General features: G+C 36.0%; 7 protein-coding genes across 7 annotated transcripts; 6 read left to right on the top strand and 1 right to left on the bottom strand.

Moving 5' to 3' along the window:
• Positions 1-8,784: 8,784 nt before the first annotated feature.
• Positions 8,785-10,208, top strand: LOC110733648 (ethylene-responsive transcription factor ERF003-like). The gene is made up of 2 exons (XM_021913726.1): positions 8,785-9,079; positions 9,260-10,208. The coding sequence occupies exons 1-2, from the start codon at positions 8,997-8,999 to the stop codon at positions 9,732-9,734; spliced, it is 558 nt and encodes a 185-aa protein (XP_021769418.1). The 5' UTR covers positions 8,785-8,996; the 3' UTR covers positions 9,735-10,208.
• A 15,657-nt stretch (positions 10,209-25,865) lies between these two features.
• On the top strand, positions 25,866-28,261 carry LOC110733734 (homogentisate geranylgeranyltransferase, chloroplastic-like). Its single transcript, XM_021913820.1, has 11 exons — positions 25,866-26,219; positions 26,316-26,399; positions 26,602-26,676; positions 26,837-26,920; positions 27,026-27,115; positions 27,194-27,295; positions 27,382-27,477; positions 27,564-27,635; positions 27,811-27,906; positions 27,985-28,089; positions 28,220-28,261. Exons 1-11 carry the CDS (start codon positions 25,866-25,868, stop codon positions 28,259-28,261), a joined length of 1,200 nt encoding a protein of 399 aa, XP_021769512.1.
• A 1,058-nt stretch (positions 28,262-29,319) lies between these two features.
• LOC110733647 (60S ribosomal protein L39-3) lies at positions 29,320-30,030 on the top strand. The gene is made up of 3 exons (XM_021913725.1): positions 29,320-29,475; positions 29,570-29,673; positions 29,766-30,030. Exons 1-3 carry the CDS (start codon positions 29,473-29,475, stop codon positions 29,812-29,814), a joined length of 156 nt encoding a protein of 51 aa, XP_021769417.1. The 5' UTR covers positions 29,320-29,472; the 3' UTR covers positions 29,815-30,030.
• Positions 30,031-32,919: 2,889 nt separating this feature from the next.
• Positions 32,920-35,204, top strand: LOC110733733 (ankyrin repeat-containing protein At5g02620-like). Its single transcript, XM_021913819.1, has 3 exons — positions 32,920-33,638; positions 33,937-34,511; positions 34,611-35,204. The coding sequence occupies exons 1-3, from the start codon at positions 32,975-32,977 to the stop codon at positions 35,202-35,204; spliced, it is 1,833 nt and encodes a 610-aa protein (XP_021769511.1). The 5' UTR covers positions 32,920-32,974.
• A 5,914-nt stretch (positions 35,205-41,118) lies between these two features.
• On the top strand, positions 41,119-43,985 carry LOC110733646 (ankyrin repeat-containing protein At5g02620-like). Its single transcript, XM_021913724.1, has 3 exons — positions 41,119-42,025; positions 42,309-42,874; positions 43,071-43,985. The coding sequence occupies exons 1-3, from the start codon at positions 41,350-41,352 to the stop codon at positions 43,662-43,664; spliced, it is 1,836 nt and encodes a 611-aa protein (XP_021769416.1). The 5' UTR covers positions 41,119-41,349; the 3' UTR covers positions 43,665-43,985.
• An 850-nt stretch (positions 43,986-44,835) lies between these two features.
• Positions 44,836-63,678, top strand: LOC110733645 (aspartate aminotransferase, chloroplastic-like). Its single transcript, XM_021913723.1, has 12 exons — positions 44,836-44,978; positions 45,148-45,207; positions 45,294-45,371; positions 45,891-46,085; positions 46,347-46,385; positions 46,473-46,562; positions 46,743-46,851; positions 46,963-47,072; positions 61,581-61,724; positions 62,369-62,535; positions 62,937-63,201; positions 63,300-63,678. The coding sequence occupies exons 2-12, from the start codon at positions 45,148-45,150 to the stop codon at positions 63,429-63,431; spliced, it is 1,389 nt and encodes a 462-aa protein (XP_021769415.1). The 5' UTR covers positions 44,836-44,978; the 3' UTR covers positions 63,432-63,678.
• Positions 63,679-64,526: 848 nt separating this feature from the next.
• On the bottom strand, positions 64,527-68,922 carry LOC110733644 (probable receptor-like protein kinase At1g80640). The gene is made up of 10 exons (XM_021913722.1): positions 68,551-68,922; positions 67,974-68,147; positions 67,586-67,839; positions 67,339-67,471; positions 66,916-66,979; positions 66,729-66,825; positions 66,486-66,588; positions 65,588-65,706; positions 65,421-65,510; positions 64,527-65,053 (listed from the first exon to the last, which is right to left on the bottom strand). Exons 1-10 carry the CDS (start codon positions 68,696-68,698, stop codon positions 64,877-64,879), a joined length of 1,359 nt encoding a protein of 452 aa, XP_021769414.1. The 5' UTR covers positions 68,699-68,922; the 3' UTR covers positions 64,527-64,876.
• Between the last annotated feature and the right edge of the window lie 2,286 nt (positions 68,923-71,208).

Here is a 71,208-nt window from a genome sequence, read left to right as displayed (position 1 = left end):
TGAGATAGTTCATGTGGGCGAAAGCCTCAAAACTTGGCTCCACCCCGTTCAGTTCGCACCCGGCCACATAGCCGAGTACGTTTACCCAAGAGTTGGGGGCTAACTGCCATAACCCCAGATCATACCCATCTAAAATCCGCTGAACAGCCGGATGTAATGGGAAGCGCAGACCAGCTTTGATGGCCGCCACATAGCAGCCAAAACAGCCGTCACCATAGCTGGTACCAGCCGGCCAGACGACAGTATCTTCTGGATCCGGCACAAACAGTAAATACTCCGGGCTCATTTTGTGGTTAGCAATAAAGCTCGCCACGTTGTCTCGCATGGTTGCGATCCGGCCCCGGGGCACCCTGCAGTAGTAGGGGGTGTTTTCCTCTCTGTAAGAGACGGACGGCTCTGCCCAATTATCCCCCTTCTCCACTGCATGGGAACTTCTCGCCTCTTGTAGGCGGTTATGTTTTTCTTCTGAGTCAGAAGAACTATGGTCAGAAGAGCTGGAATCGGACTCGTCCCCTGACGAGTCCGAAGAGGACGACTCCTCCCCTCTCCTAGAGGGGCCCGCCTCCTCTCCCTTAGAAGGAGCAGAAGGTAAATTAGACATGTCCACGGTTAGATGAGAAGGGAACACCTTGGTCCCTCTCTCAGAACTGTCAGCTTGACAGTCGCCTCGTTCCACATCTGGCGCCTGGTCAGATGTTTCGCTAAGGAGTACCCTTTGGGAGGAGCCGTCTGAGTTTGATATTCTAGCAGTCTTTTTTGTTCTGGCCATCACGTTCTGCATAGACACAGATTCAGTCGGACTTTGTATAAAGGGCAAAGATGGGTCCAGAAAAGGGCAGGCGGCACTCCTAGTCCTAGATTCAGCCGTCCCCGGTGACCGGCTGATCACTAACTTAGGGCGTGTCGTGTGCTTCCATGGTGCCATTTCAAAAAATAAAAAGAAAATTAAGAGTAAGAGAACTGAGTTACCTGAATGGATGACAGTTGATGAAGTCCTGAAAGTTCGGGTCAGTCGGCTTGTCAGAACAGGCGGTAGGCAGAAAAAGTCCGAAAATGTCAGAGCAAGTTCAGGGGTCCGAATGTTCTCGCAAAAATTCTCAAATGTGAAAATGACCGAAGTCAGCACTTCCTTTTATAGGCAAAATGAGAAGGCGAAGGGTCGCTTCCGAATTCAAATTTGGGCGGGAGAGTCTCCCGGCCGTCTGCAAGGTGACACCTGTAACGGGCCGTCGCCTGTCACCGTGCGACGCCTGTCACAGGCGACACGTGACCAGTCGCGTGCCACCTGTGAGGGGCAAATGATTAGGGGATTTTTATCCACCAAGCGCCGTTTGACAAGTGGACCAACCAGGTTCCGCCACGCGTCCTCCACGGACCACTTAAGACACGCCACGTGTCCACCCATGCCAAATGGGACAACCGGCCATCAAGGCCCATTTCAGTCTAGAAGCCCGATCGGCCCTAGGTTTACCTTAAACCTAGAGAGTTGCACGCTTCCCAAGGCTATAAATACTCGATTAATCCTCATTAATCGGGGGACCGAATAATTAACAGAACAGAGGAGAAACATTACGGAACACACTAATAACCGGCTGATCTCGCTAGCAAAGCAGATTACCTACATTAAATACTCTCACCTAGAGAGACCTTGTTACTTTAATTTCTGTATTAATTACTCCTTAATCAGGTACTAACTTGACCGTTGGAGGCGGAGCTCTCAGGAGTCTCCGTTATTTTGCAGGTACAGGCGTCCGGTTCCAGTCTCGGAATTGTAACTCTCCCGCAGGACATCAGAAAACCCCGAAACAATTATCAAATGGCCAAATACTCCCTACATCAATAAAGCCCTAGTTCTAAAATACTTTGGGGTCGTTTATCATGGATCAGGAATCGTACAATATAAAGAAAACAACATAACAAAATAATACTCCTTCCCGCAAATAAGTTCAATTACGTTCAGATAAGTAAAATAGAACTAACAAACCCTTACTATAAACTCTTATTTTGTTTTTATTTAGGTATGTTTGAAAAAAAATTGAGTAAAAAAGAGTGTCAAAGTAGGAAGATGAACAAAATAAATGAGTTGGAAAATGTAAATATTGACATTGTGGGATAAGAGAATGGTTGTAAAAAAATGTTTGCCAAAATAGGATAAACCAAAGTGAGCCAAACTTTTTAACCATTTTATAAGTAAAAGGGAGGTGAATTTTCTAAACAAAAAGAGTATATTATAGATTGTGCAAAAAGGCAAATAGGAAGAACTTTAGAACAAAGTGAGTAATTAAAATTCATCCTTATCAACCAAAAATTTAAATGAAGTTTATTTTCTATTATATCTTTTGATTAACCCCAAAAATACATTATATACTCTATCAATAATAAAATTGATTCATATATATATTGAATTTTTTTAACATATCAACTAGTGTGTAGTCCAAGCGTTGCACCAGTTGATACTTTAATTAGACCTTGTGATTATCAATTATATACATTTATTTTCATGTTTATAACATAGTTTATGATTGGCTTAGATGGTTAAGTAACTATCTTTCTTATAAAAGGCTTAGATGACGTGACGTGGTCTACATGACACAGAGACGTTCTTAGTAACACCTTTTAGTATAGATTAGTATAGATATATCACATAGAGTATTTATTAATTTTGTCTTACTAATTTAGTGTCAAATTCCTAGAAAAAGAGAGAGAGGGAGAGAGAGAAGCGTAAGAAGCGCCGTGACATAGAGTAGTAAGAATGATCAAAAACCGTTGGAAGCAACTGGAAGCCAAAAAATTGTGGGCTCTTATAGTTCACAATCTCCATAAACTTTCACAAGAAAAAACCCAAATATTTGGGCCCACTTCACGCGCTTTGGGCTTATGGGCCCCACTTATTCATTTATTTTTCCTCTTTGAACCCGCGAAATATTCTTCAATCTTGACCTTTCTCTTTCAACAATTTTAATTTAATTTCAGGAAATCTTAATTAGCTGTAATCCAAAACACTAAACACGATTAACTCATTAATTCGTGCAAATTTAAGTCATCTCATCTGCAGTTGTTGTTAACCCTCTTTTCCTTAATCTCCACATTACAACTGTTAATTATATTTTTTATGGTGTCAACGTCGTTTGAAAGATTTTGAATGGACTATTTACTGTTATTTTGTTAAATTATTAATGATTTTATGTTGAATAATATCACAAGAGAATGGATCTTTGAAGGATGTTAGACCCCAGCCACTAGGTGTAAGTCAAAAATAATTAGTACTATACGCTGTTTTATAATCTTGTCATCTGATGAATTGACAGTATTATAGTCGATAATTCGAATTATTAACGTGACAACTAAATGAATAGAGTAAAGCGTTAACCAAATGACGATAAAGCATTCAAAATACTTAAGTTTTGTATTAATTTGAAGTTTGAACAAATATGATTTATTTTACAAATTAAAAAACTTTATCCGGTTAATCAGTGACACTAAATTATCAAATAAGTTTGGAATAAGATCTTTTTATCACTAACCAACTATATGAGAAGTTTATTTATTTTATTTCATATAATTGTACGAATATAAGATTATTTTTTTTTACAACGTTAGTTCCACCCATCTTCATCAAATGAAGATTGAAAAAAGATAGAAACGTACTACGATGTATGAAAAGAGAGTATAGTATAATGTACAACATTACAACATATTCTGTTCTCTTTATCATCTATGAAGTACAAAATTAAAAATATTTAAAATCTTTATATTGTGAAAGCACGATCATACATTACTCAGTATTATTTTCAGGAGATAAAATTTGGCAATTATTATAGAGAACTAACTTTACTCCCTACTCCTATAATGCTATACATGTACACACAAGTGCAAGGAAAAGCAAGCAATTTTTCTTATAAGCATGCAATGAAAAAGGAATTAAACCCCAAACAGGTGAAAACTCACATAGTATTTTGTTGAAAAAAAAATAATATTTTGAAGGCTCGAGAAATTGGATCCATCACTTTCTATTGCTCACTGACACTCACTTTTCTTATCAATATAAAAACTTTACTGTTGTGAATTCTTTTGTTGTTGTTTTTATAGATAATAGATTTGATGGCATGTTACATGCATATCCAAAAAATTTAAAGGATATGGCTTAGTGCCTTAGTGCTTGTGTTCACGTACTAATTAAGTTCATAGCCTCTCATTTTCAAGCCGTTTTGACGGTAAAACAATTTGTTGGACCCGGGTTGGTTAAGCCGCTCTCACATCTTCACTTCACATAATTATTATTATGATATGATGGCATACGGATTTATTTTTAAACACGTTCACATCAAAAGATTGGCCTCATACTAATGGAGTACGTAGGTGGATGCTTATAAGAAATACAACCCACGGTGTTGAACTTAGATTGCATATCCTAACGGAATTTATTATCGAATACTCCTTATGGTATAATTTGAATGAGCTATAGCCTATACATACGTCTACTAAATCTTAAAACAAAATCCAAATAGATGCAAAAAGAAGTTTATTTGCAGCCCATGCATTTTTCGTTAGTCATATAAGGAAAATGAAAATTAAAAACAAGTTAGGATATCTCTTTCGCTAGGATAGGATGAATCCTGACTGGAGCCTATTGCGGTAATGCGGCATATAAGACATACACAACTAATGATAGGGATAGAGAGAGACCACAAATTTAAATTCTCTAATATGTACAACCTTAATTAATCAAGTTTAGGCATTGGATTAATTGAATCTATTAACTATGGTAGTTTAATATTACGTCCATTTCCACTGGAATCATATTTGTTAGATGCATCACGCATTCCTAAATTATAAATATAATTAAGGTTGTATATAAAATTAACAATACGTATGTAGGGAATTTATGTATATATATCGTCAGTGGAGTTTGATTAGATTCGTCTTGATGTCAATTTAATGAACAAAGTTGAGAAATTGGCAAAGGTAAAGCTGTAAGTTTTTGTTAGAGGCTAGGTTTATCAACAAAAATTATTTTGAGCCAACTTGTACAAAGTACATTCTATTTGTCAATCATTAGCACTTAATCAACAAACCAGATAATTAGTAATTTACTAAGTTGTAATCATTTCATTTGGGATATATAGAGATAAGGTGATGATTCTATACTACTTATCATGATAATCTAAAATAGCCAAGTTGTGTTAAATCTAAACTCATGATATAAGCGGGGTACAATATAATTAGGGGAAGATAATCCAAGTAAGAAATATAAATTTTATACGTAGTCTCTCCAACCATCTTTAAATATTCTTTCTGCTTTTACTTTTTACTTAAGACAGTTACTAACCAATCAAGAAGAACCCGTAATGACAAAAAGAGAGGGACAACTCAAATGGTTTGAGTTCCTCTCCCGGTTTCAAGTTATCATGGGATCATATCGATTTTCATTACTCGCCATTGTGGCTCTCTTAACACCAAAAATATACTATTTGAATTAACATTATTAGGTTTCGCATTATATTGTTATTATGACGTTTTACCTTAACATAAATCGTTTGTGTCAAAAAAAACATAAATCGTGGCCTAAGCTATAATATAGGCAAATAAACCTACAAAGTTGGAAGGTTCACTTCTAATGTAATGGATAATCAAATGTACAAATGTAGTAAATCAGAAAAATGAAAGAGTTTTGACTTTTTAAAAATGTAATATCAACATAGATTTTCTAATCTGAAGATGAGAATATTGATCGAAGAAAACAAAACAAAGAGAATCGATTCTAAAAAATCAAAAAAATTATGTAGCAATGTGTAATGTGAAGAACTAGAAGACAAGACAGTAGTTACCAATTAAAATTTAATACATGACTCAAATTAGTGAATGCACGTGGGTCGGACCACAAACATACAATACACTGAATGAAGCAGAAGAACATAACATAATTAATTAATTAATTAATTAATCAAATTTTCTCAACAACAATTCAACATACACATGAAGAGTGCATGTTCTAGTAACATGAAATCTTTAAATTGGATATATCGTCGTATGCTAAGGAAGCATAGTGGTCAGTTTACAATTTTAATTTTATTTAAAAACAGCAGCATATGATGCTTACATATCTGCAACGACATACATCAGAACTCTGGATTTCCTTGCCACAGGAACTACTTGGTAGTTTTGGACCATCTTTTTGCTTCACAACAGTTGAAACATGTATGTGTGGACCTATCTATCACCTATGTCTATGTCCGATCATTTTGCTTCAGATGCGAATATATATGCAATACAATATCTATGGAAAACCTTGAATCGAATTCATATACAATATATTACAAATCAAAAATCAATTATGTATAGATGTAAAATACTGCTTAGTATTTCATACTTACCGTCTGTTTTCATGCATTTGTAAATCGTACTAACTTATTGAGTTCAAGTTAGCCTAATTCTAAATTTTGTGCTCAACAGTCAATCATTTAATTGAATAAATGTAATCATTAGTGAAAATGCATGGTCAACTATCTAAAATTGGAGCTAGTAATTCTTTGTTGAAGAAACAGTACAAAAATCAGCTTATATGAGATGCCAAAAATGCAATCTAAAATAGTTTTACGTATGGGACATATAACTATACTCCGTATGAGCAATGGAGAATAGCATGGGGGCACACTCTACCACGTGGGTGAACAGTGGCAGCTAGATTTTAGGGCATGGTCTTCCTCACCATGCAAACTACAAATATCAACACTTTGTTACACTTACCACATACAACAACATCCCCATCAAGCTAAGGGTATCAACATACCCACCTTGAAAAAAAAAAAGCGAGCAAACGATTTTTTTCAAGTTACTAATAACAATAATAACAAGATGAGATTCGATCTTAATAAAGGATTTTTTGAGACTCGATATTTATTCGACATATACACAAGTTATTTTACTATACATATATTTGTGGGGTAGACTACTAGTATATTTTCACCCATATAATGAATTAATTAAATTCAACTTTGCATATCATTTGCAAACATTTCCACATCATTATTTACGTTGATTCAAAATCTACCACTATCTGATATCGATTAAAACACACTTATAGTATTTAGATTTTGGATTAGGACAATTAAACTTAATTAATGTTAAAAAGCAAGTGTCTTTGTCCCACTTGATTATTAATTTTTAACTTCCAAGTTTGCCAACCCGAGTAAAAAGTTGCCAAATATTATGTTTTCTGTTTCGGGTAATGGGTATCACAAATTGTATGCTACATTAGAATTAAAATTTTAATAACTTTGTACCCCACAAAATGATCAAAGCACAGAAAAACATTAACCATATTTTATAATAATTTGTAGTATAATTGAATAAAAATGGACCACTACATATATATCGTGGCCTACTTGACCCTGTGTATATTTACATGTTTTTCTTATATTAAAAATATAATGTTTAATATTCCCAAACAATGAGGTAGGGAAAAAAATATTGATAGAAAATAGTAGTAAACAAATATAGTTGTATGAAATTAATATTAGACTATGATCATGATTTTGGTAGATTTTTTACCAGCTGTAAACCTCTTGTTAATAAAAAGGTTGTTAGTGTAATGGGATCAATTAAAAAACAGTAAATAAGGTATGAGCAAATGATTTTGTTAACAAAGGGTAATTATGATGCTTTGAGAATCATTGTCCTCTTTGTCTCATAAGAAGGTGGTCTCAAAGATTGCTTTTAATTAATTACATTTTCAACAAGATTTCACTTTCAATTGTACCTTAAAAATTCAACTTCAATTAACATGAGCGCAACTAGTAACTTAACTTTCTTTTATAGGCTATTGATGCAATATATAGGGTATTAATGATTTTTAAAGTTGTTGGTTATGATAGTGTTGAAGATTTTAGATATTATTTCCCCTCCATCAAATCACCATTATTTAATCGAGCATTGTAGTAGGATGGACTTGCTTAGCACTATACACCTTAGGATGAAAAGGATCGGAGTTGCAAATAATAAGTTAATAGAAGCTGAAAAAGAATTGACCGAATCTTTGTTCTTCATACTTGGGCTTATTTCAAGCGTAATTATATATATATATATATATATATATATATATATATATATATATATATATATATATATATATATATATATTTTACCAATATCGACATCAATTATGTATTTTACAATGATGTAAATTTATTCATGCATTAGATTTTGAGTAGTTGGCAAGTTTATATGGCAATTAATAATTTCATACAGTGTATAAGATAATATTAACGATAATAAATAAAGAAATACCCTATCATCAAATATATATATATATATATATATATATATATATACACACGATGCCATTTAACAAAAAACTTATAACTACATCAAAGTGCATAAGGAGAAGCTAGCATGATGTTTAAACCTGGCCTGGCTTAAAAGGTCCTTTAATAAGGAATTTTGATATCTAATAAAGAAATTATAGTTTCATTAAGACTTTAGAATATACACTAGCTAGAATAGTATTGTAAGTTTGTGGCATGGAAGAAAGCATGACTTATTATGATAACCCATGTGATCTGGCTTCAGTTGGGACACTTCTTTGAAATATTGACTATCCTATTAATCATATTACTCAACCTAAGCCAGTTGGTAACTACTAATGTAATATAGATTTACAAAAGTAATTTACAAATAATACTCTAATTGACATAAACCTATAATATTAAGTGGGACCCTTTCTTAATTTTTTTTATGTGGGACCAGTTAATGTTGCTTGCCAGTAGTGGGCAAAGAAAATAAAAGTGGGCCCCATTTATTATTATTTAATTTTTTTAATTTCATTTTTATTTGTCTTTGTCAAAAATACCACAACTACATAAACCCCTTCAATCCCCCCGCTAATCCCCCTCCTTCTCTTCTTCACTTGAAACAATTTTTCCTCTTGGACATTTTTACAAACACTTGTTGTGCAACCTGATCACATATTATACACGAAACGTTTGCTTTAATTAACAATGGCAAGACCACAACAACGGTATCGCGGTGTTCGTCAAAGGCATTGGGGCTCTTGGGTCTCTGAAATTCGTCACCCCATTTTGTAAGTTTTGATCTTTTCTACGTACTTTGTATTTAACTTAGTCACATTTTTTACGTTAACGTCATCTATCTCAGTTGGTTAAAATCGATGACACCGCATAATATTGAATTCCGTCTACATTATTCATGTACATGAATTGTTTTTTTTTCTAACGAAACGTTTCGTATTTCTTTAACGCAGAAAAACGCGTATTTGGTTGGGTACATTTGAAACGGCAGAAGATGCTGCTCGGGCCTACGATGAAGCGGCCCGACTAATGTGTGGGCCAAGGGCCCGAACCAATTTCCCTTACAACCCGAATGCTCCTCAAACTTCGTCATCAAAATTACTGTCAGCTACTCTAACTGCCAAGCTTCACCGTTGCTATATGGCCTCTTTGCAAGTGACTAAAAACTCAGCAATGCAGGCCCAACAAAGGGTACCCAGCCCGCAATTCTCGGGCTCGGGCCCTAAATTTGGGGAGACGGGCCCTTGGTCTCCCGAGTACGGCTCAACAATAGGACAAGTGTTACCTAGTCCCGAACCCAATTGGGCAATGAAGGTCGAGAATGTCCAACTTGAACCGCAACTACAATATACTCAATTAGAAGAGGATCATATTGAGCAAATGATTGAAGAGTTGCTTGATTATGGCTCATTTGAGATCACAATTTAATTAACTTAGCTAGGTGACTTTGGTTACCATGCTAAGTTGGGAGACTTCAATTAATTGATCACTCAATTGGCTTTAGTTAGTAGCCAATTACTTTGGTTGGACGGTACTTTTGGTCCTGAGTTGGGGAAAAACATCGTTGCCAACCGGTCCTTTTTATTTATTTCATTATACTACGTATATCCCTTTGGCCACAATTTTACTCAAAATTATCTAGTTTAGTTAGTTCCGTAATTACCTTCTTGTGCTAATTTTAACCCAATTATATCAATTGACATGATATATGTCACAATATTTCCCTTTTTATAAGTTTATCTTTGAGTTAAGCTAAGGTACCTAGTTATTAATTAGAGGTCAAAGGAAGCATATTATGTATAGTGTACTTCTTCTTAAGTACTTTTTTTTTTTTATAAGACAATATATGATATATTTGTATAATAAAGAAGTGCATTGAGCACTAATTAATCCAATTTCTTATTTTGGAAAGTTTCTTCATGGGTATTTTTGGTATTTCATTTGTAATTGGCTATATTTTTTGCCTACCACCTTGGATCTCCCACTTAAAGAAAAAGGACATACAAGATTAAATTTAAATAAATTAAATTAACTCAAATCTAATTTAAGAGGTTGTCTATGTCATGAATTATACTCGTTACATGTCTATTCATAGATGAAGATCTTGTCTTCCAATTAAAGAAATTTCAATAACGAAGTACTTTTAAGGTAATGACCAATCTTTGGAGCTCCTTCTTCATTTGATTTTTTTTTTTTTTTCAAAAAGACACCCATCTAACATGTGATTTTATAGTATATAAGTACTTTCTTTTTCTTTGATCCCAAATTTAGTAAAACTCTTCTCAAGTTGATTTCAATTTTCAATCCCAAAAAAAAAAAAAAAAAAAAGGAAAAGAAAAAAAAAAGAAGGTTGATTTCTACTATACATGTATTGAAATCAATCCACGTTTTCTATCTTATCCAAAATATACTCCATTATATTTTTTTTAAAAAAGAAGGTTTCTTACTAAAAAAAATTCAAGGAATTCAGCCTTTGTCAAAAAGGATCCAACTTCCATCGCAACCCTTTAAACTTTTATGAGCTAAATTCCTAGCGTGCTAGTAAATTTTTTATTTATTTATATTTCTTTATTATTTATAATTTTATTAAAGGAAAACCAAAAGGGTATGTAGTTTGACTTTGTATGATATTTGCTCTTGAAAAGACGAGCATTTCAGGAGCAACATTCTATTGTCCCGTTGCAAGAAAAAGTTGTCTGCATATTAAAAAAAAAAAAAAAATCACTATTCATTAATCACCATGATAAAATAGTGTAGCATCTTACATACCTTTTTCTCAAACTAGTAGAAACTTATAGTATGTGGTTCTCTTATAAGGTGGGGCTACATTATCATTCCAAGACTCCAAGTTTTTGTTAATTAATACGCAATTAACTCAATCCAATCCAAAATCAATTGACAACATTTAAGGGGGTTAGTACTTAGTAGACTGCTAGATTGATTTATGTGCTCAATTACAAGTGTACATGAAGAAAGCACTCTAGTTTCAATTAATCTAGTGTATGTAATAATCATATATGATCAATTACTCCCAATACAGTGTGTGTATATATATATCATCAAGTGAAGAGGATCGGACCTAAGTAATTAGCATAAAATTGGAATCATATCTATTATAAAAGAATAAAATAAATTAACGAGGTATTACAAAAGATCTTTACACTATTAGTGATTCCTTAATGAAGGGTCTGGTTGTTAACAATATAAGATGCTAAACAAATCAAAGGAAAATGAAGACATGACAAATGACATGTTCATCGTAATTATGTTAATTGAATCATTGAGGTAATCTATGTTTGATATTCCTTAAGACAAAAGGGGGGACAACCAATTTTCCGTGGGTTTGGTAGTGTTTTGAAAACGGAAAACCCTTTTGAATAATTGTTGGGAAATAATATGGTAAAGATACATAAAATTTTTTGTGTGGTTTGGGATGCCCCAATATAGGCTTTGTAGACTACTAGACTAGTTGTGGTTTCGGATTGCAACTCTTTACAAAGTGGTCGGATTTATGAATGTGACATTTCTCACTTTCTAATTTTTGCTTAGTGTTTAGTTAATAGTGATCATTGATTAGAGATCTAGATACTGTATTAATCTAAACCTAAGCTAGCCACAGGGAACTCCTAATTGTGCGCTAGTTAAAGTTGAATTACCTATTCCCGTTCTTATTTAAAATGGACATAGGTCTTTAAAATATAAGTTAGTCACAGGATATTCCTAATTGTTCAAAATGTTGGATTGAACATTAAATTAGCTTTCTCCGTTCTTATTTAAAATGGCAAAAGAAAATAGTGTTCTCTTTTTACAAACTAATTTCAATATTGCTGTATACCTGTATGACATGAAGGCTAAGGTGTACGCAAAAGTTTGAATGACACAAATTAATAGAAAATGTTCGGAGTATTAAATCGAGCTTGTACAACTTAGGGTAATTTTTTGGACATTAGTTGATGATTAGTGTTATTTATTGAGATGACAAGCAAAGACTACTAGGATTGAATAGCAATTTAAGCAAATCATAACAACCTTTTTACCATAACATGGGGATCACTAGGTGATTATGGATTGTTTTACCCCCTTGCTGTAACTTTCTACTTATAGAGTAAACCTTTTTGTAAACGATAGTGACTTATTATTATATAACTTCAACGAAGATCTCAATTTTTTGTCAGATCAATCAATAGTTAGTTGTCTATAAATGACATCCCCCGTTATTTTTGGCCCTTTACCGTTTTTAAAATACGGAGTATGATCTTAAATCTTGAATACTGTCGCCAATCACCCTGATACGTACATTGCCATATAAGCTTGGTGAATTCCACTACTCGTTTACTTCAAAGTGATCCTAATTTGGCAAATTTGACTTACTTATTACTTCGATCAATCCATGACATAGAGAACGCATAAACTTAAAGATCTATCCGTATAATTTTGCAATAATTTTTAAAAGGTTGTGCATTTATTCCCAATCCAAGATGGTAATAATACTTTTATTCTAACTTATATCGATCCTATTTAGTACGAGTATTATCTCACAATATAAGTACAATAATCTCACCCCAAACAATATTTGTTTTTGGCAAAAAAATCAAGATTTTACTGTACAGTGTGAGTCTCCTTGAGTTCTTGGTCTTCATCCCTTTTAAGTCTTAAAAAAAATAGGTTTTGTTTCTGTAGTTTGGTAAACTCTCTTTTTGTTTAGCTTCACCTCAGTGGAGCTGAGCTCATGATTATAAGCCTGTTCCCATATCAAATTTGTTCCCCACATTGATTATATAACAAAATTAAAGTTAGTTACATCATTATATATTATATCATCATCTCTCACTTTATTTTAGCAAATGTGGTTAAATCATAGCATGCATGTTAGTGAGTTTAACATCATGAAGTTTTTGAACAATTTAACTAGTGTCATCATGCACGGAAAGCTCTAAAAATTTTCTTCACCACATAACAAGATGGCTAGTTTACATTGTAATCATATGAATTATAAAATAACGGAAAGAAAAGAGAACATAAAAGATAAAAAAAAAAGTTTAGGAGTGATATTTTCAAAGTGTTTCTTCATAACAAGTTGTAACATGCACGTAAACAAGTAATACGCGCTTTAATTTGTGATTGAGAACTTATGGAATAATGCTAACATGTAATATTAGCAATATCATACTAAGTATAATACTTTACTTAGCATTACTTATATGGTTGAAGAATTCATGATGAAATTGATATGTACTTGTGCAAAGATGATCAAGATATGATGATAATCGTACAAGTGTGTTCTACCGGCCACTCGACTAATCGAATGACATTGTAATGTAACCCTACAAAATTAAAAGAGTCCGAAACAAACGCAAAAGAAAGCCTAAACGTTTACATGATATATGTACTACTATGCAAAATCACGTTTCCAACTACAAGCAAAGCTAGGTACTTCATCAACTTTATTTCAAACAATTATGTGTGAATATATATTTATATAAATATGTTTGTGCGTAAAATTAATCGATAGATGGCAGCCTTACTATATACTATAAGTACATACTATGTAGTTTTTAGGTAACTAGATAATTGAGTCCCACACTTAGCTTGACACTCCCAATATGGGGAATCCGCATGTAAGTGATTAATCTCCATCGTTTTACAACATTGCTAGTGAAAGCGAAACACTACGTTTCATAAAGTCAATAAAGGTGTAATAAAAATCTTCTTCAGAAAAAGAAAAATCAAAAGCAGTCAAAACCAATTATAGTGAATCCAATCATGATGTATATATACACAGTAAATTAGTAATATATAATCAGAAGTCTTTTTAATTCAAAGCTAGGGCACTTATTCATAAATTCGTACCATTTTAACATTAATTTACATGTATTAATACTATGTAATATAATAGTAATAACTTCACCAAAAAAAACTGAGAATAATAGTAGTAGAACTAACTAATTATGTGTAGCATATTCACGGCGTCACGGAAAAGGTTGCTTAATATAAGAGATATATTTTTAGGATATAACACATGCTCATTATGGGCTGCTTAATATATAAAATGAGTTTATGAAATACTAATAGATGTATTATCAATGCCCATATAGTTATTATAAATTGTTTATGAAGCCTTTTTTTCCCCTTATGAAAAAGTTGTATGCTTGAGTAGTTTTCATTATCTTCGTACTCTTATTAACTTTATTCCTCCACATTATTATTAACACATAAAAGACTAATCAAGCTGACATTAATTAAAATTACATAAAAAGTACAAATTTCTAGAAACGAACAGAAGAAATTAAATGAATGTAGAGTTATTTTTGTTGTTAGAGATTAACATTAACACACAAAATTACATATTGTGAAATGTTAGAACTTTTGCAAAATAGATGTAGTTCCTTAATGACCTACTAAATATATAGATGATTAATAATTAGATAAGTAATTATTGAGATATTCAATATAAAAAGTTACTTTCTGTGGTTAAACAAATAATTTTCAACATTTTTTAGACGATTGTGAAAATTAATAAACATTTGGCAATTTCTAGAATATAAGACAAAATAATCAACCAATAGAATAAAATCACATATATAGCTAATCCAATCAAACTTGTATAATTAAAATTGATGTCCATACAATGTACCAACCGGGGGATATCATTAGACCAAATTATTGATAAATACTTGGTTGAATGAGGCAACATTATATAGCAATTTTCCACAAATACTAATAATTATAAATAGCTTAATAATTTTAATGATTGTCCTTTTTAGGTTAGGTTGCACGCCTTGGATCAAGTGAGTCACACAAAATTCCAAAAAGCCAAAATTACCTTTATTAATTTGGAATATACAAAATTCATAAAAGAAAAGAAATAAAAAATAATCATATAATTAAACTAAAGGTTTTTTTTAGGGCATGCATGCATGCTAGTGCTACCTGAAAAAGGGCCAAAATACTTTCAACAAGTGTCTTCTAAAACAATGACTTCTTTTTTAGTTGTAGCGGGAAGCCAAATCATTGGTATGATATCTATATTTCTATGAACACATACATAAATCTAATTTTTCTGAACATACTCACATTCAATATTCATATAAATTGATTGTTTGGCTTCTTATAATAAGATTTAGGTGTGTTTCAATTGTTGATGATGTTATGTCTTATTCGATTTTCTCTCATTGTAACTAAATGTTAGTATGTTACCATACTTTCCCATGTGGGAACATGTGATTGTATGTTAACATCGTACCCACATGCTACCAATTGTCTATTTTTGACTAATAATGACTCATGGAAATTTTTTGTGTATAGTAGCTCATCTAATCTGTAGATAAATGTTTACGCAGGTTAAATAATTAATATTAATCGAGTTTGCATAGTGTCTCATGTTCTAGATAAGGTCTAGTAATACACAGATCCGAAATTTTTCATTCAATATCTGGACTTGTAGGGTTGTTAAGAGTCTAAAAGTTTAAGATCCTTACCTGGACCTCATGTGTCTAGCAGGGTTAAGGGTCAATTGCATTGCCGCTGCCATCTCTATATGACGGACCAAAATTTCATTTAGAATCCGACTTATGTTACTTGTGTCCAAAAAAAAAAAAAAAAAAAAAAAATCATCTGCTTTTTGAAATTGGGTTGAGTGGGTGATTGGGCCGGATATTTGTTTAGTGAGAAACCAAAAATAAAAAATAAGTCATACAATATTGAACCCAAAAAGTTCATGGAAATCATTTCGGAACAATCAACCAAGGCCCAATCATTGAGAGAAGAGGCTATTAGGAGTGGATAAACTAATGGCTAACATTTGATGCAAAACACAATCCAGCATGAGACATTGAGACGATATGACTTGGGTCATACTTGAACCGTGTAGCACTATTTGCAACAAAATATTGGTTGTTGTGCTAACTGCTAACCACATAGCATAATTTGTGTGGATATCTATTTTACTAGTGTTTGGGTCCAATTTACCTAATTGGGCCTAGTCATCTATTTTGGGTCCAATTATCTCATTGGGCCTAGTCATTAAATGATCCAACATTCCAAGGTCAAGGCCCGAGCCTCCAATCAAGCCAAGTCAGCCAAGAGTCCTTTGGTCCGAATTACCATGGTCAGCCCATGACTATTTGAGGGCCCAATTACTCTCCTCTCATCATGTGCAAAGGTATAAAAGCCTTCAATTCATTCATTTATACAGGACAACAAAGCTTTAAGCATTAAATCTCTTGCATAGCTTTCTCTCTAAACACTATTTGACTTCGGCATCGGAGGGGTCTTCCTCGGATCCACCCCCGAGGCCAGTTTATGTGTTTTAGTTGTGCAGGAAGCCTTCGGCCCAGCATCAATCGGACCGAACCAGTCTTCATCCACTTCAGTGGGCCTTCGGCAAGGCCCCATTGTTTTCATCTGAAACAATTTGGCGCCGTCTGTGGGGAAGACTTTCAAAAATCTTTAAACCAAATCTTTAACCATAAATCATCTTGCAATCATCTTAGTAGCAATGGCTAAGAACCGCAAGAGCAAAAGCCTCCGTCAAGGAGCAGGCGAAAAGCCTAAAACTCCTACACCATCACCCTCACCGGACCGGAACTCTCCCAAGGGTGCCAGTTCGGAGGGAGGATCGTACAGGGATGATTCCCTTTCTCCCGTAATTCACAACTCTCATCATAGGCCGAGTCCTTCTCGGTCTAACAGAGGTCAGTCCGATCATAGGACTCATTCAGTGCCCCAAAGCCAACCATCGACCATCCGCTCTCATTCCCACACTCAGCCAAGGACCCCTTTGACGGGGCCAAGCTCGGAGGAGGTGGCGAGAGCGCTGGCAGTGCTCATGGAGGCAATGAGGGCACAAAATATGCCTCCACCTCGTGATCGAACTCCTCCGCACACCAGGCATCACCGGAGGAAGCTAGACCGTGATGGTGGGAAGCCTCCTTCCTTCCGGGAGCTGGAAGAGTGGGAAGAGGATACTTGGAGAATTGAAAGAGAGAGGAAAAAGAACCTTCAATTTTTCAAAGGATCCTCAACCTCTCGGCCAGAAACGCATAAGAGCAGCAGCTCAGCCTCTCGGCTAGAATCTGCTCGCCGAGAGCAACCTGAGACTGTTCGTCGAAGCGTACTCGACCGACTCGGCTCAATCACCGGGTGGGACGATCTGTCCTCCAAATTTAGGAGCAAGTTTTCCACGGCAAACCGCCGAGAGAAGACTACTGCAGAACTCATGGGTCTGCAACAAGGGGAGGCTGAAAGCCTCCGAGACTATCTGACCCGTTTCAGCAACGAGTCATCCAGCGTCTCTCAGCTGGACCAAGGGCTAGCTGTTTTTGCAATGCAGAATGGCCTTCAGCCTGGGAAGTTCCTAGACTTCATGGTCATGCATACCCCGCAGACCTTGGAGGAAGCTCTGAACGCCTCGGATAAATTCATCCGAGCCGAGGAGTGGAACAAAACAAAAACCCAACCTCAATCTGGGGGAGGGAAGCAAAAACAAACACCCTCGTCTGAAGGCCAAGGCCAGAAGACAAAGGGAAAAGCGAAGGCCTCGGAACAATCTTCGGCCAACGAGCCGAAGAAGGAAAATCTGCCCCATACACAGGCAGATATGAATCCTACACTCCACTCTCTCTTCCACGCGCCAAAATTTACAGTGTGACAATGGAGGAGCAGAGTTACAGAAAGCCGAGATCGCTCCCTGAGTGGTATCAGCGAAAAAATAAAAACCAGTGGTGCGAGTTCCATAAATCACCGGGACATAACACCGAGGAATGTATCCAGCTGAAGGACCAGATCGAGGACATTGTCCGGAAGGGATACTTGAAAAAATACATCGCGGATCACCGCGAGAAAAAAGAGGCCGAAAAGTCAGCAAAGGACTCTCGGCAAGACCTCGACTTCCCCCGGAAGAACAGCAAAAGTGCGGAGGGAAAATTCTCTCCAATCAATGTCATCTCGGGAGGAATATGTTCTCGGAGGGAACACAAGCGGCACCTCAGGTTTCTGACCCACCAGGTGAACAACGCTGATATTCAGCCTCCTCAGTCGCCGGTGCCGAACATGACGTTCACAGCCGCCGACTGCCGGGGGGTAACGTTCCCTCACGAGGACCCGTTGGTGATCATCGCCACGGTGGCCAACCACGACGTCAGCAAGGTTCTTGTTGATGGTGGCAGCGGAGCACACATTTTGTTCCGAAAGGCTTACAATCAAATTAAGCTGAAGCCCAAGCACCTTACGCCGGTACCCTACCCGGTATCCGGGTTCAACGGGGCTTCAACTTATCCAGATGGGAAGGTGACGCTTCCTGTCACCATTGGCTGCGATGAGGCAGCCAGGAATGTCATGACTGAATTTTTGGTCATTGACGCTCCTTCAGTGTACAACGTGATTTTGGGGAGACCCATAATTCACGAGATCCAAGGGGTCGTCTCAACCTATCATCAGCTGATGATTTACGTCTCAGACGCCGGCTTCCCGGAAAGGATCCAGGGCAGCCAAAAGGACGCCCGAAGGTGCAACTACCTCAAGCCATCCACTAGTCGCCCAGATGACGACGATGAGGATGAGGAGGAGAAAGAAAAAGAAAGAGAGCCAAGCACAAAAAAGCCGAAAGGTTTGAGTGCTTCGGCCCAAGGTTTTGTGCCTAGAGAAAAAGGGCCAGAAAAAGAAAGGGTTGACTCTTCATCTGAGCCGAAAGACTCAGAGAGCCAGCCGAAGAGGAAAAAGTCTGGGACGCCTGCTGACATAGACAGCAAACCAGATTGTGAAGAGTCCAATCCATCAGCAATGGACATGGACCAGCAGACTGAAACGGTCGAGTTGGCCGAAGGAGACGCTGAGAAATGTGTAACAATCGGGATGGACCTTGATCCAAACACCCGTTGTGAACTTATTCAACTCCTTCGGGACAACAGAGATGTGTTTGCTTTCTCGGCAGCTGATATGCCCGGGATAAGTCCAAACCCCATCTCCCATAAGCTTAATGTTGACCCAACGAGTCGACCAATTAAGCAAAAGAAGCGGAATTACTCCGCAAATAAGAACCGAGACATCGCAGCCGAGGTCAAAAAGTTGCTGGAGGCAGGCTTCATCGAGCCTTGTCAATATCCAGAATGGCTGGAAAATGTGGTGATGGTTCAGAAGGCCAATGGTACCTGGAGAATGTGCGTTGACTTCACGAACCTAAATAAGGCTTGTCTGAAGGATTTCTATCCCTTGCCGAGGATCGATCAGCTAGTCGACTCGACGAATGGCCATGCCTTGCCTAGTTTCATGGACGCATTCTCGGGATATCATCAGATCTTCATGCACCCTGACGATCGAGCAAAGACGGCATTCGCCACGAACGCCGGGGTGTACAATTATAAAATGATGCCCTTCGGATTGAAAAATGCGGGGGCAACCTATCAAAGGCTGGTGGATCAAGTTTTTTCCGATCAAAAAGGCCGAAACATGGAAGTCTATGTTGACGATTCAATCGTCAAAAGCAAAAAATCTGAGGACCATGTTAAGGACCTGGCTGAAACCTTCGCCACCTTAAGAAAGCACCAAATGAAGTTGAATCTGAAGAAGTGTGTCTTCGGCGTGAATTCAGGGAAATTCCTTGGGTTCATGGTCAGCAAGAGGGGGATTGATGCCAATCCCTCCAAAGTCAAAGCAGCGCTCGACCTTCCTGAGCCGAAAACAAAGGGGGATGTTCAGCGGCTCACCGGAAGAATGGCAGCCCTCTCGAGTTTCATTTCCAGAGCTTCGGATAAGGGGTTACCTTTCTTCAAAGCCCTGAAACTCCCAAAAACAAAAGAGCTCGTTTGGGAAGAAGAGCAAAAAGAAGCCTTCAAGCAGCTTCGGGAGCATCTGGCTCAACTCCCAACGCTGGCTAGCCCAGCAGAGGGAGAAACTTTGTATCTGTACGTGGCTGTTAGCCCAGCCACCATCAGTGCAGTGCTGCTGAAGGAAGAAAACAAAATTCAGCAACCGATCTATTTCGTCAGTCATACTCTGACGGATGCCGAGACTCGCTACCCTCTACTCGAGAAAGTCGCCTTTGCAGTAGTGGTAGCTGCTCGGAAGCTGAGGCCCTATTTTGATTGCCATCAGATAGTGGTCTTAACTGATCAGCCGCTGGAAAAAGTTCTCGGCAAAGTGGAAAAATTTGGTAGGCTGGCCAAGTGGGCTTTTGAGCTCACCGAATTCAGCATCAGCTACCAACCGAGAGTTGCCATCAAGGCTCAAGATCTAGCGGACTTCTTGGCCGAATGCTCGTACCAAGAGACGCTGGACGATAAAAAGAAAATCTGGACCGTGTTTACGGATGGATCCTCCACCGTAAATGGTTCAGGGGCAGGGGTAGTGATAATCTCTCCCGAAGGAAAATCCTTCGAGTATGCACTAAAATTTTCTTTCAAGGCTTCGAACAACGAAGCTGAATATGAGGCAGCAATTGCTGGCCTGGAATTGTGCATCTCTCTGGAAGCCGAGCATGTCTGCTTGAAAACAGACTCTCAGCTAGTTGCATATCAGATCAGTGGCAGCTACGAGGCCAAAGAGCCCTCCATGATAGCCTATCTTGCCAAGATCAAATCAGTCATTGCAAAGCTGAGAACTTTTGAGGTTCAGCTGATCCCAAGGGGTCAGAATACTCAAGTCGATGCACTCTCCAAACTTGCTAGTTCAACTCTCACTGAGCTGAACAGATCTGTATATGTGGAAGTGCGTCGAGAAAGAAGTGTCGACGAAGCACCTGAAGTGTGCCGCGCTGACCCAAAGCCCAGCTGGATGGATCCCGTCCTAGCTTTCAAGCTTCGGGGAGAAATTCTCGAAGACAGAATTTTGGCCTCCAAGCTGAAGAGAACCAGCTCAAGGTTCATTGACTTCAGAGGGGAGCTTCTGAAAAAGTCCTTCTCAGCCCCATTGCTGAAATGCGTGGGACCAACAGATGCAGATTACATCCTTCGGGAGATTCACCTCGGCATCTGCGGGAACCACATTGGGGGAAGGGCCTTAGCCCACAAGGCATTGAGGGCCGGATATTACTGGCCCACCATGATCTCAGATGCTAAGGAGCTAGTCAGAAAATGTGAAAAATGTCAAAAATTCGCGCCAGTCATCCATCAGCCGGCTAAAGACCTTCAGCCGATCCTCAATCCACTCCCATTCGCCCAATGGGGACAGGATATACTGGGACCATTTCCAGATGCTACATACCAGAAAAAATGGTTGATAGTCGGTGTCGACTATTTCAGTAAATGGATCGAGGCCGAAGCAACCTCGAACATTACAGAGCAAACCGCCAGAAAGTTTATCTGGCAGAATATCATCACTCGTTTCGGCATCCCGAAAGTATTTGTCTTCGATCATGGGAGGCAATTTGATAACTTGCTGCTAAAGCGGTATACTGATCAGTTCGGTATCAAACTGGCATATTCAGCGGTGTGCCACCCGCAAAGTAACGGACAAGCCGAAGCTGCAAATAAACAGATCCTGAACGCCCTCAAAAAGAGGGTGGAAGATCAAAAGTCCAAGTGCCCGGAGGAGCTCCCAGGAACCCTCTGGTCCCTTCGGACAACTGAAAAAGAGGCAACGGGCTATTCACCTTTTGAGCTGGTGTATGGTGCCGAAGTCGTTCTTCCAGTGGAAATCGGCTCGAAAAGTTTACGAGTGCACCACTTCTCGATTGAGAATGAGGACCTAATGAAAGAATCCCTCGATTTTCTTGATGAAGTGAGAGATTCAGCCCGAGTCAGAATGGCTGCTTATAAGCAGAGAATCAGCAAATTTTACAACCGAAGGGTTCATGCAAGGCCTCTCAAAATTGGAGACCTTGTCCTTCGGAATGCTGCTGCAGTTCAGAAAGGCCGAATCCATGGGAAACTCTCAGCTGCATGGGAGGGACCCTACGAAATCTGTGATGAGCTTTAGCCAGGGAGGCAGGGACATACCGACTTCAGCAGTTGGATGGAACTGAGTTGAAAAATCACTGGAATGCTGATGTACTGAAGAAATATCATGTGTAAACACTTCGGGGCAGAACAATCTTTGTAAGTACATTTTGAATCAATGAAAGGCCTTGGAGCCACCATTTATATAAGTATTTGCAACTTTTTATTCTTTCAAAGTTTTCTTTATTCTATCTACTCTTTAAGGGTTTTTATTCAGCCTCGTCTGAAACCTTATTCTCCGGGTAACTGGGTTTCAGATTGCTGACAAACTCGTCTTTTTAAAGAACACTGGTCTTTCAGCTGAAGTCAAACTTCAGTAAGACTTGTTCTCCAAAGACATGAGTCCATGGACAGTTCTGGGATATTGCCTTAACTGAGCCTTGTATCCCAGAAAGCCATTATCCGAAGCATTGCCTTCAGCTGGCCCTGTGTTTCGGATATCCATTTTTAAAAGATAGACAGAAAATCGAGGACAACAACAACTGTTGGAGATTTTTTATTCAGCCTCGTCTGAAACCTTCGCCTCCGGGTAACTGGGTTTCAGATTGCTGACAAACTCGTCTTTTTAAAGAACACTAGTCTTTCAGCTGAAGTCAAACTTCAGTAAGACTTGTTCTCCAAAGACAAGAATCCACGGACAAGTCTGGGATATTGCCTTAACTGAGCCTTGTATCCTAGAAAGCCATTATCCGAAGCATTGCTTTCAGTTGGCCCTGTGTTTCGGATACCCACTTTTAAAAGATAAGAGAAATTTTTTATTCAGCTTCATCTGAGAGTTAAAGAAACAAAACCCAGCTCAGTAATCCAAAGACTTGAATCTTCAGATTTCTGGGGGGGCAAGAGGCACTATCAGTGCAAGTTTATATTCAGCAGAATTCTTCAAGCCGAAAGCTTTGTACTAGGCAAATTTTTGCGAAAATTTCAAAGTTCAGAATTAGTAAAGCATTCAAAATAAGGCAAAGCAGTTTAAGAAAGGAACATCAGATTAATGATTAATGCTCAGAAAGTGAGCTACAAGTTCAAATAAATTAAAGACTATATCGGCAGCCGCCCACAAGTGGAAAATAACAGCTGCCGAAATACGTACAGAAACAAAAATAAACTGTTTGTACATCAAGGCAAGCTGAAGCAAAAAGATAAGGTAAAAAGAGATTCAGAAAGCGGCGAGTCTGAAGTTAAGCACATGTTGATCCGCAAGATTCTGAAGACGACTGCCCGATTTCCTATGCTTCAGTTGGAGGATCAGGCTGATCAGCCGGGCCAAGCCCCGGGGAAGTCTCGGTTCCAGCAGCAGAGGAGGCAAGTTGGGCCCTTGCCTGAGCTTCAGCGGCTTGCTATTCAGCCTCCAACTCCTGCCGCTCAGCTTCCTCCTCGGCTTGTTCAGCCTGAAGGATCTCATGCTCAGCAGGAGTGGCATACAGCATGTGCGGATCTTCGGGGTCCTGAGCCCAAAGCGCACACTTGGACCAATCCAGCGAAGGCTCAGCATGGAGAGCCAACCTCCGAGCCACCTTAAACCCATTTATGTAGCCCATCTCATACTCTTCTTGGGTGTAGAGGCGGACTTGGAGTAAGGCTTCAGCGTCAGCAACTTCTTTTGACTCTCCTCCAAATCCTTTTTAGATTTTTCTAACCCTTCTGAGAGTTTGGAGGAAGAAGTCTTCTGCTCATTCAGCTCCAGCTGGACGTTGGAAGCTTCGGTTTTGGCCTGGGTCAGCTCATCCCCCTTGACTCTCAGCTGATCCTCCAACTCCTTCAGCTTCTGGTCTTGGCTCTCAGCAGCAGCTTGGGCAGCAGAAAGGTGAACATCCCTAGCCTGCTGAGCCTCTTCAGCAGCCATCCTGCTGGCTTTAAGAGCTTCCAGCTTCCAGCTTCTACTGCACTTCAGCTTGTGCAGCAGCTCCTTCTTGAATTCGGCTCTCGATGACAGCTTTAAATTTGGAGATGTCCACTCCCATTTGCTCCTGAAGGAATTTCTCCCCTTTCATCAGCGGGGGAAAAACTTCCTTCTCCATAGCCGAGCAGAAGGTTTGAATGGCTTCAGCAGCCCTCTTTTCATACTCTTTGCTCTGCTGCTGCTTCTCTTCAGCAGCCTGCTGTTTCAGCTCAGCAAGCTTCGGATCCACCCCCGAGGCCAGTTTACGTATTTTAGTTGTGCAGGAAGCCTTCGGCCCAGCATCAATTGGACCGAACCAGTTTTCATCCACTTCAGTGGGCCTTCGGCAAGGCCCCATTGTTTTCATCCGAAACAACTAGTTTAAAATTTCAAACTTGGAATCAACTTCAATCTATTTTGTTTGTTGTGACTCGCTAAAAAAAGACTTTTTTGGCCCTTCATGAAAATAATTATTATCGATTAATCCACTATATTTGCTCACTTGGTACGTTGGAAAATTTGTAATCAAATTACAAATCCAATTGGAAAATAATAATTCAAATACAAAAACCATATTATAAACCAGAAAAGTCAAAGGATGGGGATCTTATTAACGGGCCTAGATTAATTTTGGGATGATCACAAATTGGGCCAGTAATGTTGTTATTTTCCATCCAAGGCAGCGCTAGATGTTGGGATGATCATAATTTGGGCCAATAATATTATTTTCCATTTATGGTAGTAATAGATTTTGAGATCATCATAAATTGGGCCAGTAATGTTTTTTACCATTTATGGTAGTATTAGATTTTTTCCAAGTTAATGTGAAAAGTAAATGTTTTTAACTCAAAAAACACTCTTAGTTTTGACTAATTCTCATTTGATGTTTGTGCAAACAATTTCACAATCTCAATTAAATTAAGAACAAAGTTGGGGAGGAAATGTTTCATCCAACTCCAATTTGTTGTATCAACAATGGTACGTATATATCCCTCATTTTTTAAAAATCAACATTGTTATGTCTTAAATATTTGAATTAACAAAGTTTTGATTTTAATTTTGGTTATTTGGGAATATAAAACATTAGAATGGATTTGGAGGAATAGCGATTAAAAATTTAACCTATTCATTCTGTTCTGTTCATAAGGATCTTTTGCAATTTTATAATTAAGGCTTGTTTAGAAAAAGAAATTTCGATTGTAAATATAATCATCAATTTAACGAAATGATATTGTAAGTGCGAGAGTACTATTTGTGTAAAACGGGGTATTCTATAATTTTGAAATGGGATGTAAATTGATATAACTTGGCAATTTATCTACTTTTGAAATGTTACATATTGCTTTTGATATTGATTCAATTTTGATTTTAGAACAATGTACTTACATTACATTAGGCAGTTTTAATGTGGCTGCTTCCAATTCCATTGCGAGTTTTGTGACAATGTATGATTAGCCTAGATTATTACTCGTGAGTTACTCGAGCTCTGCATAGTATAAGCATAAATTAAGCTCATCATTGAAGTACAAGTTATGAATATATCAAATTGTAGCTTACTATAAAACCTTATGATGATTATATCAAATTGTGGTTATAGTTTTTACGATATTTGATGAATTCAAGCTTACCTTGAATTCGAGTTTTGATAAGTAAATGTAAACAACATTGCATTACCCCAAGATCGAGCCTAGCTAACTCGTTACTCATTCTTTTCCAGGTGCAAGCTTATTTTAACTTACTTTCATAACAATAATGAAAACATGGGCAGGTTGTGCTCAGTTGATTGGGGTTCCTAGCCAACATTCCAGGGTTCTTAGTCATCATGGATATACCGAAAATTCCTTAAGATTTCATCGCCAACGAATAAAGACTAGAAACAATTTTGCTACCAACAATTGCATTAATGAGACAAAGCTAAGTTTCTCACAAAACAAGGTGTTGCATGACAAAAAGAGGCTAGTGAAAAGGCTATGTTTGCCCTTCACAACTGATGCTACTATTTCTAAAGATGATGATGATGATAATTTTTCTGCCTTCTTCACCCACCTCTATAAGCAACTGAATGCATTTTATCGCTTTAGTCGTCCTCATACTATTATTGGCACGGTATGTTTAACTGATACTTCATAACCATCAACCATTATTTTGCTTTCGTATTTGAAGCTTATTATGTAATGTATGAGTTTTACTTTTTTCCTGCAGTTAATAGGTGTTACATCAGTCTCCCTTCTTCCGATTGAATCAATTGCTGATTTGTCCCTTGAATTTTTTGTTGGTTTGTTAAAGGTATACTTAATTTATCTTGCTATAGATGTTTAAGCCAACAATATCAAATGTAACTACTACCTCTGTTCTGATTATTTTATTAGTTGTAAGCTAGACTTAGCTTGCAACGCATTACTAGTTCAAATTACACTATCAACGTTACAATTAGCAAAAATGTGACAAAGATAGATTAAGAGTAACCCAATGTGTTGTTTTGTTTCAGGCATTAGTTCCATCAATAATGATGAATATTTATGTTGTTGGCCTTAATCAATTGTTTGATTTACAGATTGACAAGGTATCACAAACTTATTTTTTCATTACTAGTATATTACTCCTGAAATTTGTTGTGTCTTTATTTCAAAAAACAATGCTTATAATTTTTTGGCAATCATGCCATCACATAAGTTTGTATTATAACCTTTAGTTTTCTACATTTCAATTGCCAACCATTTCAGGTGAGTAAGCCAGATCTTCCGCTTGCTTCGGGAGAATTTACAATGGAAGCAGGATCAATTATTGTAACAATATGTTGTCTACTAGTAAGTAAATTAAACCTGATTATTTGTAAACCAAAATCTTTGATCAATTAACTTTGTACTTGTATCACAAAATATCTGTTCCCCTAATCTTTTTTCATCATATAGAGTTTTGGTATGGGATTTGCTTTTCAATCCCCTCCATTGTTCATTGCCCTTCTAACAAGTTTTATTCTTGGAAGTGCATACTCAATCGACGTAAGTAGCATCTATATATACACTCTTACATGTAATACGCGTTAGTGCATTGTACGAATAATGACCTATCAACTGCAGCGTCCCCTGCTAAGATGGAAAAAGCAACCATTTCTTGCAGCAGCTTGCATTGTTATAGTGAGAGCTATGGTGGTACAACTTGCCTTCTTTACACACACCCAGGTATAAAATGACATTCATCTCATTTGCAATTTTATAAATTATCTTCATAATATTATTAAATAGAAGGTAATCTTCAATATGAGCAGAAATATGTGCTAGGAAGACCAATAATGCTAACAAGGTCAGTCATATTCGCAACAACTTTCATGTGTTTCTTTGCCACAGTCATTGCACTCTTCAAGGTATTCTCCTTTCATTTTACTCGAGATAATTTTTATTGTTGAATTTTAAAAGGTTTACAACCTCTCATTAACTTTGAGTATTGTAGGACTTACCAGATGTCGATGGTGATAAACATTTTGGCATCCAATCCTTCAGTGTTACGCTAGGAAAAGAAAAGGTCTGTTAACTAATTGTTGTATGAGAAAATTTGATTTAACGACTAAATAAAGAAGTCTCTAAGCATAATTTTAGCTAGTGATATGAGCTTGAAGCATGTCTATATATGTATCATCCAAATTCCCTGTCCAAATATAATTAATCAATGTATGATGTTACACGTATGTACTCTTTAGGTGTTTTGGCTTTGCATTAAAATGTTGCTTGCTGCGTATGGATCTGCCGTGGCTGTAGGGGCTACTTCGTCATCCTTGCCTATCAAGCTTGCAACTGTATGTGTTTACCCCTATATAATGTTATTGATGCAGTACTAAATCTACGAGTAGTCATGTAAATCTGAATTTCTGTAGGTACTTGGTCATTCTGTATTAGCAGCGATTCTATTGCTACGAGCACAATCTGTTGACCTTACAGACAATGCTTCAATAACCTCATTCTATATGTTCATTTGGAAGGTACATACATTGATCATATATGAATGCAATTTTATACAACGCGAGTAGATTAAAACCTGGAGCTGTCATGTACACTCCTACTACTTGGATTGATCATATGTGATTAAGCAGCGATTTTTGGCATTTGCAGCTATTTTATGCAGAGTACTTCCTGATTCCTTTGATTGGCTGAGCAAAACCCAGGTGCAGCTATTCTATGCAGAGAACTTCCTAATTTTTGTATTAATCAAAGACAACTTACACCATTTTCTATAGTCCATTATAGTCTTACAAGATCACTAAAAGTTAATATGCTAGTAAAAAAAACAGGTATGATATTAGGAATGTTATGAAATTGATTTTGTTTACAACTTTAGACAATTTTAAGGTCAATGAGGTCTGTAGTTTGACATTTTCTTCATGTAGTTAAGATTTGCTTAATGTGTTGAAACTATACATGATTTATAAATGTTTTTGAAGGATATAGAAATGTATTGGTAATAACAGGTTTGTTTGCAGATTTGTTATGACTTCTAGCTTGTTGCATAGGTACATTAATAAGTTAATTATGGCATTATTTGGTAATCATAGCTTGTTACATTATTATTAATTGACTGGTGCAATAGCTTATCATTGGGGGAAAAAAATGAAATTGGAGTTTGTCCTATTTTAATCAAAGATTAAAATTGTAGATCTTTAAAGCTACATGTAGATTTTGAAAAGCCATGCGGGAGAAATTGACTGGGTATTAAATATTTTAAATGATAGGTGGATGCCTAAAATCTTGTCAAATTAGACTCCATTTTGCCAAACCTAGTAATGGTCCAACTCGATTCAATTTTCCAACGCCTTGAATTACATTATGAATATCAAATTATCTACTTAACAATTACAACTCTAACTTTATCGCTAAGAATCAACCCACAAGCATCCATACGCAGAATCGCTAACATAAATATTTTGCACAAGCATAATTTTTACATATAAAACAAATTAGCGATTTATTCCCTATTAATTATTTTATTCAATATATCATGTGTAAGTTTTAATTTTTAAAGATTGAATATTCAAAATCATAAGTATATATTCCTGTCAAAAAAAAAAAAAAACAAAAAATCATAAGTATATATGAAGATAAATAATGAGCATGATTTTCAATATTTCAGGTAACAAAAAAGGAGCATTAACCATTAACCATAGTGAAATACACAAAGCCATTGTACAGTGGGCCAAGCATAGATAGAAAAGAGTAGGTTTAGGCCCAAAACCTAAATTAAAACCCTCTTATAAAAGCTACAAAATCCAGAGCACTCCGACTTCCTCACATTCCTAGGGTTTCTCTGTATCTCTCCTTCGGCTTCCCCAACCTCTCTGCATTCGGCGGCTCATCCTCAACCTGCAACCATGGTAATTCAATCAATCCATTCTCTTTCTCTCTCCTCTAGTTTCTGTAATTTCTATTTTCTGTGATTTGTAATTGTTTCCTTCTCTTTAATGGCAGCCGTCCCACAAGTCATTCATGATCAAGAAGAAGCTCGCCAAGAAGATGAGGCAGAATCGTCCCATCCCTTACTGGATCCGTATGCGTACCGACAACACCATCAGGTTTGTGTTTTTTCGTTTTTTCTTTTGATTTTAATCTGTGGATTTTTGTGGAACAATCGGTGGTTAATTGAATTAATTTTGAATATTTGCAGGTACAATGCGAAGAGAAGGCACTGGCGCCGTACCAAGCTCGGGTTCTAAGGTGTTAATCATAATATTTCTGCACTTGTTTGGTTTTATTTTGCGGTAGTGGTTTTTTTTGAAGGGGATTATTATCATGTAAGGTTTCATTTCGTAGAACAATGACAATACTATGGTATTTTTAGATTTGAATTATTTCTTGTTGGAACCCCTGTAATCAGATGCTTTTCATAGCAATTATTTAGTAATACGACTGTTTTGTTGTGTTTCTATTTATTGGCTTCTATTATTAAATACGCATTTTTAATTATGTGCTTTCAATTTTATAGTTGTAGTATGCGATATGAAATTGTTCGGGTCGAGTTTCAAATTCATTTTGATGGGATGCCTGCAATGATCTGCTGTAGGCATTTAGTTAGTCTTGTACCCTTTTGATTACCCCTGTTATTTGGATTGTACACCGATTAAATGTGAATTATCTTTTTATGTTTATATTTATTGCGCATCTTCTGTTGTTCACCTTGCCTTTTTAGTCCAAATTCACAACATTTTGTGTCTTCGATCGGCTTCTCCCTTCTGGATGTCCATTCAGCTTCTTTTTCCTTTGAGCTTATTGCTACAAAGTTTTTGAGATCGTTTAGTGTCTACTTTTCTCTTGTTAATTTGAGTTTACTGTGCCAAACTTCCTCTCTTGCTCGATGTAGGTAATCATGCTTAAATGTATCTCTTTTGTCCTAAGAGAACTCCTTAAAACTGCTATAACTTCATGTTTTGTGCTGAGCCTTTCATGTTTTTGCTTTGCATCCTCATACTCAGACAAAACATTCTCAAAGAACTGTTTTGATTATTATAATTGAATGTCAAATGCCTTCTTTCGTGTGCCAAACCTTGATTGAACACCTTTAAGTGAGTTTCAAGGCTTCTAGTAATTCTAATTTGGGAATTCAATTTGAACTGCATTGTTGTCATTCAACTTGAAGTTGCTTGTGAGCTTCTTCATGATTTTGGAACTGTTTTTTCTTCTCTCTCAGTTGATCCTGGACACTCATGCTTTGCTCCTTCAATTTTGATATAACCTTCTCCCGGTTCTTCAATTCTCTCGTTGCTTTGGCTGTTTCTTCTGCTTCAGAGTACTTCTGTTGTGACTCTGATAGAAGGGTTTTCATACCTTCAATCTATTTACTGCAGCTCAAAAAGCTTCCTCTGCAATTCATCATATTTTTCTGTTGCTTCCTTTGAAGCTGACACCTATCTTCTGTTTTCCCCTTCCAGCATCTGTGTTTTCTCACCAATCTGAATTTTGGAATTCATAGAACTGACTTTCTTAAGTGATGATTCCACTCCATGTAATTTGGATTTGACCTCTCCATAATGATGTCTCAATTCAGCCGTCTACCCTGATTTGTCATTCAGTTACTTAGCCTGTTTATCAATCTGCAACTTTGCTTCTCAACGAGTTGGTAACTTGGTCTGAGTGTGCTCTCCTTGGACTTTCAGATAGTTCAGTTTCTGCTTTTCCTTCTGCATCTCGCCCATTTTTGCTTCGATTCAATTGAACTGATCCAAACTCTGCTTCAGTAATATTGATGATTTTTTAGTTTTTCTAAACTTGAACAAATAACTGACACTGAATGTATGGTGAAATGGAAGGGAGGTGTATAATATCATTATTTTGGGTTTTTGGATAGAGTAATAATTAATGAGTTGCTGGTTGACAAGAGAACATTATATCAAGATTTCATAGAAAGCAAACAAGGCAAAGCCAAGAAGCTCTTGCTTAGCAAATGAGCAAAGCAACAAAAAATAAAACTTGTTCATGTAGCACTATATTACGTTATGTGTTCTTCGACGCCCGCCCACAAAAAATAACCTCCTTTTCTTTGTTTGCATGAGCAAATTTTGGTACTTAATTTTCAAGATTGCAGGGATTATTATTGCTGGTCTTTGTTCAACCAGTCATTGCTAATTTCATTTCCTTGTATATAGAACTGTGGAGTGGTTCTGATGTGTTCAAATAAAGCCCTATACTTTTTGACTTGCAAAATTAGTTTTGACATGTGAAGATTAGTTTTAATTATCAGCAAATATTGGCTTTGATAAGCAAAAAAAGAAATACTATGGCCTGGCTTAATATGAATCATCAGCTGTTTATATCCACTTCAAAGCATTGAGATAATCGACAATAACATGCAAAATGTGGCACACTATGCTGCGTTGCTGCTAGATGGGCTTGTGTTACTGAAATGAAAAGTTCACCGCAGCTAGGACATTTGACAGTCTTAATCTTGCTGCGTTCTGTAATTATTGATTCTTGTTGCTAAATGTGCTATACGGAGTACCATGCATAACCATTTCTGATGTTGGCCGAGTGACACAAGAGTAACAGATGAGATATCTACTAAAAGAAGAGCTGGATGGTTAATTCATCAAACATCGGTTTAAAATAATAATAATAATAATAACCGGGATCTTAACGTGACCTTGTCACCGTATGAGACAATATTTAAGAGACAGGGAGGAGTACTTGACTTACTATTGCCGAACATGACGAGAAACAAACAAATCAAAAATGATTTTATAAAAACTTGACTACACTTCCTAATTCCTATCAACTACTTTTTGGAAAGCTATTAAGGTATTGTTTGGTGGATATGGGAACTTATTTCCCATAGACAATTGCATTTCATTGAAATTAAACTCCCATATTCAATTTTCTAGGAATTGCATAAATTTGTTCGGTTGATATGAAGGAAATTGTAATTCATGGGAATTTTGAGTTACCAAGGGGGCCTTGGTAATTTAATTCCCACATTTTGTAGGAATTGGAAATTCCTACATATTTAACTTTCTATAGTCAACCAAACAAACCCCCAATTTTTAAGTTCCCAAGATTTTTCAATTCCCCCAATTTTTAAGTTCCCGTGATCTAGAAACTATTGAAGATAATAAAAAAAAAAAAGTCATGGCGTAGAGAACTTGCATAAATTTTGATCACCAATACTATTTTGAAACTTCATAGAACTTGCATCTTCTTAGTGTTTGACCCCTTCAAATTATTGAAACTATACCCTAATAATATTCATCAATATATAGCAAGTTATTTTAATTAAAACCAAAGTTTCTATTTCATACTGTACATTAAAATTTTTGTATTTGTAGCTTAATGGACGCAACAGGGAACAATAATGTTGAAGCATATCATGTTCAACGGCAGCAGCAGATGGAAGAAAAAAGTATCAAGCTCAAAGGCATGGAGCCTAAGCTATACAATGCGGCACTAAATGGATCAATCGAAGGCATAAGTTTAATATCGAATTGGAAGGAACAGGCAACGCCCATGGGAAACAACATCCTCCACGTTCATATAGGGAAACCACTCTACAACACTGTGTCCGAGGATACAAGAAAAAAGGTTAGCATCGAGTTCATTGAAGAGGTTCTCAATGATGAGCAAGGTACTATATCATCAGGTTATTTGCTGCTATGGAAAGAGAACAACAATGGTGACACGCCACTGCACCTTGCTGCTAGGTTCGGGTACTACAAGGCAGTTCAATTGTTCCTTAAACGAGCTAAGGAGGTTAATCAAGAGGAGGTGACGCGAATGCTGAGGAAGACCAACAATAATAAGGATACTGCCTTGCATGAGGCAGCACGAGGGAGTCATGCTGCTGTGGTGAAGCTGCTAGTAGAGGCGGATTCTAGTTGTCCACATGAGGCTAATGAGGTGGGTGAGACTCCCCTCTATCTTGCCGCGGAGAGGGGATCTACTGCTTCAGTGGCTATAATACTAGAAACTTGTCATCCATCGTCTATGGGTTATGGTCATAAAGGTCCTTGTGGTCGAACCCCTCTTCATGCTGCAATCCAATGGGGTAACCCGGGTAAACTTCTCATCTCTGTACCAACCAACTATATCGTATTTTACAACCACATCACAAGCAATTATGTTGCTCTTAATGTATTGTGCATAATTTAGTTTTACTACGTCCTTAATATACTATATTGTAGGCAATGCAATAATGTTGCTTCTTACATGCATAATTTTATAATGAGTATATAGTACAATCCATCATTTTTCTTAATTTATTTTGTTAGCTTTCACGTGTAATTTACAGGTGCATATTTGTGATAGCACAACTAATTATTATATGATCGAATGTTGTGATGAATATATGTCAGAGATGGCGCAAAAGATGCTGGAAAAAGAAAGCTCTCTAATAAGGATACAAGACGATGAAGGGCTAACTCCACTCCACTCCGCGGCTGCAGAGATCAGCAAATTACAGCTTCTTAAGGTGCTTTTGCATTATGATAGCCAAGAGACCGAAACATCAGTACTATACATTCGAGATAAGAAAGGACGAACACCACTTCATATTGCAATACTTCGGTGTAACTGGGAGGCCATTAAAAAGTTGACAAAATGTCGTCCAGACTGCATCGAGATAGTAGACAATTATAGGCGAAATGTGGTACATTATGCTGCAAAATGGGGTTGTCTCTATAAACTTAAAACTTGCCTCAAGAAAGGTCATTTTGACAACCTCCTTAACGAGAAAGATGTAGACGGAAATACACCTCTTCATCTATTCGCCGCTTCCATTCCTAACCTTGGCCATGCTTGTCTACTAACACTACCGTGTTTCATAAGATCAAAGTACCCATTCCTAGACCTCCAAGCTTTCAATAAACAAAACCTTACCATTGGGGATATTTTCGCTTCTAAATTTCACATGCTTCATCCCGGTCGGTCTGTAAGTTCCTTTAATTTCACCTATTGACTTTGTGACTTTAGACCAATTTGGTTGATTCCTTGTTATGTAATTTTATTGTTTTGTATGTTTTTCGTGTAGAATATACAACGGCTTAGAAGTCTGATTACTCCGAAAGGAAAGCGAGTCAATGCATATGAAAATGAAGTTGATATAGAAAAAGCAAGTTCAAACGCAGTCTCAAAACTAGCTTCACTAAGAAAAGCAGCTCAAGGGCAGTCGTTGGTAGCGGTGTTGATTGCAACGGTATCTTTCGCTGCTGGTTTTACATTACCCGGTGGATTAAATCAAAACCCGGGAGAGAATGTAGGTATGGCTGTGCTTCAGAGTAAAGCCTGCTTCAAAATATTCTTGATTTCAGACGCCTTGGCCTTCACATGCTCCACCCTAGCAATACTCATGTACTTTATTCTTGTTACTACGGAAAGTACCTTCATTTTTGAGCCTCTCTCACATTCTGCACTTATTTTGAACACTATTTCATTGGGTGCCTTGATGTTAGCATTTACCACGGGTGTGTCGGTTGTGGTGTGTCACTCCCCTCATCTAGTGTTTGCGATATGGGCTATTGCTATGGTCTTCTTCCTCTACTATCTAGTGCTAATCTTTCGAAATGTTCGAGCTGGACTGCATCACGCGAGAAGATGTTTGGCTAGGAATCATCAAAGTTTTTAGTAAAAAAAGCACATTTTGATGATTTGAAAGTCACTCACTCCATAGTCCATATGCAGGTTACCATGATTCACACCAACAAAAACAAGAGAGGGAAGTTTGAAACCTAACAAAGGGTTAGGGATGAATAAAACATACTTCCTCCGGTTTTTTTTTTCTTGACCTGCTTAGACTTTTACACTATTCACCACTCCTCCTTTGACCGTGTTTTGTGAATAATATGTAAGGAAAAACATATTTATGTTGGATCATTTTGAATTCGTCTCAATAAGTACTATCATAATATATAACTTTTATATTTTTTAATTATGGAGAATTAAAGTTAATAGCCGTTAAAATTTTGCATTGACAAGCGTGATAAAAGAAACAGGTCAAGTAAAAAAAACATAGAAAGTACTATTTAGATTGGGCCTTCTTGCTCATAAACTTTTGTTGTGTAAAATTTATTTTATATTATAGAGTCATATGTTGTTGAACTTGTTGAAACCCATTGTAGCCCACTTATGAGTGCCCCACATTGGAGAAAGAGGAGAGATGATTTCACTTTATAAGGTAGAGGAGTACCTCCTACTATTGCTAATTGGTTTTAGTATGGAAGCTCCAAAGCCTTGTTTGTGGACCAAACTCTCCTCCTCCTTATCCGGGTTGCCCAGGCCCATTTTATATTGTTTCAGATGGTTTCAAGTTTATTTTTTTAATATTATTTGATATGATAGTTATTTTCTTTTTTTTGTATAATTCAGCTATTGCTATAATACTTCTACTATCTGGCTTTGTTTATGACTTGATGCAATTAATGAAATAATTGGCCTAGAAGTTAAGTAAATGTTCTTTCAAAACCAACTTCTGTATTGTCTTCTACTAGTTTTTACTTCCTATTTGCTTTGTCTAATAAGGCTTTCAGCTGGGATGCCATGCTTCATCCATTATTGCTTTTGTTGGCTATTGTTGCCTGTAAATTACATAAAACTATGCAGAAACCATTAGGCTAAAAAAGTCATTTTTCCTACCTTACTTATAATTACCTAGCATAAATGATGTACAAAATGTCAGTCAATTCGATTATTTGTTATTGATAATGCTTATCATTTCACATATGAATAATGTCTAGTGTCCAAACAATGCTGTCTGCAGTATTTGCTTACTATACTTATACTATATATTTATTAAATATACTGTGTAGTCCATCATAGCACACACCAACATTATGTGGTAACTAACTACACCTTAATGTTACATCCTAGAAGTTTAACCATACAATTCGCTTGGAACCACACCCTAGTAACTTGGGCAAAATATGAAAAGGTTTGGGAAGAAAAAAGTTTTGTCCACTTCTTAATACTAAAGGACTACTTCTCATATACTTCCTCCGTTTTTTTTTTAAGTTGACACCGTTTGACTTTTACACTATTCATACAACATGTTTTGACTCGCTTTTGTGGTTTATGGATACGATAATAAAACATATTCATGTGGAATCTTGTTTGAATTATTTCAATATATATTTTATTAATATCTACATTTTTATAATTTTGCAATTTTGATAACTAGAGATATTAATCGTTAAAAACATGCATTGACAAGCGTGATAATAAAAAGGGAAAGTAATTTTGAAGTTGAATTTTCTTGAAATTATAATGTGGAATTTCTACTGCTCGGGTATTGAAGATTTTGGTGGATGCTTGAATGTTTGATTAGCAACGTTTAGGACTTGCCAAATGCGTAGGCCCACTCTCTTGGGCCTTTGAGACAAGTCATAAGAACTAAGAAGAGAATGATATATTGCATAATTGAATATCTAGTATTCATATTATCATATATGCCATTTTATTTTTGGCCACCCTATTCCAATCCCATCGGCATTCTTTACGTGCACTATTTTTATTATTCTAGTACTAGTATGACAGTGAGCGGTGAATGAGCCTTTTTCCGAAGGCCCCACCGCGACGACGGGGCCGAGGCCCCGAGAGCTAATGAACAAAATCAAGGACAGTTGCAAAAATATAATGCATAATGCAATTGCATAAAGACAAGGCAACAAAGAAAAGCAAAGACAAATTAAACAAGCAAGTTTACACCACACGTACGTTATCTTCCATTACTACTCCACTTGACCACTTCCTGATTACTCCATTTTAAGATTTTACTAACTTATAAATCTAACTATTAGATCATGTCGTGGCTTCTGTCTTCTGTACAATCGATCCTATCACTGTGAATAAATTTTTTGTTCCTACAAAACCTTTTTCCTTACTAACTGTACGGTATATAGATTGGGTGAATCTCTATATCGAGCTCCACTATTTTCCTAGTATTACTAGGGACTACTCTAAAACGTACTACGAAATTTTTAGATTATGATGCTTTTTTGTTCGTTTCATAAGAAATTAACTCATATGTAAGTTGGCTAATTATTCCATCTCGTTAGACATATATGTGTTCAATCTCTTCCAATATAGATCGACTTGTGCCAACTCAATAAAGATTTATCAGTTTTCCATTTTAACTATACAATATATTCTAAATTCACATTTGTTGAGTAAATAGGCACTTTGATGGATAACCGTCTAAATACGAGTAAATTATGTTTTCCATATTATAATTTAACAGAGTAATATTTTATTTTCAATTTTGGTATCTTAAAAAATTGTTCTGTAATTACAGAGTTTTTTTTTTTTTTACATAAAATGAGCCAAACATAAACTATTTCAACTTAATTGAGATATATAAAAAGGAATTTTTTTCTATATTTATAATTACGGAATTATAGACAACTGACATATTATATTGTCATAATTCAATTAAACTTGACTTATAAACGAAGTAATATATCTGTGCTCAATTATTGTACAACTCTACAAGTATTAGCTAGTTTGTGCTTACATGGCAACAATAATACCAAAAAATTGCCGTTTCTTCTTGAAAAAATTGATTCTTGTCTGCTTTCATTTCACAATATCAAGCAAGTATTAGTTCTCTTATGAGGCTAGAAGTTGTTCGTTATCGGCTAAGATGCTTTAATATTTTAATGTATGACCTGATTGATTGTATTATGACTTTAATGATTGTTATCAAGGGATAAAACTATAAATGCCGACTTATATGGCTTATATTCAACCCAACTTTTCAACCTCTAAAAGTTTCGCAACTTGCACAAGTTGTGCATTTGACCACTTGCGTATCACGTATTTATGTTGTTTTGTGTTGGGGATGGTGCACTAAATACACCCAATAATTAGTTAAAAATAATTTAAAGTTCTTAATAATACTCCCTTCGTCTCTTATTTACATGTCGATTTCTCTTTATTACTATGTGACAAAAAAAGGATTGTGTTAGAAATAGGCATGTAAATAAGGGAAGGAGGGAGTAGAAGATTTATCATTACTTATTATAATTAAAAACCCCTTTCAATAATATCGTAGGGTATTAGTGAGTACAATGGTACTACTCCGTTTAAATCATTATATATAATCTCTCACTAATATCATGCTATTTCTCGCCACTTACTCCCTTTTAGACTTTTAATTATAGTGTATTTGAATTCGATTTGCTGTAACCCTAAATTTTTAATGCACACACGGCTCTAATAATGATTGTTTGATTGAGCATAGGAATTAATATTTCTTAGAAAGTCAAATTTCTTATAAACTTCTTTCAGATAAAAAAACCTAGTCATTTTAAGGCAGTTATAAAGATATTCATATCATTTTAATGGAAGAACTAAGCAATATGGTGTGACCAAGAGTAGTGAACTTGGATTGGATAAATCTTTGTTTGATTTTTGTTTTGGGCCTTTGCCCCTCTCTAGCACACAAACAATTTCCTTGATTTAGATGTTTTATAAAATTCTTATAAAAACACAACTTTCCAGGTTTAATGTCACTCCAATAATCAATTACTTCACAAACACATTATCTGATGGCAATGCCCATAAAATAGGCACACTACAACAGTGTTTAGCTATAAAATGCCAAGAATTGAAGCTTCTATGATGCTGCGTGTCTAGTTGCCTACCCCACATACGTTCCTTCCCTAATTAAGCCAGTCTTGGACTTCAACCTCACATATGAATAGGATATAGCTAGCGCCCCTTAAGTAAGTCAACAAAACAATAATCTCTTAATTGCAAAATCCACCGCAAACTTAATTATTATTTCTTCTCTTCAATGCAAATAATGTGTAATAAGCTAATTATTTAATTGGAATTTCGAAAGATTATACCAACACTCTTGTACAAAGTAGGTGAATGATTAATTAAATTGATAAATTTGTAATACCCTGTTTTGATCACTAATAGATCTAATTTTTGACTTTTTATATAAGTAAAAAATTATACCTAGATTCTCCATCTCTATTTCATAATTATTTCTATTTTAAATTTTCTTTAAGAAAAAAAAAATTAAAGTAGAAATAACAAATAAGAACAGATGAAATAAAAGCTAATATTAAAATGTACTTCATATATTGTAACAAATTAATAAGATTACATATAAACAATCAAATATAAAGATGTGAAATTTGGAGAAAAAGGCCAATTGTGGTGTTGTAGTGGGAAACCAACTCAACAAAGGTAACAAATGATAATGGATGTAATATTAGTGTCATCACTAATATCAAATAATGTTATTAGAAAACAACTACAACAATAATTCAGTCAAAATATCTAATGCAACCATCTAACTAAATCAACTGATTCTTTGCAATCAACTATCCACTAACTAATTATTACTCTTATCAGCTTGTGTTATAAATTTGTGTATTGATTGTATAGCTAGTACCAAAAAAAACAGTCTTTATATAATTGGCTACATATTAGCTAGTAAAAAAAAACAACAGTCTTTATATAATTGGCTACATATTAGCTAGTAAGAAGAGTTGCTAATGAGTTAACAAAGTTGGAGAGTATCTGGACAGCGAGAATGTGTGAAATATGCAAAGATCCAATCCCACTGTCAGCTCTATCACACTGGCTACAGGCTACAGCAGAGATCAACAAGCTAAGCTTGGGCTTATTAAGATACTTTTACATTATTTATCACAACTTGACTACGCACAACCTACCAGAACTCCCAATGCTTGGGCGTTATTGAGTGCAATAAAAAAATATTCCCTTTGTTTTCAAATGACGTACTGAGTATTCATTTATTGTAATCTCGGTTAAAATTTAAGAATACGTTTCAAACAACAATTTATACTCTGGTTTTACTATTTTAGTTTTGATGGAATCTTTTTTTTTTATTTTGTTGAAGCGTAATGTAGTTACATCAATAAGAAAATGATATCATTTCGTCTTTCAAGACAGGGGTGATATTTAATGTAACGTGTAAGTGTGCTACTCCAATTCCATATCTAGTACTACCGTGGTAACATGTGTCGACTTTGATTAAAGATAAAATATAATCTTAATTAAACATTTGGAATAGAATTGTAGGTTAACCCCACGGTCCCACGGTAGTATGTCTAGTAGGGACTCGATCCCAATTGGACGGACCCCCTTTTGACGTACTATAAGTCCTCTCAACTCACAAACTTCATCACAGTACAAATGCACTACATTACCAAATTGCCCTCACTCAAATCATCATTATGATAAACAAGCAAGTGGCAATAAAAAAATACGTAAAAGCAAATTCTCAAAAATAAATTGAATAAAACTATAAAAGTAATAATCAAGGTGATTAAGGCGTGGTCAGGAATGCATTAGTGATCTATCTATGGAAACGTAGGAAAGTAGCATTTTCTTAATGTCACCAAACCAATTAACACATATCTTGAAAAAAATCATCCCTACTACCCTACAACTTTATTCGTTTTAACTTGTACAACAGTATGTAATTATAGAAATTAATACTCTTATCGTCTCTAAAATTACTCTTATTTTAAATCGTACAATAGTTAGTAGTATAATAATATTAATAATTAATATAATATCAAACAAAGCTCCAAAATATAATTGTACGATACATCTTTTCTTAATATATGTCCAAAATATGGGTAAGATATGGTTGGAAGAGGGAATATTAAAGTTGAGGAAGGAAGAGACTCAGAGAGCGTATTATAAATGTGCATAATTGATTCATTACATCAATTGTGGACCTCTCTAAAAGAGTTCACACACAAAATTTCATAAATTATATTTTTGTAATTATGACAGGAACTTCTCTGCAATTAAATCAAGTTGTGCAACAGTCTGCAAGTAACGATATCAAAGGCATGGAGCCTGAACTTTACATTGCAGCATTATACGGGTCGTTTCTAGACATGTCGATTTGTATCTCGTGTATGCCCGATTGGAAGGAGCAAACAACCATCACCGGTAACAACGTCCTCCACGTCCACGTCGGGAAACCGCTTCGCGGCTCGGCGAAAGATAAAAAGATGTTGAGAATGATCAATGTTAAGCTCATCAAAGAAGTACTTGATCATGACAGTTCGTTGTTGTGGAAGGTGAACAATGGTGGTAATACTCCTTTACATCTTGCAGCTCGTTTCGGGTTTGCGGATGTTGTACAAGTCTTCCTAGAGCGAGCTGCTAAAGATGTAGCTGAGTTGGTGAGAATGATTAATAATAGGAAGGATACTGCCCTGCACGAGGCAGCTCGTGCAGGGCATGTTGATGTGGTGAAGAGGCTAGTTACCGCGAATTTTAAGTGTTTGTATGGGCCTAATGAGGCCGGTGAGACTCCGCTTTATCTTGCTGCCGAGAGGGGGTCTACGGAGGCGGTTGCAGTCATTCTCGACATGTGTGATTACTCGGCTATGGCGCATCGAGGTCCTAGTGGCAGGACAGCTCTTCACGCTGCAGTACAGTGGGGAAATTCTGGTAAGGTATACTTACCATCTTAGATAAATTTGTCTAATCAATTTTGTCATATGATAGCTGTTTATAACTTAATTGACTGGTCCAATTCTTGGCTGGATTCAATGTTATAGTGAATTTGTGTTACATGATTTACTAGATTAATACTGTGAAATCAGAAAGCCGACAAAAAAATCATTTACCAAACATATTTAAAAAATGTTTAAGCCAATTAATAAGAATGGCCAGTATAATTTAGACGCTAATATGTTTTTACATGGATGAACATGTATATATGTACTAGCAGTAATGGTAAAGAAGATGCTAGAAAAAGATCGATCGTTAATGAGAATTCGAGACAACGAGGGGCAGACGCCCCTGCATTCAGCTGCAGCAGAGATCAGTCAGCTAGAACTTCTGAAGGTGCTGTTAGAACATGATCAGAAAGGGTCATCAGCAATATATATTCTTGATAACAAGGGGAGAACTGCCTTGCATATCGCGATGCTCCGGTGTTCCTGGGGCGCTATGAAGGCGCTTATGACCTCGTGTCCGGACTGCATCGAGATAGTAGACAATGATGAGCAGAATGTTGTGCATTATGCTGCTAAATGGAATTGTCTTACTAAAATTGATTCTTTTCTCAAGTTGGGACACTTCGACGAGCTTCTTAACCAGAAAGACGTAAATGGGGATACACCTCTGCATCACATTGTTGCCTCTATTCCCAAAAATTACACTCATCCGTGTTTACTTAAAGTCCGGAATTTCATTGTTAACCACACCGTCTTGGACCTCAAAGTCTTCAATAAACAAGACCTTACTGTTGGGGATATAATGGCTTCTTATGATCGGATTATTCGTCGTGAAAGTGTAAGTTCCTATCAACAACTCGAGTCTTTCAAATGTGCATACATTTTGTTTGTATAGTTACTTTGTTTTTTTAATTGCAACGTTTAGAGTTTCACGCTTGTCAGTGTTGTTGAGAACCTTAATGCAATTTTTGTAACAAGTGTCACATGTGACAACTCTTAGTAACCCATAATAACTAACCTTCCACATTTTACAGATTTTACAAGGTCTTTCGGGTGCAGTAGCCCCAAGAGGTAGGCGAATCAACACATATGAAATGGATCTGGACGTTGAGAAAGCAAGGGGTGATGATCTAGGAGAAGGAACCAATGTCAACACGCTCAAAGAGGCAGCTCAAAGTCGTTTGGTTGTGGCTGCCTTGATTGCAACAGTTTCGTTCACAGCCGGTTTTACCTTACCTGGTGGATTCGATCAAAACTTAGGTGACAACATGGGCATGGCCGTGCTCAAGGGTAGGTTAGCCTTCAAAGTTTGTGTAGTTTCAAACGCGATAGCCTTCATGTCTTCAACAATAGCAATACTTCTATATTTTGTCCTAGTAACGACAGGATCAACATGGTTCATAAGAATTCTTTCGTCACACGGCCTTATGTTGAACACGTTTTCACTAGGGGCATTGATGATAGCGTTCACCACAGGTGTTTCGGTTGTGGTATCCGCTAACATAGCCCTTGTTATCGCGTTATGGGGATTTTCGACTCTTTTCTTCGTGTACTATGTCACACTAATCTTTCAAACTTATGGAGTTTCTATGTTCTACGCTAGAAGGTGTAGCTTAAGGTGGAAATAGTGCGTTACATGCCAAACGTACGCTAAATAATGGTATCATAATATCATAGTTATATAAATTGTGGTATAGTTGGTTAAAATGTAACAACTACACTATCACATTAATTATGGCGCTAATATGAAATCATTGTATATTATCTGTAATTATCCATTATATCTTGATTTTTTTTTTTTTTTTTGAATAGCCATTATATCTTGATTGTTTGTGGGTCTTTTGGCAGAGATTATCAACCCAATTTATGGGGAGAAATAATTGTAAATTGAGTTTACAAAAACACAACATTATTAAAATAATAATAATAATAGACTATACCTTATGCTATTCTATACTGCATTACTGCATGATTTGCATCTGCTGGTCTAAAATTGTAATGCAATAAGTTTAGTCAGGTCGGTTGATACAGTTTGCTATACCCGACAGTGACCAAACATATTAATATATACTCGAGAATGGAGAATATAATCAATGAGCATGTTAGAGATCAAGTGTTATGGACTTTTTGGGTGCTCTCTTGTTAAGCCAAGAAAACTTAATTAGATGCTCCTTTTTTTTTTGCTAAATAATAATCTTATTATTGTTTAAAAACATCCTTACCCCACGTTGTTCTTATTCTACTAAAACTAAACTTCATTGTTTTAATTATTAATGGTGTACTAATTTAGAGCTAATTCAATTCATTTAGGGTTATTGATCTGGTCTATCACGTTAGATGAAATCAAGGATTAACATATTTAATGAGCTAAGTGCAAATAAGTTTGTGAAAACTGACCCTCATATTTAGGTTGCATTCCCTTCAATAGTTCAACTGAATACATCCAATCAAAACTTATTAAATCTAATTAGACCGATAAACCAAATCAACTCATACTTTGACCTAATGCTTAAAGTTACAGCTAATTGACATGCTCACACTGACACACCCGATTGACTACACCTACTTGTTATCCACCTTCAATTAATCATAAAAAATATTTAACCTCTACATATACCATGGCGTAAATAAAGTTTTTAATTTAGAGATGAGATAATACGATCGGGGCTGCAGCTAACCTATGGCCAAAAAAATAGCTTGAAAAAAAATCTTGCCCAAAATCAGATTGGGCCAATTTAACATAGTCCAAAAAATCTGTAATCTGGGTTAACAAATGAGCAAGAGCAAATAAGAAAGAACGTCATCTATCATGCTTTGGATATTATCGCCCCTTCCAAACTCATTTCTTCCCCACTCACTCACTCACTCACTCTGTCTTTCTCTCTCTCTCTCTCTCTTAATCTTTACTTCCTCTGTTGCTGTCCTTTGAAGCTTTAATTAAGGTACTCTTCTCTCTCTCCTCTTTCCTTCTTTTCTTTCCTTTTAACTATCTTTTCAATCATCATTAATCTCACTCGGAAAATTCCTGGTTAAAACAATCTAAACAAAAAAAAAGGGAAAAAGAAAGAAAATGGTTCACAATTTGTTGATTAATTTTTGTGGGTTTTTCAGATGGCTTCATCAATTGCATCTTCTGCTCCTTCTCTTTCTCTTCAACTTCCATCTAACAAGGTTTCTTCTTCTTCCCCTTCTTTTCTTTTTTATTACTTTGTGTTTTTCTTAAAAAAAGTTTTGATTTTTTTGTTTGATAATTTTAGGGAAGGGTGAAATTGAGCAGCTGTGATTCCAATGCTTTTATCAAGGGAGATAAGAGAAATGCAGCTTTTAAATTGCAGGTAATTAATGACCCCAATTTACATTTGATCTTTTTGTTCAATTGGGTTTTACCTGTGATTTGGCAGAAAGATGTTATTTTTATCTTGGTTATATCGTTTTAAAGATTTTTTGATCTTGAGAGACATTTCATTATAATTATATAATTTGATAGTTTCCTTGGAATTATCGCTTGCATTGAACCATTTTAGTTACTGAATTTGATTCATTCAATTTCTACAATATACACTGAGGTTCATGCCAATTTATGCTGTAATATTGATCTTACTGCATATTGGGCCTCGTTATCTTAATTTCATGCTGAAATTGTTACTTTGAGTGTAATGATGCTTTTATCAGTGGCCAAATTTCATGGATGATTCTGAACTTTACTGTAAACAATATTCAATTTAATCATTCTAGGCTGGGGGGGGGGGAATGGGTGGATTGGAGTGTTTTATTGGTTGAGCTTTACTATAAACAAAGGTTGTGTTCTTCATTGTATGCTTATTGTTTTTATGTGTTTGGTCCTCCTATTGCAGTCTTTCAGTCGGGTTAGTATGGTTGCCACCGTCAATGTTTCTCGTTTTGATGGTATATCAATGGCTCCTGCAGACCCTATTTTAGGTGTTTCGGAAGCTTTTAAAGCTGATAAGGATGAAAAGAAGCTCAATCTTGGTGTTGGAGCCTATCGAACCGAAGAACTCCAGCCTTACGTTCTGAATGTTGTCAAGAAGGTCAGACTTGGTCTTTGTGTGTAGTATGTACTTAATTTCTTCTTTTTTTTTTTTTTTGCATTTCTTTAATTAGTGATCCTTTTTATTTGGTCTTTTACTGATAACGCGCTGCTTCGCTATGTTTCCTTGAGTCACTGGTGGTTGTAACTTGGTGCCTATTCTTTGTTCCAGTCTACTGTTTACTCTGGATCAAATGTTGCTTAGTTTTTATTTTGCGTGAATGCCTGAGTCTTACGTGATTTTGTTTGAGTTTGCTTTCAGGCGGAGAATCTTATGCTGGAGAGAGGAGAAAACAAGGAGGTATGCTGAATTGTTGAATGGATGTGGAGTTTCCCCATTCATACTTTTCTCATCATGTGCTTACGACCTGTTGATTTCTCTGTGCAGTATCTGGCAATTGAAGGATTGGCTGCGTTTAACAAAGTAACTGCAGAATTGTTGTTTGGAGCTGACAATGCGGTTCTGAAAGAACAAAGAGTATGTATGCTGAAAAGGCATCTAATCTCTCTTTCATTACCTGCTGTTGATAATCTCACAGATTTGCCCTTTTATTTGGGGGTTAAGGGGTTGTTTCAATTTTATTCTAGTTCTTAAAAAGATGGAAAAGGATGCCCTGTGTGTTATTTGAAATGTAGCTGAACTTGTTTTCTTTTCTAGGTTGCAACTGTCCAAAGTCTTTCAGGAACTGGCTCTCTTCGCCTTGCAGCAGCACTCATTGAGCGATATTTCCCTGGGGCAAAAGTGTTGATATCTTCTCCAACATGGGGTATGTATAATGTATCTTTAGCCCTTCAAACCCTATCCAATGAGAATGTCTTGATCAACTCATATTCTCCATGCATATAATGACCTAGACTGAAGTTTCTTTATGGTGCAGGCAACCACAAAAATATTTTCAATGATGCCAAAGTACCATGGTCTGAGTACAGATACTATGATCCTAAAACAGTTGGTTTGGATTTTGAGGGGATGATAGCGGATATTAAGGTAAGATGGAGATGTGCTATGTGACCATTGCAATTTTTTAGTAAACAGTCATCATCTTGTTCATGTTTCCTCATTCCTTTTACCCTCTATGGCTCTATTTGAGTGAGCATAGCTTGCCACAAATTAATGACTCCTCTGATTCTACCTTTCACAAGCCTTTAAGAAGTTTTAGATTTAATTCAGTTTGTTACCCTTTGGATATATACTTAGCTGTTTTGTCGCATGGAACATTTATACTCCCACTACAAATATGTTTTCTAGATTATGAGCTCAATTGTGATACTTTTCAGACTTCGATATTGACTTTATGTGATTTTCTTATGTGTTTTGTTTGGTATTGGAAATGTTTTCTAGATTATGAGCTCAATTGTGATACTTTTCAGACTTCGATATTGACTTTATGTGATTTTCTTATGTGTTTGGTATTGAAAAAGAGGTTGATGAGGAGCAAACCAAAATGTGGATAGGTATTTAAAAATGTTTTGCAATCGAAATGTATCAAACGTTCAACTCTAGATAAAAGGGAGGCTATGACGTCTCGAATGAGGCTCCTTGCCTCGGAAAGGTGGAGGGGTCAAATATATGCAGTCTACTCTGCTAATAAAAAGAAGTTTTTTCTCACACAACCCTTCATTGGAATGCTTTTACGTTCTGCAACTTCATGCTAGATAAGGAGTAAAAAAATATAGGAAAATTTCCCAAGAATAATCCAACCTTTCGCTAGTTCTCCCAAAATAATCCAACCTTTGGATTAACCCCTAATAATCCCACATTTGACATATATTCTCCTATACCGAGCCTAAGTAACCGGTTACCTTAAGATTAGGAAATTTATTTTTCCCCCTTTTTTTTCCTCCATGACCACTTCTTTCTCTCTCTTCCTCCATGAACACCTTTCTTCCTCCTTCCTCCGTGAACACAACCTTCATCCTAACCTCCATTACCACTAGAGCTATCAATTCGGGTAAACGGGTCGAGTTTGGGTCTGTTCAACTCGGGTCGGGTCAATTCAGATTAATTCCATAACCTATGCAGGTCGGGTTTGGGTTGGGTCATGCTTGAGTCGGGTCACGTCGAGTCATACTTCTTATCGGGTTTGGGTCGGGTTAATAAAAGGTCGGGTTACATTCGGGTCGAGTGAACAATAGGTCGGGTTTAATTCGGGTTTTTACGGGTTAAAACGGGTTAGGGTAATTCTCAAGTTTGAATCGGGTTCGGTTCAAGTCAATAATTTGCGGGTTGGAATCAGGCCGGTTCATTCTCAGGTTTAAGTCGTGTTCGGTTCAAATCAATAATTTGCGGATTATAATCAGGTTAGGTCATTTTCAAGTCAGGTCATTCTTGGGTTCAAGTCGGGTTTGGTTCAAGTCAATAATTTGCGGGTTATAATCAGGTTAGTTCAAGTCGGGTCGGGTTAGGAACGGGTTGGGTTGAATTCACGTCAGGTTCTTAACAAGTCGGGTTTTGACGGGTTAAAAAGAGTTTGGGTCAATTTTGGTTCAAGTCGGGTTCGGTGCAAGTTAATTAAATTGGCCGTTGTAAACAGGTAAATCAGTGCAAGTTGTAATCCGGTAAATTGGCCGTTTAAAAGCAAATTGAATGGTTGCACACACCCAATTGGACTCCCGCAGGATATTAGGGACCATAGAAAACATTTCGGCAAGTTTTATTTCCACAAGAAAAAAAAGTCAAAAAATTCAAAAATTGAAGGCTCATATCCACGTTTTTTGATAAATTATAGAGGTTTCATGGGCGGTGTCGAAAAGTCTTGAAATTCTATAGGATACATCTCGGGGTCATATAATGCCGTTTGGAACCATATATGATCATTATTTGTTGTCATAAATGTTCGTGGTAGGCTTGAATTAATGAAATCAGTGCAAATTGTAAATCATTAATTTGGTCGTTTAAAGGCAAATTGGATGGTTCCACCCACCCAATTGGACTCCCGGAGGGTATTAGGGATCCTGTTAAACATTTCGGCAATTTTTATTCCTTGGCAAAAAAAAAAAAAAAAAAATTCAAAATTGAAGGCTAATTTCCACGCCTTTTAAGAAATTTTGCGGGGCCCAGTGTAGAAAAGTATTAATATTTTAGGGGATACATCTCGAGGAAATATAATGTTGTTTGGAATCATATATGATCATTATATGTTGTCATAAATGTTCGTAGTAGGCTTGAGTTAATGAAATCTGTGCTAGTTGTAAACCGGTAATTAAATTGGTCGTTTAAAGACAAATTGGATGGTTCCACCAACCCAATTAGACTCTCGGAGAGTATTAAGGACCATGGTAAACATTTCGGCAATTTTTATTTTCAGGCGAAAAAAAGTCAAAATATTCCAAAGTTGAACACTAATATCCACGCTTTTTGAGAAATTTTGGAGGTTTCGGGGCCCGGTGTCGAAAAGTCTTAAAATTTTAGGGGATACATCTTCAGCTCATATAATGCGGTTTGGAACCGTATATGGTAATTATATGTTGTCATAAATGTTTTTGGTAGGTATGAGTTAATGAAATCAGGGCAAGTTGTAAACCGATAAATTAGCCGTTTAAAGGCAAATTGGATGGTCCAACCACCCAATTGGACTCTCAAAGGGTATTAGGGACCATGGTAAACATTTCGACAATTTTTATTTTTTGGCGGAAAAAAGTCGAAAAATACAAAAATTGAAGACTTGAGAAATTTTTGAGAAATAAAATTGGATATCCATGCTTTTTGAGAAATTTTTGAGGTTTCGGGGTCAGGTGTTGAAAAGGCTTGAGATTTTTGGAGATACATCTCGGGGTCATATAATGCCGTTTTGAACCATATAGGATCATTATATGTTGTCATAAATGTTCGTGGTAGACTTGTATTAATGAAATCGGTGCAAGTTGTAAATCGATAAATTATTCGCTTAAAGGCAATATGGATGGTTTCACCCACCCAATTGGACTCCCAAAGGGTATTAAGGGACCATGATAAACATTTCGGCAACTTTTATTTCCAGGCGAAAAAAAATTCAAAATTTTCAAAAATTGAAGACTAACATCCACGTTTTTTGAGAAATTTTGGAGGTTTTGGAGTCTGGTGTCAAAAAGGCTTGAGATTTTAGGGGATACATCTCTGAGTCATAAAATTCCGTTTGGAACCATATATGATCATTTTATATTGTCATAAATGTTCATGGTAGGCTAGAATTAATGAAATCGGTGCAAGTTGTAAATCAGTAAATTGACTAATTAAACGCAAATTAGATGGTTCCACCCAACCAATTGGACTCCCAGATTGTATTAGGGACCAAGTTAAACATTTCGGCTATTTTTATTTCCGGGCAAAAAAAGTCGAAAAAATTCCAAAATTGAAGACTAATATCCACGCATTTTGTGAAATTTTGAATGTTTTAGAACTCCGTGTCGAAAAGTTTTGAAATTCCAGGGAATACATCTCGGGGTCATATAATGCTATTTGGAACCATTTATGATCATTTTATGTTGTCATAAATTTTCGTGGTAGTCTTGAGTTAATGAAATGGGTGCAAGTTGTAAATCGGTAAATTTGTCGTTTAAAAGTAAATTGGATGGTTCCACCCACCCAATAAGACTCCCGAAGGGTATAAGGGACCATGGTAAATATTTAGTCAATATTTATTTCCAGGCGACAAAAAGTCAAAAAAATTCAAAAGTTGAAGGCGGGTATCCACGCTTTTTGAGAAATTTGGAGTCTTCGGGGCCCGGTTTTTAAAAGTCTTGAAATTTTAGGAAATATATCTCAGAGTCATATAATGTCGTTTGGAACCATATATGATCAATATTTGTTGTCTTAAATGTTCGTGGTAGCATTGAGTTAATGAAGTCCGTGCAAGTTGTTAATCGTTAAATTGGACGTTTAATGGCAAATTGGGGGGATATTAGGGACTATGATAAACATTTTGACAATTTTTATTTCCGTGCGAAAAAAGTCAAAAAATTCCAAAATTGAAGATTAATATCCATGTTTTTTTAGAAATTTCGAAAGTTTCGGGGCCCGGTGTCGATAAATAATTAGATTTTAGGGGATACATCTCGGGGTCATATAATGTCGTTTAGAACCATAAATGATCATTATATGTTGTCATAATTGTTCGTGGTAAGCTTCACTTAATGAAATATGTGTAAGTTGTAAACCGGTAATTAAATTGGCGGTTTAAAGGCAAATAGGATGGTTCCACCCACCCAATTGGAATTCAAGAGGGTATTAGGGACCATAGTAAATATTTCGGCAATTTTTATTTCCGGGCAAAAAAAAAGTAAAAAAATTCCAAAATTGAAGACTTATATCCACGCCTTTTAAAGAAATTTTATAAGGTTTCGAAGCATGATGTTGAAAAGCCTTTAGATTTTAGGGGATACATCTCGGGGTCATATAATGTCGTTTGGAACCATATATGATCATTATATGTTGTCATAAATGTTTGTGGTACGCTTGAATTAAAGAAATCGACACAAGTTTTAAACTGGTAAATTGGCCCTTTAAAGGCAAATTAGATAGTTACACCCAACCCAATTAGACTCCCGTAGAGTATTAGAGATCATGGTAAACATTTCGTCAATTTTTATTTCCGAGCGACAAAAGTAAAATTTCAAAAATGAAGGCTATATCCACGCTTTTTTAGAATTTTTGGAGTTTTGGGGCCCGGTTTCGAAAAGTCTTGTTATATAGGGAATATATCTCGGGGTCATATAATGTCGTTTGGAACCATATATGATCATTATTTGTTGTCATAAATGTTCGTGGTAGGTTTGAATTAATGAAATTAGTGCAAGTTGTAAACCGGTAAATTGGACGTTTAAAGGCAAATTAGATGGTTCTATCTCTCCAATTAGACTCCCGGGGGGGTATTAGGGACTATGGTAAACATTTCAGCAATTTTTATTTCCATTCGAAAAAAAGTCAAAAAATTAAAAAATTGAAGTCTATCCATGCTTTATTAGAAATTTCGAATTTTTCGAGGCTCGGTATCGAAAAGAAATGACATTTTAGGGGATAGATCTTGGGGTCCATATAATGTCGTTTGGCGCCATAAATGATCATTATATGTTGTCATAACTGTTCGTCGTATGCTTGAATTAATGAAATCTGCAAGTTGTAATCCTTTAAATTGTCCAGTTAAAGGCAAATTGGATGGTTCCAACCACACAATTGGACTCTCAGAGAGTATTAGGGACAATGGTAAACATTTTGACAATTTTTATTTCCGAGCGAAAAAAAGTCAAAAAAATACAAAAATTGAAGGCTAATATCCACGCTTTTTGAGATATTTTTGAGGTTTCGGGGCCAATTGTTGAAAAGGCTTGAGATTTTAGGAGATACATGTCAGGGTCATATAATACCGTTTGGAACTATATATGATCATTATATGTTGTCATAAATGTTCGTGGTAGGATTGTATTAATGAAATTGGTGCAAGTTGTAAATCGGATAATTGTTCGTTTAAAGGCAATATGGATGGTTCCACCCTCCCAATTGGACTCCCAGAGAGTATTAGGGACCATGGTAAACATTTCGGCAATTTTTGTTTCCGGGCAAAAAAAATTTCAAAAATTTAAAAAAGGAAAAATGGAAATTAAAAATCCAACCTTTGCACTTTTTCTTCCTAAAAATCCAACCTTCATTTTATTCCACAAAAATCCAACCTTCATACCCCCCCTTCTCCAACAAATCCATTTGACCTTTAACCTGATTAACAGGTTAATTTTTTTTTTTTTTAATTTTCTCACTTTCCCTTCTCACTCCTCTTTCTCTCTCCTCTCTCCACAAAAACGGAAACAACCAACCCACCCACCTGTTGTCCCCTTGAAACCACAAGACCCACCCACCTGCCGCCCCGAAACCCCAATTGCCACCCTCTTGCCGCTCTAATATCCAACCCCAAGTGATTTCCTCTTTCCTCTACGTACTACCGCATCCAAATTTGTGATACTGCGACGTTTTTCGGCGACAATTTTTGGGTGGTACGGTCTGTTTCAAAGCCCAAAGGTTGTTTTAATTTGTGGGCAAGTATTTTCGTGGCTGGGCGGTTTTAATTGGTGGCTGGGCGGTTTGCGGGGGGTTTGGGTTTGGATCGGAGTTGTTGGCTGGGTTTATTTCTTGGTGGCTGGCGTATTTGTGGGTTGGAGGGTTGGAGCAGGTGCGGTTTTGAGGGTGGAAATAGAGTTGGGCGGTGGTGCGAGCTAGGTTGTGGACGGAAAGGGAGGGTAAGGGGAGGATGGTCGGAAAGGGAGGTGGTGAGGAATGGTGTCCGAATTTAATGGAGGATGGAGAAAATTGAAAAAATAATCATGGAGGTTGGTCAGATGGGGGGGGGGGGGAAGAGGTGGTTGCCGGAAATTTTTGGGGCTGCCAGATAATTTAGAGGAAGAGGGTGGGTATTCCAGTGGCCGGTGGGGATAGGGTGGGCTGGGAAGGAGGGTGGGCTGGGTTTCTAAATTTTTTTTAAATTAATTTTTTTTTAATAATTAAAATTATAATCGACCTATTAATAGTTGACACGTGGCATCTAACTTAAAAAATCGATCATCAACAGGTTATGGACCTTTAGATGAAGGGGGGTATAAAGGTTGGATTTTTGTGGATTAAAATGAAGGTTGGATTTTTAGGAGGAAAAAGTGCAAAGGTTGGATTTTTAATTTCCATTTTTCCTTTAAAAAATTGAAGGCTAATATCCACGCTTTTTAAGAAATTTTGGAGGTTTCGGGGTCCGGTGTCGAAAACGCTTGAGATTTTAGGGGATACATCTCTAAGTCATAAAATGCCGTTTGGAACCATATATGATCATTTTGTATTGTCATAAATGTTCGTGGTAGGCTAGAATTAATGAAATCAGTGCAAGTTGTAAATCGGTAAATTGGTCGTTTAAAGGCAAATTGGATGGTTCGACCAACCCATTTAGACTCTCGTTGGGTATTAGGAACCATGGTTAATATTTCGGCAATTTTTAATTTCTGGCGAAAAAAAGTAAAAAAAAATACAAATATTGAAGGCTAATATCCACGCTCTTTTGAGAAAATTTGGAGGTTTCGTGGCCCAGTGGCGAAAAGTCGAAAAGTCTTGAAATTTTAGGGGATACATCTTCGGGTCATCTAATGCCGTTTGGAACCATATATGATCATTAAATGTTGTCATATATGTTCGTGGTAGGTTTTAGTTAATGAAATCGACGCAAGTTGTAAATCGTTAAATTGTTCGTTTAAAGGCAATATGGACTGTTCCACCAACCCAATTGGACTCCCAAAGGGTATTAGGGATCATGGTAAACATTTCGGCAATATTTATTTCCAGGTGAAAAAAATTTAAAATTTTCAAAAATTAAAGACTAATATCCATTTGAGAAATTTTGGAGGTTTAGGGGTCCGGTGTTGAAAAGGCTTGAGATTTTAGGGGATACATCTTTGGGTCATAAAATGTCGTTTGGAACCATAAATGATCATTTTATATTGTTTTAAATTTTCGTGGTAGGCTAGAATTAATGTAATCGGTGCGAGTTGTAAATCGGTAAATGGAGCAAATTTGATGGTTCCACCCAATCAATTGGACTTGCAGAAGGTATTAGGGACCATGGTAAACAATTTGGTAAATTTTATTTCTGGGCAAAAAAAAGTTAAAAAATTCCAAAATTGAAGACTAATATCCACGCATCTTGCGAAATTTTGAAGGTTTCGGAACTCCGTGTCAAAAGGTCTTGAAATTACAGGAAATACATCTCGGGGTCATATAATGCCGTTTGGAACCATTTATGATCATTATATATTGTCATAAATTTTCGTGGTAGTCTTGAGGTAATAAATCGGTGCAAGTTGTAAATCGGTAAATTTGTCGTTTAAAGGTAAATTGGATGGTTCCACCCACCAAATAAGACTCCCGGAGGGTATAAGGGACCATGGTAAATATTTAGTCAATATTTATTTCCGGGCGACAAAAAGTCAAAAAAATTCAAAAGTTGAAGGCGGGTATCCATGCTTTTTGAGAAATTTGGAGTCTTCGGGGCACGGTGTCTAAAAGTCTTGAAATTTTAGGGAATATATCTCGGAGTCATATAATGTCGTTTGGAACCATATATGATCAATATTTGTTGTCTTAAATGTTCGTGGTAGCATTGAGTTAATGAAATCCGTGCAAGTTGTTAATCGTTAAATTGGACGTTTAATGGCAAATTGGATGGTTCCACCCATCCAATTGGACTGGGGTATTAGAGACCACAGTAAACATTTTGGTAATTTTTATTTTCGTGCGAAAAAAAAGAGTCAAAAAATTCCAAAATTGAAGGCTAATATCCATGGTTTTTTTAGAAATTTCGAAGGTGTCGGGGCCCAGTGTCAAAAAGAAATGAGATTTTAGGTAATACATCTCGAGGTCATATAATGTCGTTTATAACGATAAATGATCATTATATGTTGTCATAACTGTTCGTGGTAAGCTTCAGTTATTGAAATCCGTGCAAGTAGTAAACCGGTAATTAAATTGGCGGTTTAAAGGCAAATAGGTGGTTCCACCCATCCAATTAGACTCCCGGAGGGTTTAGGGACCATAGTAAATATTTCGGCAATTTTTATTTCTGAGCGAAAAAAAGTAAAAAAATTCCAAAATTGAAGGTTAATATCCACACTTTTTGAGAAATTTTTGAGGTTTCAAGGCCCGATGTAGAAAAGCCTTTAGATTTTAGGGGATATATCTCGAGGTCAAATAATGTCGTTTGGAACCATATATGATCATTATATGTTGTCATAAATGTTTGTGGTAGGCTTGAGTTAAAGAAATCAGCGCAAGTTAAACTGGTAAATTGGCCCCTTAAAGGCAAATTGGATGGTTCCACCCAACCCAATTAGACTCTCGTAGAGTATTAGAGACCATGATAAACATTTCGTCAATTTCTATTTCTGGGCGAAAAAAAAAAGTCAAAATTTTCAAAAATTGAAGGTTATATCAACGATTTTTTAGAATTTTTGGAGTTTTCGTGGCCCGATGTCAAAAAGTCTTAAAATTTTAGGGAATACATCTCGGGATCATATAATGTCGTTTGGAACCATATATTATCATTTTGTTGTTATAAATGTTTGTGGTAGTTGTATGCCAGTAAATTGGACTTTTAAAGGCAAATTGGATGGTTCCATCTTTCTAATTAGACTCACGGGGAGTATTAGGGACTATAGTAAACATTTCGGCAATTTTTATTTCTGTTCGAAAAAAAGTCAAAAAAATTCTAAAATTGAAGGCTATTATCCATGTTTTTTTAGAAATTTCGAATGTTTCAGGGTCCGATGTCGAAACGAAATGACATTTTAGGGGATTCATCTTGGGGTTATATAATGCCGTTTGGAAGCATAAATGATCATTATATGTTGTCATAACTATTCGTGGTAGACTTGAGTCAATGAAATCGACAAGTTGTAAACCGATAAATTGTCCGTTTAAAGGGAAATTGGATGGTTCCAACCACCCAATTGGACTCTCGGAGGGTATTAGGGACCATGGAAAACATTTCGGCAATTTCTATTTCCGGGCAAAAAAAAGTCAAAAAATACAAAAACTGAAGGCTAATATCCACGTTTTTTGATAAATTTTTGAGGTTTCAGGGCCAGGTGTCGGAAAGGATTGACATTTTAGGAGATACATCTCAGGGTCATATAATGTCGTTTGGAACCATATATGATCATTATATGTTGTCATAAATGTTCGTGGTAGGCTTGTATTAATGAAATCGGTGCAATTTGTAAATCGGTAAATTGTTCGTTTAAAGGCAATATGGATTGTTCCACCCACCCAATTGGACCCCCAGAGGGTATAAGGGACCATGATAAACATTTCGGCAATTTTTATTTCCGAGCGAAAAAAAAAAATCAAAAATTTCAAAAATTAAAGCTAATATCCAAGCTTTTTAGAAATTTTGGAGGTTTCGGGGTCCGGTGTCGAAAAGGCTTGAGATTTTAGGGGATACATCTCTGAGTCATAAAATGTCGTTTGGAATCATATATGATCATTTTATATTGTCATAAATGTTCGTGGTAGGCTAGAATTAATGAAATCGGTGCAAGTGTTAAATCGGTAAATTGGCCGTTTAAAGGCAAATTGGATGGTTGCACCCAACCAATTGGACTCGCAGAGGGTATTAGGGACTATAGTAAACATTTAGGCAATTTATATTTCCGGGCAAAAAAAGTCAAAAAATTCCAAAATTAAAGATTAATATTCACGCATTTTGCGAAATTTTGAAGGTTTCGGGACTCCGTGTCGAAAAGTCTTGAAATTCCAGGGAATACATCTTGGTGTCATATAATGCCGTTTGGAACCATATATGATTATTATATGTTGTCATAAACTTTCTTAGTAGTCTTGAGATAATGAAATCGGTGCAACTTGTAAATCGCTAAATTTGTCGTTTAAAGGAAAATTGGATGGTTCCACCCACCTAATAGGACTCTCGGAGGGTATAAGGGACCATGGTAAATATTTCGTCAATTGTATTTGTGGGAGAAAAAAAGTCAAAAAAATTCAAAAATTGAAGGCAAATATCCACGTTTTTTGAGAAATTTGGAGTCTTTGGGGCCCGGTGTCTAAAAGTCTTTAAATTCTATGGAATATATCTCGTAGTCATATAATGTCGTTTGTAACTATATATGATCATTATTTGTTGTCTTAAATGTTCGTGGTAGTCTTGAATTAATGAAATAAGTGCAAGTTGTTAATCGGTAAATTGGACGTTTAATGGCAAATTTTATAGTTCCACCCATCCAATTGGACTCCCGGGGGTATTAGGGATCATGGTAAACATTTCGGCGATTTTTATTTCCATACGAAAAAAATATCAAAAAATTCCAAAATTAAAGGCTAAGATCCATGTTTTTGTAGAAATTTCAAAGGATGTCGAAGAGAAATGAGACTTTAGGGGATACATCTCGGGGTCATATAATATCGTGTTAAGTTTCAGGTAAAGAAATCCGTGCAAGTTTTAAACCAGTAATTAAATTGGTGGTTTAAAGGCAAATAGGATGGTTCCACCCACTCAATTGGAATCCCGAAGAGTATTAGGGACCATAGTAAATATTTCGGCAATTTTTATTTTTGAGCGAAAAAATGTAAAAAAATTCTAAAATTGAAGTCTAATATCCACACTTTTTGATAATTTTTTGAGTTTTTCGAGGGCCGATGTCGAAAAGCCTTTAGATTTTAGGGGATACATCGTGAGGTCATATAATGTCGTTTGGAACCATATATGATCATTATATGTTGTCATAATGTTTGTAATAGGCTTGAGTTAATTAAATCGGCGCAAGTTTTAATCCGGTAAATTAGCCCCTTTAAGGCAAATTGGATTGTTCCACCCAACCCTATTGGACTCCCGTAGAGTATTAGCGACTATGGTAAACATTTCGGCAATTTTTATTTCCGAGCGAAAAAAAGTTAAATACTTCAAAATTTTGAAGGCTATATCCACGCTTTTTTAGAATTTTTGGAGTCTTCGAGGCCCCAGTGTCGAAAAGTCTTGAAATTTTAGGGAATACATCTCGGGATCATATAATGTCGTTTGGAACCATATATGATCATTATTTTTTGTCATAAATGTTCGTGGTAGGCTTGAATTAATGAAATCAGTGTAAGTTGTAAACCGGTAAATTGGTCAATTAAAGGCAAATTGGATGATTTCACCCACCCAATTGGACTCCCGGAGGATATTTGGGACCATGGTAAACATTTATGCAATTTTTATATCCGGGCAAAAGAAGGTCAAAAAATTCCAAAATTGAAGGCTAATATCCATGCTTTTTGAGAAATTTCGAATGTTTTGGGGTCCGGTGCCGAAAAGTATTGAGATTTTAGGGGATACATCTCAGGGTCATATAATGTCGTTTGGTTCCATATATGATCATTTTATGTTATCATAAATGTTCGTTGTAAGTTTGATTTAATGAAATTGGTGCAAGTTATAAACTGGTAAATTGGTCGTTTAAAGGCAAATTGGATGGTTCTAGCCAGCCAGCCAACCAGTTGGACTCCCGGAGGGTATTAGAGACCATGGTAAACATTTCGGCAATTTTTACTTTCGGGTGAAAAAAGTCAAAAAAATTCCAAAACTGAAGGTTAATATCCACGCTTTTTGAGAAATTTTAGAGGTTTCGGGTAGAGCTGTCAATTCGGGTAAACGGGTCGGGTTTGGGTCGGTAAGAGTGAGTCGGGTCAATTCGGATTAATTCTACAACTTATTCAGGGTTTGGGTTGGGTCAAGCTTGAGGCGTGTCACGGCGGGCATGCTTTTTATGTGGTTTTGGTCGGGTTTAGGTCGGGTTAATAATAGGTCAGGTTACATTCGGGTCGGGTGAACAATAAGTCGGGTTTAATTTCGGGTTTTCACGGGTTAAAACGGGTTAGGGTAATTCTCGGGTTCGAGTCGGGTTCGATTCAAGTCAATAATTTGCGGGTTAAAATCTGGGTCGTTCTCGGGTTTGAGTCGGGTTCAGTTCAAGTCAATAATTTGCGGGTTATAATCAGGTCGGGTCATTTTCAAATCAGGTCATTCTCTAGTCCAAGTTGGATTCAGTTCAAGTCAATAATTTGCGGGTTCAAGTCGGGTCATTTTCCAGTCAGGTTATTTTCAGGTTCAGGTCGGATTTGATTCAAGTCAATAATTTGCGGGTTATAATCAGGTTGGGTCATTTCTAAGTCGGGTTATGTTCAAGTCAATAATTTTCAGGTTACAATTAGGTGGGGTCATATCCAAGGTCATATTCGAGTTAACCTAACTATAAATAGATAATTATCACTTTTATCAAGCTAATTATTTCCTTTGACTATAATATATATGGGAATATAATAGGGAACTATAGTTTATAATTTAGGAAGATAATTATCTCCTTTAACCATACAACAAATACATACTATATTTAACTCTTAAATTTGAGGATGATGTTCCTTTCTTTTACTACCTGGACCGACTTAGTCTCCCTAGACAAAATGCTTTGATCAACAATAATAAGGTGGTCAAAATTGCATTTAAGGTAATTTGAAATTGGGTCGGGGACAATTTGGGTTGAATTTAGGTCGGGTTAATAACAAGTCGTGTTGATTTTGAGTCGGGTTAGTAGCAGATCGGGTTGAGTTTTTGGGTCGGGTTAGTAATAGATCTGGTAAAATTTGGGTCGGGTCAATAACAAGTCGGGTTGAATTTGGTCAGGTCAATAACAAGTCAGGTTGATTTCAGGTCGGGTTTGTAGCAGGTTGGGTTAAATTCGGGTCGGGTTAGGAACGGGTTGGGTTGAATTCAGGTGAGGTTAGTAACAAGTTGGGATAAAACGGGTTTGGGTCAATTTCGGTTCTAGTCGGGTTCAATTTAGGTCAATAAGGGTCGGGTCATCTCCAGGTCAGTTCATGTTCGGGTTCAGGTCTCACATACTCGGGTCATCTCGGGTCTAGGGTTGGTTTCAGGTCAGGTTTGGGTCACCATTTTTTCGGGTTCAGATGGGTCGGTTAATAATCGGGTTTTAGTCGGTATTTTTGGTCGGGTCAACTTTTGATAGCTCTTATTACCACCTCTTCCTTCATCCTTTCTCCATCACCACGAACCACAATGACCACCACCTCCATTTTCGTCCCACCAGCAAGTCAACCACCTCCTTCATCTTTTCTCCATATTACAAACCACAATCACCACCACGAAGGGAGAAAGAAGGAAAACGGGGAAAGGGAGGTTTTGAAAGTGGAGGCAGGAGGGGGTTTGTGGGTTGGTTGATGGTGATGCGGAGGTTTGTGGGTTGGTTAATGGTGCTCGGAGGTTTGTGGGCTGGTTGATTTTGTCACGGGAAGACGGAATTTGGGACGGTGGGGGTTTTTGGTTTGGTTGATGGTTGGTCGGTGGGTGGATCAACGGTGGTGTTGTGGGGCTGTGGCGGTGCGGATGATGGTGGATTGACGGTGGGGTTTATGGTGGGAAGCTAAGGGTGGGTTTCTGTTTTTTTTTTTTTTCAATTTTTTGGGATTTTTTATATATTTTTTTCATTTTTTAGGATTATTTTAAAATTAAGTTTTAAGTAAAAAAAATTAAAAAAAAAATAATTAGAAGCTAACACATGGCTTGGCAACCGGTCTTAGGGGGTATGGTGACCTGTTAGGGGTGGTGTGGGAGAATAATAGGTAAAGGTGGGATTATTCAGGGTTAATCCAAAAATTGGATTATTTTGGGAGAACCAGCGAAAGGTTGGATTATTCTTGTGAAATTTTCCAAAAATATATTCATCTTTATTCTGTCTATTATGGAGTACTGGTATTACCTTAGTTACAAATTGTTTATGATGACTCTTTTTGCTTCATTAGAGATGGACTCTATAAGCTGAAATTTAAATACTCTTATATTGGTGACTTTTATATACTTCTTAGACCTGCTTGACACTTGAAGATTTGAGTTCGGATGTGGAATTCCATTAGAAAGTAATCTTTTTTCGTAATTGCTTATTTATCTGGATTTTTTTAACTTAATTACTAAGATTCTTATGATTTCAGGCAGCTCCTGAAGGATCATTTATTTTACTCCATGGCTGCGCACACAACCCCACCGGAATTGATCCAACTCCTGAACAATGGGAAAAAATTGCTGATGTCATTCAGGAGAAGAGCCATATTCCATTCTTTGATGTTGCTTATCAGGTATTTCTCTTCAATGTTCAATAACTTGCATCAATTATGTTCATTAATCAGCACAAGCATCTACATTGGTGAAGTGTAAAGTTTCTAGCAGTCTTAAAAATTTTGATATGCCTTTGATTTCTGAAGTGCCATGCTGATAAAGTATTGGAAAGTCACTGACCAGAACCTAAAATTATTAAAACCAGACAAAGGTTGTTTTTTGTGTGATCTTTTCTTTATAAGGATGAGAAACCTGAATTAGGAGATCTTTTGAAGTAATATTCTTATTTGACTAAACCCACGTTGTCATTCAATACAAGGAACAACGTAGAAATTTACAAACAAACAAAAAAAAATTATTGTTATATCTACTCTTTGGGAGCCATTCAGCCTCTCCATTTTCCTCCCTCTTTTAAAGTATGCTTGATTTGAAAATCCTGTCATCCTAACTACATGTCATATCAATCAATCAAAGCCTTAATCCCATAAGTGAGGTTAGCTAAATGAACCAAAAGTGATTATTTGCTATAGTCATCCACAAAAATCTTCCTCCTTCCCTTACGGTCAAATCCCTTACTACATGTCATAGTGATTATTCAGTTCCCTGCGCTGTGTGGAACTTTCAAAGCAACTCCTATTTAATCACTTGGTAATCTGTGTTGTAGGGTTTTGCAAGTGGTAGCCTTGACAAAGATGCGTCATCTATGAGGATGTTTGCTGCTCGTGGTATGGAATTACTGGTTGCTCAATCTTACAGTAAAAATCTTGGTCTTTACTCGGAAAGAATTGGTGCAATCAATGTTGTCTGCTCATCGGCAGATGCTGCTGCTAGGTAAAAACAAGTTCTTGCATTCTTACTTCAATTTTTCAATTCTCAGCTTTCACAAAATCATGCTTTGTTGGATTAAGCATGCTGATCACAGAAACTAAAACTTATGCGTGATGAGCTTGAAGCTCTGATAATATCCGTTTTACTATTACTTTCTGCAATTTATATATTTTACTTGGTGACCTGAGATTATAAAGTTATTTTGACTTTAGTGACCTAACACTATCACCGTCCAAATTCCCTTTACATTATGACTTGACATTCAAGATTCCTAATGTGAAATTAGGAGTTGCGTGAGACATGTCATACTTCAAGGCACCAAAATGGAAACTTTCCAACAGAGGAAACTAGTTTTGTGTCTTGTTTAATTTAATTTTACTGAAAGAGCTGGTGTAATCTTTCAGGGTAAAGAGCCAATTGAAAAGGATTGCACGACCTATGTACTCAAATCCTCCCGTTCATGGGGCTAGGATTGTTGCTGACGTTGTGGGCAATCCAGAGCTTTTCAATGAATGGAAAGAAGAGATGGAAATGATGGCTGGTAGGATAAAGAGTGTAAGGCAGTTGTTGTACGACAACATCACTTCAAAAGATAAGAGTGGGAAGGATTGGTCATTTATTCTTAAACAGATAGGCATGTTCTCATTCACTGGCCTAAACAAAGCTCAGGTAATTTTCTTTCCAGGTTGTAGTATTATTGAGATCTGTCAAATTAGCATCTATCTGCGAATGTACCATTACTCATTTCATCCACTTGTTTTTACCAGAGTGATAATATGACGGATAAGTGGCATATATACATGACAAAGGACGGGAGAATATCACTGGCTGGTTTATCCGCTGCTAAATGTGAGTATCTTGCTGATGCCATCATCGACTCATACTACAATGTTAGTTAAAAGATAATTATAAACTACACGCATGAAGGCTAGGAATACACCTTCAAAATTTTTGGTGAGTGTTCATCTTGACTGCGAGAATTTGTAATAATGTACACTATGTGCTCTCTTCTTGAAGCAATGTGCACTGTTATTAGTTTTGTTTGGAGGGTTATATTTGTAACAATTATCTTACTTTGAAAACTCCATTGTTATGAACATTTTCTGTATATGTACTACTTGATGATCATTACCAAATTTCTCTCTCTGAAACTTTCCACAAGATCTCCCACCCACCGCGCCATCACCACCCATCGGTGTGCACAATGGTCATTATAGTCTTAATTGTTGCCACTTGCCAGCTTTCTTTGCCAGTCTTTCAAGAAGTCATTATAGTCTCCCGAGTTTAATTTACAACTAAAATGAGTTATAAACGAAGGATTAATCAGTGAAATAAGGTCATATTAGATAAATAAAACACAAAAACATGAAAATTTCATAAAATGATGAATCAATTTTATTTTATTTTTTGTGGACTATCTGATGAAGGAAAATTAAGTCGGAAAACTTTACCAATATAAAATAGAAAATTGATAACTTGTACACAATTCTCACATGGTTCTAAGCTTGAGAAATTTCAGTATGAAACAGGTATGGCTTTACAGCCATAAGCTATAATAGTAGTTGGCTTAGCATTATTATTAGTCAAAATTGTTGATTGAGTTGATCTTTAATAATTACTCGTATTAGGTACCCGACACTATGGCCTTTTCTTTTCTTTAATCTAATCAAGTCTTTTTCAAGTACCAATGTGATTAACGTCCATTGTAATTAACTTTAATGCATCATGATCCTTGAATCTTTTTTTTATCTTCATTTAATTTGTGAGCCGACATCATCGGCCCTCAATACCACTTAGCTCTCTTTCACTATCCAAGCATATCGAATTTACAAACAGGTCGTGTGATTTAGGTTTAATTCAAGTCGCATTTGGGTTTATTGTCAATTACTCCGTATTTATTATGAAAATTCAGTTAATACTACCCGAGTCATCTTTCATATAGGGGGACTAATCGGTATCACATCAGGAAAATCAAGTTATCGGTATTGAGATACATTTAAGGTTTGGATCCGCCTTTATTGTGTTGGGTTAGTTTGTATGAATTTCAAGATGTAGGCCAACTCTGAAAGTAATTACATGAGCAGAACATGTATAATATACTGCATTTTCTATTCACAAATGCAACAGATTCATCTTTATGTGTGTCAATTTACAAACTTGGTTGCTAAACCAAGACACATTCTGAGTTTAACAATGACTTAAATAAAGAGATATGGCGGGTAACTCAAAGGAAGCGAAGAGGAGGAGAAAAACTTGATGATATAGGAAGATAAGCAGGAGAGGTCGGACTCTAACAGTAGCGCAGTTCAAAATTGTGAGGCGAATATAGAAGTTCTTTAACCTCCTAAGCTGTCTGTTGCTCCATACATGTTTCTGAGGCCCTTGTATTAGCGCGTTGGTTAATTCTTAGAGTACCTCCAAGCTCAACTGGAACGAGCGGAACAAGTGAATGCATAACATCAATAATCAATGGACGGTAACTTGGTTCTGGCTGCACGCATAAGACAGCCACAGCAGCTACCTACAAAATTGCAGGAGAAACTGTTTTCTTAGCAAGTTTAAGCATGGATCTATAGGGACAGATTAATTGTCCTGCGGATTATTTGTCAACTAGTCAAGCATTACATTTTCTGTTTCCCCTAAAATACTAATGGTAGATTATTGTTGTACGTATCTTTCAAAGCTTCTTCACTGAAATCAAATAATAGAGACTATGATAAACCAAATATTACAAAGACTATTTGGTTCACTTTCTATCCTTAATTTTGACTATGACCTTCACTTAACAAGTACAGAGTACTTTTCTTAATGAAAATTTTAAAGAATCAAATTCAGATTGTTGGGGCCTACAATAAATAATGAAGTAAAAGGGAAGTATGGAAATTTACTTGGTACAAATGCTTAGGATCCATGGTGTCTCTGATAACGGGATCCACGATGTTTGGAAGCTTTGATCTGTCTGTCAATTGAGGCATTGCCTGCAATAGATTGAACTTCAGACTTAAAAACCTTATCACTCAATATATTAGCACGCCTTAGAGCACATTATACATACCCATGTCACAATGGATTGGCATTGAGACGGTGAAAGTTTTTCTACAGGCTTTCTCCCAAGGAGAAGCTCTAAAAGCACCACTCCAAATGCATAAACATCACTTTTATCAGTCAATTTACCTGGAAACATACAAAACCCCTAGATTAATCATATATTCAAAAACAAACTGCTATAGCCTCAGTTGTCAGTCAAATTGTCAGATAATTAGAGTAAACAAATTATCGTCTTTAACAGCATTGTTCTTTTCACCAAAATTCACCTTATGACTTATTATAACTTATCCTATACTAAACAACTTTAGTGGTAAAATAAACTTGGAGAAAGGAACAAAACCGAAACATGGCAAACTGATTCCTATAATGCTTACACACTAAGTGATTCTTTTAAACCAAGTGCAATCTAGGCCACAAAAATCATTTGAATTCGTAAAGTACGATTCCTTCATAACTTTAGTATTCAAGCCAGAGAATTCAACATAGAGGTCTAGAATATTCTGGTTTCTAAAGTTTGTGTTGCTGACAATTAATATAGTGGACCGAGGTAATCTCAGTCCAGCAAGAATATGGCCGCAAAGAGATCAGCTAATAAACCATGTAAATGTATTTTGTAAGAACAGATTACATAGCATTATTGACCCACCTGCTATTCAGCAGCATAACATGTGCACCCATATGCAATTGAAATTAAATATAAATCACAAAAGTACTGTTCATATACACCTACTTAGATCATATTATTCTAAGAGTTTATTAAACAAAGCAACTTAACAACCCGACAAAGCCATTAAAATGCATCTCTAATTCTCGATGAAAGAAATATACTGTGAGACAAAAGCTAAGCAGACAGATTGGAGAATTTACAGTTTACTATGCATGCTGAGCAGGCTTAGTTGACTTACCATCTAAAAGGTACTCGGGTGCCACATACCCTATGGTGCCTGAGAGCTTGATATTGTTCTTGATATGAGGTCCATTGGTAATAGCAAAACCAAAATCCGAAAGCTACCAAAGATCGAGTAAATGGGGTGAGGTCGGATAAAGCAACATCAGTGAATCATTAAAATGCTTAGAAGTTCAAACTAACGATAATTTAATACTCAATTGATTATATAATAATCAATAAACAAATATAAGGTATTAACCTTGGCATTAAGCTCGGCATCCAGAAGGATATTAGATGATTTCAGATCTCTATGAATGACTGGAGGGTTACAGTGCTCATGTAGATATTCTAGCCCTCTGGATCAAGACATACAAATTTGTCGTCATGCGATTAAAAAACCAAAGTTTAACACAAGTGAATGTATCTATATTGTTTTAAAATGTCACCTTGCAATATCAAGAGCAATCTTCATTCGGATATGCCAAGTTAAAGAAGATCCTCGAGAAACACCTAGAGCATTGATCGAATACAAATATTAGGTTCTCCATCCTATCATCCTATAATACTTTTAGTTTAGAGTTTTGACAGTTGACACTACAATCTCATATAGTCATACGACTGATATGAGTTATGCCACTCGGACTCTGCATTTCACCTCAAGAGGATGCTTGGATCCTTGACAATCTAACAAGGGTATGGACACTTCCCACTTCATTCTGGACCAAAAACATGGAATTTTTTCTTAAAGCAACCAAGTCTGATACTAGATTTACAGACTGACAGTACACATACCCTTGTTAGACATAAGTACCCAAGTCTGAGTAACATAACATATGACTATATGAGTGTTCTGAGTTCTGAAATATTACCGTGCAACTGAGTTTCTAGGCATCCATTTTCCATAAGTTCATACACAAGAAATCTTGTGTCACCATGTATGCAACAGCCCAAAAGAGTTATGATATTCTGATGCCGAATTTTACTTAACAACGCAATCTCATTCTGCAATTACAATTGTGTAATTAAAACCCAACATAGGAATATACAATTAGAACAATTGCAAATTCATCATCTTAAACAAAAAATGCAAGCTTAGAAACAACAAATTGGTAGTACCTCAAATTCTCTTTCGGCTTCTTGTACACCCACATTGATTTTCTTCACAGCAACATAACAATCACCATCAAGCTTAGCTTTATACACACATCCAAAACCACCCACACCCAATACATTATTTTCGTCGAAATTTCCGGTGGCAGCCTCTAGCATCTTATACTCCATATTAGAGACACACCCTCCTAATTTGCTACTCATTTTCAATGAATTCAAGCTACCCTTTGATTGATTGAACGAAAATCGATTGACGAAATCTTCATTATTTGAATGAATTGAATCCCACCAATGTAAACAACATACACTAGAATAACTGTCAGTCCATATTCATAGAAAATATCAAGATCTTATTATAAAAGGTAAATTTGTAGTCCAAAAAAATCAAATTTACCTGATTTTCTATCATGCTTCTTTCTGGGTTTATTGCCATAATTCCTCTTATAAAATATCCACAAACAAAACAAAGATAACATAACAACACCAACTGAAGCACAAGCAACAATTAGGGCTACTTTCAGTCTAGTATTTGAATTCATTTTTGTATTTCCACCACCCACTTCAATTCCTGTTCATCAAATCAAATAAATTAACATCCAAATTAATTAAATTGCAATTACAGAATATATATCCAACATGAATTGCAAAATTTGGGATCAAAATTGCTAAATTAGCAAAACTCCCACTTCACAATTTAATAAATAAAAACAGATGATTTATGATAGCTACATGGGAGCAAGAAAGATAATGTTAATTATAACCTACATTAATATGAAGATAAAATCTTGCAATAATAATATAGTGCAAAAATTAAATGTAATGTTATGGGTCATAACTGTTCTAGGGATTTTATTTTTAATTTTTTTTTGAATTTTTGAAGTGGCCCCCTCAAAATTGAAGACAATTAAATTGTAATTAAGCTCAAATCAGTACTAATGATGGTGAAAAGTAGATTACTTTAAGTACATTACCTGGAGAAAATTCCGCCAATGAAGGTGAAATTGGAGAACTTAGAGGTGAAAACAGGGGAGATGAAACAGGGGAAATTGTTCTTGCTTCAATGTATGAATTTTGATGTTGGAGAAAAGCAAACAAAAAAATAATAACAATTTTGCTCATTTTTTGTCCACTTTTTCAATAAATTCCAAAAAAATTGCAAATGTTGTTTCTCACAAAATAATTAAAAGAAAGAAGAAGACATAAACAAGAAGTAGTTAGAAATTGCCCTGTTTTTTGGTTTAATGGAGCTTGTTATAAATCTTCACTTCACATTTTTCTTGCTTTCACTCTCACTCTCTTCTGTCTCTCTCTCATTCCTATAAAACCATAGCCTTGAAAAAATAAAATATCAAAAATAATTTTTAAAAATAAAAGTGGTAGCAGTTATTTATTTTTTTATTTATTTTTTTTCCAAAGTATGCAAGTCATGGATATTTTACATAGTCTGTCTCTGTCAATAGTGAGCTTTTTGATTTGCTTTTTCTCATATAAAGTTATTTTAATTTTAGCATTGTCATTTCCTCTACTCCTTCAACATTGATTACTGCTCCTACTAAAACAACAACAACAAAGTTTAATTCCAAAATCCAAAATAATTAAGTAAACAACAACAAAGTTTTAAATGGAATTAATTCCAAGATCCAAAGTCATTTGGGGCTGATAACAACAACAAAGTTTTAAATGGAATTAATTCCAAGATCCAAAGTGATTTGGGGCTGATAATAACAACAAAGTTTCAATTTCAATGTTTAAAATGATTTGTGCAATACTAACAAAGATTGAAATAAATAAAACTAGGATTGTTCATCGGTCCGAAACTGGACCGGACTGATGACCGAAAATTAAATTTCATTAACTAAAGGCCGAACTGATTAAGCTGAGATTGGACCCGCACCGAACCGAAAGAATCGATCCAATACTCAAACCGGACTACTTTGGACCGATTTAAGAATTTTAAAAAAAAAATTCTAAATTTATAATTATATTTTACTCCATATGAAATACTCGAAAAAAGTAACGCATAAACTACATTTTAATGTCTTATTTTTAGTACTGTACAAAAAACTCATACAACTACAGTTTTCAAAGCTTGTTAAGATAATCTTAATTATTATTTAAGGTTTTATGCATAATTTTAAGCAAAAAAAATCGGTCCGATTCAAGATCGGTTTTATAGGATTTTGGACCATATTGGAAAATTAAATTCCAAGATTCCAAGACCGCCGGACCGATAATTTGGTCTCGTCCAGTTCATTTTTTCTGTACAAACCAAATTTTGAACACCCCTAATGGTAATAAATATTCTAATTTTTAATCCAAGTTTATTTTTTAAATAATTATTTCTTCCCGCAAGTAAAATTTAAGGTTACATAGTATAATCACAAAATCGTCTACTCCATTTTATTTTGCATTACATATGCGCTGTAAGGCTTGTTTGGTACTGGCTTTTGAGTAAGTTATAGTGGTTTGACCAAGTCAAATAAGCATTTGACAATGTTTTTATATGTTAATAACTAGTATTCAATAACTATATATTGAACGCCCATCTTTTAATTATCTATCTTCAAGCTACTTGCACAGCTATCCGCTATCACAACAACTAATAGCTACCTCCACAGCAATACTTTGCCAAACACACCATAATTTCAATATTAAATTATTCTACCTAAAACTTAAATTATTGTGCTTTGATAAGTGAACATTCCAACGAAAAGATTACACATACAGTTATAAAAATTTGATATCAGACAAAAAATAAAAGGGAAAGAAAAAACTCCATATCCAAGGCATCAATCTTGTTGCGAGTATTGTTTGGTAAATAAATTTAAGTGAAAACTTCCACAATCGTGCTAAATTAGAATTGAAGCCTTTGCCTTTGTAGTACATACTTGTATCTTGTGTGTTCCTATTAATTTAGAATTAATTTGTTTCGTTTAAAGTGTAAGCTATGATTTGCTGAGTTCTTAAATTGGTGCATAATTAGCGATCAGCATAATACAACCATGTGGGTAGTTGCTTATAATGGATACTTCCAAAGAAAGTAGTTTTCTCTTTTATTAAACTTTTAATTATTTATGGGAAGGCAGCCTCTTTTTTTGCATTGTTGTTCCCACACTTCTTTTTCTTTCTTTATTTATGTGATGTGCTTATATTGCTGTGGTCTGGTTCCTTTTCCAAAACACAAAAAGCTTTCGAAAGATATGCAAACTCTATTTCAGATTAAAGAATACTCTATTAATGATAATGAACCGTGGAATTTGATAATTAGCAAGTTGTAGGCTATGTACTAGTGTATAACCGGATAACCGAATACGTTCAAAACTAGTTGTTACCGAGTATATTTTTTGGGCTTCTTTAATTTGGTTGTCTCATCCGAGTTATAAAATACTTTTGCTAGGATATTGGCTCTCCGATTATGTTAATCAAATTCAATATTGTGGACTTTGTGGTCATATAGATAAATAAAAAACAAACAAATTTGTGGAATGAATAATAAATATATCAACCATTTTTTTTTTCTTGACAATATAAATATCAATTGTGAAAAATCATTAACACAATTCCCAATTTCTTTTTATAGGCCAGATTGAATTGAATCTTGAAACATAACATGATAATTGAAAAGACCC

The sequence above is a fragment of the Chenopodium quinoa genome, unplaced genomic scaffold (genome assembly GCF_001683475.1).
Source record: "Chenopodium quinoa cultivar QQ74 unplaced genomic scaffold, ASM168347v1, whole genome shotgun sequence".
NCBI classification, from domain to species: domain Eukaryota; kingdom Viridiplantae; phylum Streptophyta; class Magnoliopsida; order Caryophyllales; family Amaranthaceae; genus Chenopodium; species Chenopodium quinoa.
The sequence above is the reverse complement of the archived record's forward strand: the minus strand, read 5'-3'. Positions and strand labels throughout refer to the sequence as shown.

Bases quoted from the DNA above. Each gene is read 5' to 3' on its own strand.
- LOC110733648 (XM_021913726.1), top strand. From the start codon at position 8,997: ATGGCAAGACCACAACAACGGTATCGCGGTGTTCGTCAAAGGCATTGG. The intron at 9,080-9,259 runs GTAAGTTTTGAT...TCTTTAACGCAG, and splicing joins GAAATTCGTCACCCCATTTT to AAAAACGCGTATTTGGTTGG.
- LOC110733734 (XM_021913820.1), top strand. From the start codon at position 25,866: ATGAAAACATGGGCAGGTTGTGCTCAGTTGATTGGGGTTCCTAGCCAA. The intron at 26,677-26,836 runs GTATCACAAACT...CAACCATTTCAG, and splicing joins TTGATTTACAGATTGACAAG to GTGAGTAAGCCAGATCTTCC. The intron at 27,907-27,984 runs GTATGTGTTTAC...GAATTTCTGTAG, and splicing joins TGCCTATCAAGCTTGCAACT to GTACTTGGTCATTCTGTATT.
- LOC110733647 (XM_021913725.1), top strand. The intron at 29,674-29,765 runs GTTTGTGTTTTT...GAATATTTGCAG, and splicing joins CGTACCGACAACACCATCAG to GTACAATGCGAAGAGAAGGC.
- LOC110733733 (XM_021913819.1), top strand. From the start codon at position 32,975: ATGGAAGAAAAAAGTATCAAGCTCAAAGGCATGGAGCCTAAGCTATAC. The intron at 33,639-33,936 runs GTAAACTTCTCA...AATATATGTCAG, and splicing joins AATCCAATGGGGTAACCCGG to AGATGGCGCAAAAGATGCTG. The intron at 34,512-34,610 runs GTAAGTTCCTTT...TTTTTCGTGTAG, and splicing joins TGCTTCATCCCGGTCGGTCT to AATATACAACGGCTTAGAAG.
- LOC110733646 (XM_021913724.1), top strand. From the start codon at position 41,350: ATGACAGGAACTTCTCTGCAATTAAATCAAGTTGTGCAACAGTCTGCA. The intron at 42,026-42,308 runs GTAAGGTATACT...ATGTACTAGCAG, and splicing joins AGTACAGTGGGGAAATTCTG to TAATGGTAAAGAAGATGCTA. The intron at 42,875-43,070 runs GTAAGTTCCTAT...CACATTTTACAG, and splicing joins GGATTATTCGTCGTGAAAGT to ATTTTACAAGGTCTTTCGGG.
- LOC110733645 (XM_021913723.1), top strand. From the start codon at position 45,148: ATGGCTTCATCAATTGCATCTTCTGCTCCTTCTCTTTCTCTTCAACTT. The intron at 45,372-45,890 runs GTAATTAATGAC...CTCCTATTGCAG, and splicing joins ATGCAGCTTTTAAATTGCAG to TCTTTCAGTCGGGTTAGTAT. The intron at 63,202-63,299 runs GTAATTTTCTTT...TGTTTTTACCAG, and splicing joins CTGGCCTAAACAAAGCTCAG to AGTGATAATATGACGGATAA.
- LOC110733644 (XM_021913722.1), bottom strand. From the start codon at position 68,698: ATGAGCAAAATTGTTATTATTTTTTTGTTTGCTTTTCTCCAACATCAA. The intron at 67,840-67,973 runs GTAAATTTGATT...CAAATAATGAAG, and splicing joins GAAGCATGATAGAAAATCAG to ATTTCGTCAATCGATTTTCG. The intron at 66,980-67,338 runs GTAATATTTCAG...TCAATGCTCTAG, and splicing joins CCTAGAAACTCAGTTGCACG to GTGTTTCTCGAGGATCTTCT.